A 60,948-nucleotide genomic window follows, 5' to 3' on the forward strand; every position below is an offset into this window, starting at 1 on the left:
TGCTGTTAAAACAATTAATTCCATAACAAGCTGACTGGCTGATTGACAATACTACTTAATTAAAAATATCCTATATTTTCCCATTTTCCCATTAAAATTCTATTAAAAAAAAAAAGAAATATCAAAGCCCCTTACACTTTTTTCTGTGGAATCACACTTTCCAGCAAACCTAAATATAAAATGATAAGACAAGAGAAGGACAAAAAATTGATGTAAGAAGTACTAAAATGAGTTTATGTTTTGATAGATCTACCCGAATCTTCATAGTTAATAACAGCCTCCTGGGATTCTGGTGAGAGAAGAGGTCTTTCCTCGGGAGTCTCACCTTTCACATACTTTCTGTACATCGGTGGGAAGAAGACATCATTGTAAACAAAAGTACCGAGCAAAAGAATGACAAAGCCCAACAGTTGGACAGGATTGAACTCCTCCCATCCGGCAAGGAGACTTACAGCCCAAATCACCACGGTACGTAGACTATCTAACACCATCCTGGTGGTGGCACTCATTTCCTTGGTGACACTGATCCCAGCAAAGTTAAAGAAAGCTATACTAAGAATGGTACCTATGGTAGCAACAAGTATTATACTATTATTACGTAGTTGAAACAAAGCATCTATAGCATCCTCCAGTCTGTAATCAGGCACTCCGACTCTAATGGCCTTCAGCTGTATGAAGTAGAATGGAACCAACAAAATAGACAGGACTGTAAATCCAAAGATACCTGGAACAGAGGGAAGACAATAGAAAAAAGATCCAGTTTAATACCACTATCACACTTCAAGGTACTCAAATAATAACATTAGAACACTAATCAATAGACTAGTTTTGACATGAGTATGTTTCTATGATGCTCCCCAATCACTGCTGACCAAGTTAATGAATGGGACAATGACACAGGTTGATGACTGTCAGATCTTTAGCAAGAAAAACCATTAACACATGCATATGTTACTACTTGTAGTATGTGTATACTACACATGCTTATGTTACAACTTGTTATAAACACATGCATATGTGACTACTTGTAGTTTGTTACTACTTATTATAAACACATGCATATGTTACTACTTGTAGTTTATATTACTACTTGTTATAAACACATGCATATGTGACTACTTGTAGTATGTTACTACTTGTTATAAACACATGCATATGTTACTACTTGAAGTATATTACTACCAGTTATAAACACATGCATGGTACTACTTGTAGTATATTACTACTTGTTATAAACACATGCATATGTTACTACTTGAAGTATATTACTACCAGTTATAAACACATGCATATGTTACTACTGGTAGTATATTACTACTTGTTATAAACACATGCATATGTTAGTACTTGTAGTATATTACTATCAGTTATAAACACATGCATTTGTTACTACTTATGATGCTGTAATTTTTGTTCGGGGGCCCATTTCCAGAGATTGACCAAATGAATGTCCACATGTAAAGTTATTATTATCTCTTTCCTGTTAACAATTTTGCAAACAAATATCATTACTGTACATAAGGCTATATGCTTGGTTACCTTTCCTATACAATCACTGTGCCTATCATTTTTATGACATTAGTCTGCAGTATACTTTTACTCTCACACTCTCCCGAAAGTAATATTCCCAAAACAGGGTGTGTCTGAGTGTCTGTTAACTTACTCTAGATATGTGATGTTTCACTTTTCAACCCAGAAACTCCTTGCAATATAATATCTTATTCACTAACCTGATTAATATAACAACCCAGTTACAGTTCTAGAGCTCTAGGTATTTCTAATACCCACTTGTGGACACCAGCCACTGATTATGTGATTGTATAATGCATTACTCTTACGCCAAAAGCTTGTTATCTTCAAGTTTCTTTCAATCAAATTGGTTTCTTTGAATGATTTGAACCATTTATACGTATTACACGAGTTTATATTCAGGTAACAACGATTGATACAGCTGGGGAACAAAATTACCTTCCCAACCAACAGCTTGAAGGGGCTGCACATTGTACTTAGAGAGGAATTTCTCTTCAATGACCATCTGAGATGCAGTAATTATCTGTGCCATTATGATGAGCAGATCACCTAAAAATAAAGGAAAGAAAAAAAAAAGAAGTTTTCTCTTAAGAATGTTGATACAAATTCTGTCTGCAAAACATCAGAATACATTGTCTGTCGAAATAAATTGTGTGAAGAGCAATGAGGAGTTTGTAGTACCTGATCATAACATACAGTTCTACTGGGATCTAAAATGATCAAAAGGTAGCAAAGCTTTCATGATAAGTGGATTATGAATTTTATCAGTAGCACAAGCTTTGAAATGTGCAACATAAGCACTAACAAGTAAGGTTACTTGTCAGTAAAGTCGTGATCAAATCGACAACTTACTAGTCTTTGATTTACATCGTTGGACATTAAATCTTAACAGTTTTTCTAAGAATTTTCAATGTACCGATATAAGGTCACTAAGCTAATTGATTGAGAATGCAGAAACCAGACAATGAGGCTTTGTGACTTTGACTTTGAAATATGCCACTCCGTTAACTGATCGCTATGGCAACTGGATCATATTTGTCCATAAATAGAGACAGACCCTACTTTCTTCATTTGATAATTTTTCATTAAGTCACAGATTGTACAATAATATAGCAACACATACATTCATTCCTTACCTGTGATAATGTTAGTGATGTTTTGTGCCTGCTGGTCGCTAGGAGGAGCAATCACGTCTGCTAGTCCAACCACGATTAGTCCCAAAAATACTAAAAATATCCCCCACCATTGGTACACACGTAATCGCCGATTCAGGAAAGCCACTGACAACAGTCCTGTGAAGATCACTACTGCACCCCGTAGCATTTGGAAAGTAGATGCAAATGTAAGGTTTAACCCTGCAGGAAGATACAAAAGAACAGCTCAAACAATGGTTTTTCCATAAATAAAAAAATGCTAAAAGTCCTGTGACCAAGGTATACTGCAATGAGAAAGTTTAATATTAACCCCCTGACACCAAAGCACATGAAGTCTGAACACCAGAGCAATGAGGACAGTGTGTGTGAAAGGGGGGAGGAGGGGGAGGATTAACCAAGGTAAAAATTAATATTAGGTGGCCAGATGTTTACGTGGACAGTCCCTGGATCTCCTACTGTGCCCAGATTACAAGTACAGTATCCCCTGAATTGATATGTCATAGCAGGAATATTCTCAAATTGGTAAAAAGTTGCTGAATAATTTCAATTTGACTTGCTTGGTCTTTCCTTGTAGAAACAACTTTTAAATACAAGCTGGGATTCTTTGTGACCACAAACAAAAAGTTCATTGATTAATGTCAATGCTTTGGAAAACATCTTTCTGCACTGAGTGATAAATTGGCAATGGATTTTGGAATTTGGGGAGGCCTTGAAAATCACATCGTAAAAATTTTGTATGTACTGTATGTTCCTTGATAATGCCCAGGCTTGACTACTGTAACTCCCTTTTATTTGGCCTTCCTGACTCTACACTGAAAAAACTTCAAACTGTTCAGAATTCTGCTGCCCGGTTAATATCATGTTCATTGCGTCATGATCACATATCTCCAGTGCTTCAATCACTCCATTGGCTTCCAGTAAAACAACGGTCAATTTATAAGCTCCTCCTCTTAACGCACAAATCACAACACTCCCTTGCCCCTGGTTACATTACAAATTTAATTCCTCAGTATCATCCTCAACGCCAACTTCACTCGTCTACAAAGTGTCTTCTTGCCACCAGCCATACCCCAAACACAAAGTTTTATGACGAAAGAGCCTTCATCTCTGCTGCACCTCATCTCTGGAACAATCTACCATCTTCAATTCGCAATGCACCATCGGTTGACTGTTTTAAGCATCTCTTAAAAACTCACTTATTCCAAAATTTACAGTGATTTGACTTGCATATTTGTGTACTTGTTTAAGCGCTTTGAGGCCTTTGCATAAAGGGCTCTATAAATATTTGCTTATTACAAATTGGCAATGGATTTTGGGGAGGCCTTGAAAATCACATCGGAAAACTTTCGGAAAAACAACTTCCCAAGTAGATTCAATGTTTCTTAAATTCTAAATGCACTCTGACCAGGTGTGTTAAATGGAGAAAAGCTGTCGCAATCGATAGAATTTTTTTTTTTTCTGTTGCTTGTATGGCACGAACAATTTACCATAAAATCACTGCGACCGCCCATGTCAGCATTTTCATTGCACAAATGTAAACAAATTAGTCTACACATGCGGCCCGATCAAGATTTTAACACAGTCCTATACTCGTATCATCCACATTTTACAATTGCAAGGGGAAACGTCTGAAAACACCTGTTTATTCATTGCAATGGAAGGAAATGACACAATTACCCAAGCTACATCGGTAAGACCAAAAGACACGAGCAGGGACCTAAGAAAGGCTAGCCACGAAAGTAAAAGTAAGCCTAGGCTCTAGCAGTAGTAAACAAAAACGAGAGATTTGATTGGCGCATGATCTGTTTAGCAGGGCTTGCAAATTTTGATTGAACTTTGTAGAATCAAACTTCAATCTACTGACTAGTTAATAAGTCTGGCGAATTTTATTCAGCTCAAACTTTTTAACGACAGATAACTCAATAAAAATAATGAATATCGATATGAAAATTGCATAGAACGGTTTCATTTTCATTTTCACTGCTATTAGTACAGTAATCAGGAAAGGTTGAAGTTTAAATTTGGCAAACACGTACTGAGAGTGACTTTAACCCTTTCCAGGTAAAAGTGATAGGAGTTTAGTTTACTAAACAATGCTACCATAATGGAATTTTACAATGAAGTTGATATGATTGCTTAGGTCTGAATCATAATGATGCTTGAGAATTACTTCATCCGTGTCAGAATAGGCTTGATTAATAGCAGGGAACCCAGCTACCATGTGACTATCTACAGCCATACAATGACTATGGCAGTCACTGGTATCATGCATATATATGGCAAGGAAAGTGTTGTTGTTAAGGAACAGTGAATCCTGTCATCTGATGCATGTACCTCATATACATTCTGTACAGTCCTGATCTACTACATGTATTCCAGCTACAGTTAAACTGTTTGAAAGAAAATAGCAACAAATGTGTGGCTAAGATTGTAACTGAGGTACAACATGCATGCAGATTTGCATGAAAGGTTTCCCCCTCATGGCTTGACCTATTTCTTCAAACTTGGTAGTGAGGTGCCATATGGTAGGAACTTGTGTCTTTCAGACCAATCACTGGGAGGTCAAATATCAAATTATGGAAAAATTGAAAATTATAACTCAAAATGGTGAACACTGAATTGACCTGCAACCTTCACAGGTGTAATGGGTATTGCAAGTTCTACCAAAATGTGATTACCATGGTAACTGAGGTCTGCTTTCATATATAAACCCATCAACCAATATTCTTGAAAGTTTGGAGTAAGGTGACCCATGAAAGGGCCTTGACCTTTACAACATTCAGAATGAAAGGTCATGAGTGCCAAAGTGCAAATGAAGCAAAAAGAGACTGTTTGCTATGACAACAACAACAAATGTTGCAAATTTGACATACATACCTTTACAAGTTAATGACATTATCAAAATATATAGCTACTGTACCATGGCATTATGAAGCCATAATCAAGTGTTCATAAGTGGTGTTTTCAATGAGATATGCAACTCTGTGAATTACCATCTTGTTACTAATTTGTGAAAGAGTGCAAAAAGTATCACAATCGTGATTTAAGACCAAACATTTGGTTGACAAACAAATTTTGCTTTTAAAATTCTTAATCCACACTTTGTGGTAAGTTTATTGGAAAGCATGTTTAAATGAAAGATATAACCAAGACCTTATAAGGTCACATATAATCTATCTGCAAATAGTTAAACTTCAATCTTGCGTCCTTTCACACAGGTGTCAAAATAATTGATACAATAAGCCCCTTATTACAATGGGGTAGGAAGAAATACTTGAACTATCCTGTTGATTTCACTGTATACCCTTAAAGCTCTTTCTTTAAAAACTTTCTTAATTGATGACTCACCCATGTACATGAGAGACGTGGCACACATATCACACATTGCAGGGGCTAACATCACCAAAGGGCTGAACTTTTGATCTCCAATGTCAATTGGTTTACGTTTGCATGTCTTGTATAAGATGATGAGCTTAAAGACCAGTAGACAGGAACTTTCTCCAATGAACATACACACTGCCTGCAGAAAAGTAATACAAATGTAATCAGTATTAATGATACACTGATATTATAGGCATACATGACATAACTAGAATGTCAAGATTAATTAACTATTTCTATGCTAATGATAAATAATATGGTACAGTAGTTTGTAAAAATACATGTCAACAACTTACCTTACAACCTGAGGGGAACCCCTCCCATTGGTTACTTGCCTTTAAATACATAATACATATGCAGCACAAGAGTAGCTTGCAAGCTCATAACCCTGGCTGAAGTTAATACTTACAGAGTGTGATGATGACCCCAAATGACCTTTGACCTCCACCCAGAACATATGAGAGCCAATACAGTTTCCTATCTGGAGATATCTTCCTTCAAAGGATTTTAAGTTTTGACCCCTGGTGACCTTAAATAAACTCTGACCTACACCATATTGTATGAAAACTATACACTACATAAGACAGTCCTACATTGCAGATATGAGCTCCTTTGAAGTTCGGATTTTGGAGATACAACATTTTAAGATTTTCACATTTTCCCTGTGCTGACCCTAATATGACCTTTGACCTCCAACCAAACAATAGGGTTCTTGTACAAATTATAGGGGAGGCCACCTGCCAAATATGAGAACTGCAGAGGTTACCCATGTTAAATATATTGTGTTCACAAGCTAGGGTGTCACATAGGCACACACACCAACTTGACTGCATAGGTTACTTGCCTGCCAATGGCAAGTAACCAAAAAAGTAACACAAACAATAGATAAGCAAGATATTAATTTTATTTGAATCTTGTTCCATGCAAGTGATCAGCAAGGTTCTTTCAATGACTAACAAGGATGAAAGCATAGACTAATAATTACAACATGTCTACAAATAAACGGGGTTGTCCAATAGCCAAAAACTAGTACATAAATAAATAAACAGTGTACTGTCAATTCACTGCTATGGACAGACAAAAAGCTTGAAAAAGATTATCACTCTTGTTGTAAATGCTAATCTGGTAGAGAATCAGACCTTTTTTTTACATGCTGGTATAAACTTGGTATTTGGCAAATGTTGCGGTCTATGAATGTACAGTACGATATTGAGAGGCTCTCCTAGTTTAAGCTTGTAAACATAAGCTAATTCTGAATCAATTCCATTATAAAATCCCATTATCCACGATCAAGATCAGTGACTAAGATCTAATTCATTAGAAGGGATGATAATCTACTTTAATATTTACATACTTCTGAATTTGTTTTGGACTATATGCGTTTTGGGCTTCTTTTAATTTTAATTTTTAATTTTTTTAGTATTGTTTAGTACAGGTGTTTTTATATTGTTGCTTTTGGCTTTTACACTTTTTTGCCTTATTGGTTCTATATATTTATAATTTTGGTTCTTGTTACTATTTGCTTTTATTTTTAATTTTTGTAAAGCGCTTTGAGCAGCTTTGCTGATTATGCGCTATATAAATATTACTTATATTATTATTATTATATAATTTAAAATGAACGAAACAGATTGAAACCGAAATATATTTTGAGAATACAGACTAAAGATGCAGACTGCGCTACTGTAAATAAAATGCTTTGCAATATTAGCAAATTTATACAATGTACTTATCACTGGGTTTGTGTGGAGAGAAGTATCAACAGATGAAAAGAGATGCCAGATGATATTTAACGGTAAAATACCTGAAAGAAGGGATGGTTGAAAGTCCTAGGGTCCGGATATTCCTCATCGTACTTTGGGTCACCATTTGCTGTTGAAATATCAGCCCACCTAACAAAATGAAATGGAAAACAATGTCTGAGCATGAAGAAGAATTCTCTCCCACATTGAGCGAAGTTATTGTTTATCTGCCGAATGTCAAATTATTGAATTATTTTGTTTATTGAATAATTAAACAATGCAATATTTCTTGTTTTGGATTGTCTCATTTCAAATCATATCCCAGCGATGCAATGCGTCAACATACTTAATACATCTCATCACCATAAATATGACAACTATTCAACCGTTCAACTTACTTTGTACTCAAAGTATTTATTGACCCAGTGACCAACATCACAGCAGCTAAGACAAGCTGGTAAAGTGTCCATGACGCCATGGCTGAGAGATTGACTGAAAGACAGAAATTGTTAAATACACCTTTAAAACCTGATTTAGTGATTCATTGCCACCTCTTTAAATGAGAACATTTCATGTAACAATCAATACAATATCTTCAAGCTCTGAGTATTGATGACTGGGAGTAATGATCGGCAATGTTCTCACACTCGTGTGGACCTACGTACAAATCAAGTTTGTCCCTTTACTTGAAGTTAATTTGGTGTTTTAAGGTTTTTGGACTTTGAATTATCTAACCATTACAATTTTCACATGTTTATAAAAAGATTTTCACATCTGAATATCAACAACCTACAATATTAACATCTTGCTATATATACAGTACACAAGATGTTTATGTACCATAATCAGCTGTTTAAAGGGCCATTACTCACGCATTGTGCTGTTAGTACAGTACATGTTACTACTCAGATAGAGCTTGTGTCTTAATATTTCAATACCTTAATGTTCAAGTATTTAGATATATCTTGTATCATAATATCAGAATAACTTGAGTTTCAAGTATTTAAATATTAACTTAATGTTAATTAATATATTATCTTCATGTCAGAAAATTCCAATTATGCCATAATTTCCCACATTATCTCAATATCTAGCAACAAAAACACTAAAGTATTTATCTCAATATCCCGATTGTGACCTGAAGAGCTGTGTATTCATCCCAGTCCAAAAAATTTTATTGCCGAGATAACAAATTGGCATGCCTCAAAGCATTTCATGGCATCGATATGCATGACAAGCATTAAAACTCAAATCGTTATGTGGGTATGAACTTATGTGTTAACAATTCACACATAAATTGCAATTTATTTACAAAGCAGCAATTTGATGGTAGAACTGTTGAAAATAGTGATGTACAAAGCAAACCAAGCAGTTTTATTATATTGAGCAAACTGTGAATTTTTTCTTGATTGTTGCTCCCAGGGGAGCTGAAAGGTAAACAAAGAGACTTGCTGGGACAGGCAAGAATACACAGTACTAATGTTCTATAGAGATGTGTCCCAGAAACTGTTTCATGAGCACAAGGCTAACTGAACATAAATATATACAGTAGAGATGTGTCCCAGAAACCATTTCATTCCATTTGGTACAAGGCTGACTGAACATAAACCAAACTTAAAGTTAGCTTTGACTACCAGTGATTTTGAGGTCAATTGGTGATCAATTTACTGGAGTATGAACTTTCTGCAAGCTCATTGAATTTACAAGCATAATTCGTTCTATTTCTGGAGGATTCTCTTCAGAGATATAACTGAAGGATCGAAATAAACAACTGAACAAAACCAGCGAGATCATCATCACTGCTATCCAATAAAGGAATATTAATGCCCTTACTATGTCAACATTACCATATACCATTGTACTTGGATTCCGAAAACTGTACTTAGGTTTACACTAAGTAAAAAGTAACAGAACAAGTGGACTAAAACACTGCTTGTTTATTAAACCGTAAATATGTAATCCATTTGAACGTATTTCACAAATGATGGCCACACCTGATATGTTAAGCACCTCAAATTGCAATCAAAATTGAAGAGGCACAGTAGCTGGATAACCAAATCTTTCTCATGATCTAGCAACACACATTTATAGAACCCCATTGGCTAATTTCTTCACATGATGTCTGATGAAGGGAATACTCACAGTGCACATTGCATGAAATGGTGACGTTTCTTTGTGATAATTTCTACAATTCTCACCTACGGTAGCCTACTGGATTTACCTACAGTATTAAGAAGGCAAGTGTATCATAGAAGGCAAGGTCATATGCAGGAATTTATGTTCAGGAGTTATGTTTGTAAAGCAAAGTTCCTTAGAAGTCAGCCTTAAACTAAGTTAATGGAGCAATTCACAAATTGTTGATATTTTAAAGATGAATATCTTGAAGATTGGAATAGCTAAGGAAACATTACTAGCACTTAAATATGTTTCTTTTCCTTTGAATATGACATATCAAGATTAAAACTCTGTCTAAAGTCATCTTTTAATATACCGAATTTACATGAATTTTACATTCAAACGAATTTGTCTTTCACCTTATGCCCTAGCCTAATTTAATTATTAAAAGGATTGATATCAATTACAGCCTATTAAGAGAAAAAGAAAAAATCCTTCCTTGTTGATATTTCTTTGCAGTTTGAATGGTGATTCCAACAATCACACAATGTTAAAAGGTAGGCTAGCCTATATTCCATACCGAGCTAAAACTGTAAATTCCGCCAAAGAAAATGTCTGATATCACTTTTCTTCTATGGCGGAAAAACCTGAAACTTACTGTGGCGGAAATGAACGGATTCAACAAACATGGGCCTAGGCCTAACGTACCTTTCCAAGGCCTAAAAGTGTATTAATTAATGCCGAACGTAGCTTCGGGTTACCCTTACTGATCCTAGGCGTAAGTTACTTTGCTTGGTCAGAATATCAACTCCGGACCTAGCCAATTATTATAACTGATATTGTTAATCGTACGTTACTTCCTGAGCGAAACGAATAAGCTAACGTGCTAATCAGCAAAAGCGGTTGACATGCTTGATGGATGAATCTCTGTAGTGAGTTTGGAACGTGAGGTAAGCCAAACTATACTTTCACTCAAATCGCACAGTTGTACTTTTAAGTTACTACTGTTCCTCCTTCTGGTTCTAAATTTTACACTCAACGGGGTACCTCATGTGTGTATTATATTGCGAGAAAACAATGGTGCAGAGGAGTTGACAATAACAGCGTCACATGACCGTATGCATCGACATATACATTAAACTGGACCAACTATGTCAATGAGAAGACGTGCACAACAACGTACCAACCCTGGTACCTTCCTGGTTCCGTGTAGCAAAAGTAATAGTAACCCTTATGTGTATTCTACAATAACTAATGTCCTGATCTCATAGCTTCCACATTCCTTGTGAAGGTTCGTGAACAGTTTAATCTATCTAAGGGGTACATTTTCCCAATTTTAACAGCAGTTTTTAATTCCAAAATTGCTATTTTGAGTATTTTCTTTCAAACAGTCGAACTGTGACTGGAACGCACTGACAACTTACAGGTATCAGGACTATATACAAATGTACACAGACACGAGAAGCAGCAACACAATGCTTCTTGACGTTTGCACGTTAACAAACAGAAACAGAAACTAGCCACAGAAAGTGATTAAATTTCTGTGAAATAAGCGCGTGTGATATGATAGGAATGACCGCCGTAAGCCATCTATAAGACTCTGACAGTACATGTTCGAATAGTAGTAAGGATCCATGCTGATAAAGCTTTTTACGAGACGGAAAGTAAATCTCAACAACGTTATCATCCAAACCTAGGCATTATTCTCAAATTTAACGTTAATACCCGTTACCCGTTGTCCACGGAACGCTTATCTCATTTAACTGACAAAGGATTAAATAATTTTCCTTTTTAATAACATCTAGAGGTAAGTCATATGACCGTCCATGGTTGGTATGTCTATTGTCGTGGAGTGAGAGTTCCAGGTCATCTACATTTCGATGAATGTATGATGTTGACAGAACTGTCATGTGAGGGGATTGACAGCATATGCTGGATTAGCGCTTACGGAACGCCACAGGTGATGATTGTAAATGAGTTTCCAATTGTTTCAATGCGTGTGACGTTGTGTTTTGCGTTGTGCGTCGGTGTTGCGCATATCGTCGTGCGTGTGAGTTGCGACCTTGGTTTAAATTAGCCTTTATTCTGTTTGCTTCAGCAGATTATGCAGATCAGTAGATTTTTTCAGATACACTTAGATTTTTCAGATACACTTTTTTTCAGATATACTTAATTCAACGATTTAATATCTGCGCAGTGTGAATTTTTGGATGTGCTACTGTCGAAAACAAACTCTAGGAGATTTACAATGATGCTACTGTAATCGTTAGCCCAACGGAGTCGCTACCCTAAACAGTAGGCGCTACTAACCTACACAGGAGTTTTTCCATAACAACTCCCTGCTACTACCCATGGGCGGCGATCCTGGGGGGGATGGGGGGGATATATCCCCCCCATGAAAATGGGTGGAGGGGATGTAATACACCATATCCCCCCCACCAAATGCCAGGAATAAGAATATTTTCATGCCTTCATTTATGCATCATCGTGAATGTACGGCTCTTTTTAGCTTCATTTCTCGCCTATACCATAAACGCAGTGCGATCTTTCCAAATAAACCGTCTTTATAAAGCAAGAATAGTTGACTGTAGGCTTCATTGGCCCTATAACAACAAAATGTATTATTGCGCCCACGGTATTGATATAGTACATATATGCACCCTCATAGTATTCATATAGGCCCTATAGTAGGCCTACACACGTACATGTTCCCTCGAACAGCTGAGAATCTCATGTTACCAGGGTAATGCTTAATTAGGGGCGTCGGAGCGGTTCGCCGGACCAATATTCACGGCGCAAAAAAAAAAGGAGAAAAAAGTGGCACTAAGAAGAAAAAAAGGCAAAAAATAAAGAACCAAAATGAAAACATACTTCAAAATGTGTTTCAGAAGATTAGTCGGGTACAAAAACAGACAAGGGAGAATGCACAGAAGAAAAGCTCGGGAAGTGCCATTTCATGCAATCTGGGAGGCATTTTTTCAAAATTTTCTCCATTACGCTACGCGCCAACCAATGGTGGCGCGTAGCGTAGTTTGACCTTCCAAACGTCCCCCACCCCCCCCCCGATAATTATGGTAGATGGCCACACTCTGATCTTCCGTACCAATCCAAAATAGCTTCCGACGCCCCTGTTAATACACGTACGTTTCACCTGGATGCCCTAGCAATCGGTACCTAGGAATGTAACTATGTGTAATTGTGTATTGCATGTGTATAGGCCTATAATAGCCTGCATGAGGCCATTTTCTTCATCGAATAATATAAAGAGCTCTCGAACATTCTAACGTAGCGCCTGAAACAAGATTGACAGGGGCAATTTTCCCAAAATAACACCCGAAATTTAAAAAAAAGTATTTTGGATCCTGAATATGAGATATTTCGGACATGAAATCCCTATTTTAAAGTTGGGTATATGCCGCTTGGAAACCTCGGCAAGTGCCGTTTCCGGCCATCTAGAGGGTTTGTAAATCCCAAAATTTTCTTGTACGCTTCGCGCCAACTCATGGTGGCGCTACGCTTAGATAGTCAACAAGGTCATATCCCCCCCCCCCCCACTCGGAAGTACGGATCGCCGCCCATGCTACTACCCAAACATGAATTGCTACACTACCCTATAACCAGGAGGTGATACTACTCTAAGAGGGGACGCTACTACTGCTATGGGCGGTGATGCCAGATCCATATATGGCTCTGGGCGATGCTACTGTAAGTTAGTGTCCATACTGCCCTAAACGTTATTAGGTGCTACTACTCCAATTTGGAGTTGATACTATCCCAAACATTTATTGTCCGTACCAGTGGCGGAGCGTCCACACATTCAGGGTTGGATGCCCCCCCCCCCCCTTGACGGACTCAAATGGACTGCTGGCGCCCTTTTCAGCTTTTTACCACTTTTTACTTATTCGCGATGATTGACTTTTTTTTATTGCGCTCTCATCTACCTATTGACATTTGTCACATTTTGTTGGTATAATTTCTGACAAAATGCATGTAACAGCGGTCTTTAATTTATCGGCACTTCCGTTGTACGAAACTATTTCCAAGAACTGTATGGGGTTTTCGATCTAATTTTAGACGATACGCCACGCGCAGTGACTGAAATAGTAATAAACACCAAACTTTAAGTCGGTATGCAGACAGACTACGTTATACGCCGCTCCATGATCATTGTGTTGATTAGTGCAGTAGGTTATTTTTTAGTTGACAAATCGGAACGTGCATGTGTAACGGGATACCATAGGCCTTTACTTGTTTCATCTCTGATGTCACAAAATGCCTAAATACAAAACATCTGGATGTGCAAATAGGAAACGGAAGGCGCTGAAAGAAGCAGCATCAAAGTGCCATAGTCTGGATGGATTTTTTAAACTTTCGAGTTGTCACAAATGGCGATGACACCTATTTATTCTTCGTTTATCTGCAAATTAGCAAGGCCCGGAAAGGGTCATTTCCGATGATCTAGGGAGTATCTTTACTCCAAAAATGTCTGTACGCTCCGCGCCATCCTTAGGTGGCGCTCCGCTTAGATAGTGTCGAGAGCTCCCGGCCTACAGACCACCCCCTCCCTTACCAATACCCCTAGCTCCGCCACTGGTACGTAATAATTAAAATTATTACCGGTATTAATTCTATTTATTAACACCATGTAGCTTCATATGCCAGTATTAAACAGAATTAATAGCGGCAGTAAATACTGGAATAGAAATGAGAGATTTTGAGAATAGCTTTTTTTCAATTCAGGTTTCTTTTCTATTAGGGTATAGAGTAACTCTATGAAAACAGTTTCAGTTATTGTCAATGTGATCACTAAGAATGAGCAATATCCTAATAGTTTGCCACCCGTTTAAAACTTCACTTGCACCATGTACATGAGACATGTAGTTATGAATGGTCAATGAGTTCTTAGCTCACGCATTATTCTTGTGTGTGTGCATGCTGTTCCTTTTCTATTGAAGAGGGGTGGGAGTGGGGCACATTCAGTAACCTTGTTGGGACAGAGTCTTACTTTACCGACAGAATCTATAATGCAAACCTGCGGGGTCCCAGCAAACACAAAACGTTATATAACATTTTTAAAAGAGCTTCTAAAATATGTTTTAATAACGTTAAATGTGGTGTTATAAAAACGTCGGTATAACGTTTTTATGAGATATTAATGTTATATGAATGTTATATTAATGTTTTAACGAAAAAATGTTTTGAAATAATAGCCTGAAAACGTTTTCGTGACATATATATTACATCACAAATAACGTTATCAAAACAAAAGACGAAACGTTTTAATAACGTTTTAAAAACGTTTTTGTGTTTGCTGGGGTGTTGGCTGCTTTTGCAGTGACACTAGACAAAACACTGTGTGTGGTGGACGTGGAGTTTGAACAACACATCAAAATGGAAAAGGATAAGTTGTAGGAATTTCATCTATACCATCATTCTAACACTCATGCATGACAATTACTTGTTGAAAACCAGCAGCATTATTGAAAATCGCCATATTTGAAGCAACAGCCTTCTTAGTGAAAGAAATGATGGAAGGGTCAACGTCATGGTCGAAACATGTCTTCTAATGGGGATATAGGCTCTTGTACATGTCAGCCAAAGTGGAAAAGATAATATTGTTTTCCATGCATGCGTCTTAATTATTTTAGCATTCGAAATTGAATGCAGAAATTTATGAACGTTGTTGATTTTCTTTTTATTGTAACATCCTGAAATACAAAATGTGTTGTATTGTTCCTAACTATTTGTTTATTTTACTACATTTTGTTCATGAAGGCACCAATTCAATGCAAAGTGTATTACATGAAATGCCTCGACAATGGAGGAAGTTGCCGACAACAGCTGAAGTACAGTGGTTTGAAGCATTCAGTGTTTCTGAGGTCGAGGCATGTTGCAGCATTTGTTTAATTAGTGATATAGCCTAGTGCAACATGATAACGCGCACACATTCATTAAGAAAAGTGGAGGGGTGAGGTGGGGGGGGGGGGGCATGGGGAGTATCAGGTACACCAATAGGCATCTTAATGTATACATGTGTTTGATTATAATATTATTGTTATTATTATTATTATTCATCGTCATCATTCTTTTTGTTATAATTATTTAAACTCAGACTTTTAGGTGCATAAAATACGGTATGGCAATATAGAGAACCAAACTTGTGACAAATTAGTCTCATTTCATGATACCGGTACCTTTTATAAACCTTCACCTGATAAGCTGTACACAATAGTGCAGATGTTTTGTAGTCTATATAATCCAATACGCCTGTTTCCTCAAAGGTATTCGGTTTGAGCATGGGTGGGGGGGGGGGGGGGGAGGAGGTCCGATCTTATCTTTTATTTTCATTGCTTAGTGGGTCACTAGTTCCATATTCGAGACGGAAACCTCATACCACTTCCGGTTTAGAAGTTAAAGAGGGCTAAACTGACCATATTTTCAAACCGAGGCTAAAATTCGAAAAAAAAAAACTTGCAGAACTAATAGTTTCTATGGAAAACCTCCCCACCTTCTAAGCGACTGTGATAACCTCACAGGAGAATGGCATGTCAAGAAAATTAAAGTCTTAATTAAGAAAGTCAAAATCTTGGTTGGATTTAAAATTTCTATGTGCGGTAAAGTAAAGCGGAAAGGTTTCTACTTCGATAAGAATTTTCCAAAGAATTATGGCGGCCGCTGGAAGTTAAACCTAACCCTAGGTTTAACATAAGGGTTAGCCTGATTAATTATAGTGTCTATATGAAGATAGGAAGCTGAACCTCCGAATGCACACCATGGTAGACGGATGATTTCACGTGATATCCATGTATTAACTGAGTGTAGTTTGCTCAGTGAGGGCGCTGTATAAGAATACATTCTAAGGCAACCCCCCCCCCCCCCCCCCCCCCCACAGCACCGGAAAGGAGCTATGAACTTGAAACTTATAATTATTACCTTGTGAGCTTGCAAAGATACGTTTTCATTTAGCCTCTGAAGAAGATCCTGCTAGGATCGAAACGTCAGGCCTACTTACTTTTACACAAAGATACGTTTTGTAAAATAAATCCCGATTTTCCCGTATTTTAACTCCAAGCGGATGTGACGTAATCAAATGCAACATGCAATGGCATAATAATTTGCGGCGTATATACAGCTTGACACTTTCTCAGCTTTTAAGTTTCATATCTGTTTTTTTCTACTCGAACAAATGGGCGCCATGCTGAAAAAAAAGACAAAGAAAAAAGGGTAAGGACGTAACCAGAGGTCTGGGGTAATTGAAACGACATTGAAACAATGAGCTTTGTCTGTATAATCTAAAAATAGAATTTCAGAACCAATCGAGCAAAGTTTACATTGGAGCCAAAAACCGCTCCACAATATCACGTCATAAAAATCGACTTCGCACAAATTCTGTGTGTGATAGAACTGGACTCGCTGAGTCCATTGATGCAATTATCAGGACGATCAAATGTAGTATTGTAGAGACATTCAGAAGGAGAATGAAAAGGTGGACATTTATGACATCATACCCAGTGGCGGAGCGTCCATACAGTCAGAGGGGCGGATGCCCCCCCCCCCCTTACGGACTCAAATAGACTGCTGGCGCCCTTTTCAGCTTTTTACCACTTTTTACTTATTTGCGATTATTGACTTTTTTATTGCGCTCTCATCTACTTATTGACATTTGTCACATTTTGTTGGTGTAATTTTCTGACAAAATGGCGATGACACCTATTTATTCTTCGTTTATCTGCAAATAAGCAAGGCCCGGAAAGGGTAATTTCCGGCCATCTATGAGGTATCTTTACTCAAAAAGTTTCTGTACGCTCCGCGCCAACCTGTGGTGGCGCTCCGCTTAGATATTGTCGAAAGCGCCCCCTACAGACCATTCTCGCCCCCCCCCCCCCGACCAATACCCCTAGCTCCGCCACTGATCAAACCGATTCTATGCAGCTAGCGGAGGCCACTCTGACATTGAACTTCTGTTGTTGGTACAAGACCACAGATGTGGTTTATAGTCTTTGCCCGATTTACAATGTCTCAAGTGGTTAAAATGGCATGCAAATGTGGCCAGAGAAAAAAATAACCAAATCGGAGGGCGCTCTTGTTAGCTGACATTTATAGTTTCTTTGTTCTACTTACATTCAGAGCCATGTATATACCACTTTGTTTCCATTAATGTCAGATGAATAACCTGGCATTTTTCGAAGCCTTAACGTGTTGAGATGTTTCATCCTATCATGCCAAATTCTGAGAGGCTATTGACCGCCCCCACCCCCCTTCGCAGTAGTACACTGCATGATGTTGGTGCGTAGAAGAGTTTTGCATGAGCATTGCCTTTTTCCAAACTTAAATGATTGGGCCCTTGTTTAGCATGAGGGCTGTTATAGATGCAACTTTCCGAGATTTCCCTACGAAAACACTTGGGGTGTGGCAAAGAGTAAATGTTATTCATAAATCCCCTCCCTAAATATATAGTAATATTTTTTGTGTTAACATTGAACATGGACCCTCACACATATTCATTGTAACATTGAATATCATGTGGTATCCATACACTTGCAAAGTCATTCACATCCAGTGTGAGGGAATGAGAAGGGGTGGGGGGAGACATACCCAAAAGTTTCTGCTCAGTATGTGCGGTAGACATGCTGACGGATTTACAGTGTACAGGGTGGCTGCAATGCCCCCCCCCCCCATTCCCAGTGGCAACATTTCAAAGGCGAGTTTTTTTCTTTTCATTCACAAAAATAGTAAAGTACGACTTTTCCTCCATCACACCTCATCTTCGTCTTTGCTCGTTTCATTCCGTGGCATCTATCCCCTTCATCCAATTTTGCACCCCAAACAAATCAATCAGGAGTTTGGATTGAAGCAGACTGAATTGTTTGTCACTTTATCTGAATATTCAACGTGACAGCATCATGGTTTGCTGGTGACCGTGTTCCAAGAATCCATTAGCTTTGTGTCATAGTTGTCACAACATCAAATAATGTTATAGCATCACGGGCAATTGGGGTCATCGACTAAATTTTAAAATATTTTTTGCTTGGGAGCACCATGACAAGATTTTAGTCTCTTCACTAATAATGAACATGTCAAGAATGAGGATTTCCATCCATCTGTGAATAATAGTTAATGAAATAAACAATCAAATACAATTATTAATTGCAACTTGAGTTTATTGAAAGCACCAAGTACAGTCCTCTTGTTGCAATGTCACCAGATTCAAGTATTGCATTTATTCACCACAAATATGCTGTGATATCATTAGAATAACAAAACAAATTGCTGCTTTTTCCAGCAACTGGATCGTAAGTAGGAATATGCAAGAACAAAGCACACATACTTGTTTACATATGAAAATGAAAATTTACATGCAAGGAGTTTGTCAAACTGAAACACAACCAGCTATGGTATTTTCCAGATACATTTGGCATGGCAAAGTACTGTCAACCAGAATGAAAACATTTCATGGTTCCTTGCTGCTGCTCATTGATCTGCAGGGAACACTCCAAGTATGTAATGATGAAGCAAGATCAATAATTAGCCTTGTTAAGTTATTAGTCATACAAACAAAGCCACCTCCTCATAAATACACACGTTATCAATTGCAACACGCATCGCCATGTGTAGGCTACCTACAGTACCAATAACACACTCACCTCTGATGAAACTGACTTATGATTGTCTAGTTATATTGCAATTTGAAGATTTTGATGTTTGACCATGTCACCTCATGAACAATTATAATATGAGCACCAAAATCAATAGGGTTTATCCACTCATTATGAACCACACACCCACCAAGTATGGCGTTGACCAATCATTCCCTTGTTCAGTTATTATGCACACAATTTTAAGTGTCACACACACACACACACCGACCTGACTACAAAGGTTCCTTTGCTTTCAGCAAGGAATGAAACACTATAAATAGCCATACACGAAATGCCTAAAACTTTAAATTTGCTGTTGTGTTTTGATCCAGGCACAATGCAACAAGATATTTCTTGTTAATTAAACAAAGAGGTCTTTGCATACTGACTGGACAGCAAGGAAAATGTTAATTGAATGTCAAGACTGACTGAAAGCACAATGGCTATGTTCAGAAAATAGCATAATATGAACCATGCTAAAGGATAACTACTGTATTTCATGCCGCAACAAATACCTTTTCACAGTGAAAAAAACTTTTTAGACTAAATAGATCTGTCAATAAATGTACAGAACATATGGCACCTGTGATTGCAAAGGGCATATTTTTATTAATTAACTAAAATTATGTTCTCAATGGTAGTGTCATACACCTTCAGCTATGATTTTGAAATGGCCAATGACCAACAGAATCAGAACTGATGATGATGAAGACGACCACAATGATTGGTTCATATTTTATGCCACTGAACCAAAAATTGGATTGCAAGTTCTTGATTATTTGACCAAATGCTTTTGAATGACATGGCGTTCTCTTGGATCTCATGCTGATCACCTGTCACAATTTCATAAAAATAGCTCAATACACTGTCCAAACAAGAATTACAATCACTGCAGTTTACAAAATCATTACAAACTAGAAGGGCTTCCAATTGCATCCACAAAAATCCATCAAAAACATGTAGCCTAAGTGCAGAATAACATGTGAAGTGAGAACTTGGTAATCTTTTTCAAAGTTGCAGACAATACGCTGCACATTGTTAGACGGTGACATACTGTAGGGCAAACAATGGGGCTTTAGACATATTGTGAAATCACCTTTGGGTAAGCACGACCCCTACTCCTTGGATCCACCAGTAAAACACTAAGTATTACTCCTAGGCCCTAGGATAGCATTAATTATTCAAATACGAGAGTGAATAGCCTTGACACTGACAGTACAGTTTACAGGCCTAGGCTTTGTAAGGCTAACACAGTTACATTCCAATCCTAACAAGTAACATGCAGTTACTAGTCAGTAGTATACTATTAGTGGCATAGTACAGTAATAGGTAGGCTGTATCGAATTTCTTCATCACTTCCAAAGCGCCCGAATCGACCTATCGCCATTGCATATATCTGTAAACTACATGTGAGCAGTACTCCTTCAACTTAACTATACACGATTGGAGTCGGGCTGGAATTCGCCACTCTTCTCGACTACGCAATGCACTATGTTTCCATCTATGGGCGCAGACATCTTGATTAGGGGTGCTTGGCAGCGATTGGCTGAAACCCCAAACCTTCTCTAAGATCTATTTTGATTGGTGCGTCACCCTCCTCTTCTCGTGCAATGACAGGTTCTCTAATTTAAAAATTAATGCCAGAGACTCCTTTTTCATTGTGGAATGGAATAGGCCTAATCTTATAGTTGAAATTGTTCAGAACTGCAGATGCCTTACAGCAACATACAAATCAAAAATGTAAAGTTTTGCACAGTCAGCATATCAAAGTACTGTAAGCACAGACTAATATTTTTAGATCCGCCTTCAATCTCTAACGGCTTGTTGGTCTAGTGGCATGATTCTCGCTTAGGGTGCGAGAGGTCCCGGGTTCGATTCCCGGATAAGCCCCGTGATATTTTTGCGCACGTTCTTTCCAATTTTTTTTTCCTTCTATGATTAGGAGTTACATATGCGAAGGCGTGCCCTTCATGTGCTACAATCTTGAAATTTAAATGTATTTAGCATGATTAAATCTTGGGTTTAGACAGCCATAGGTATAGTATTTAAAATTTAAAGCGAGGAATAATTGATTTGTTACCTATATTTTGTTTCCGGCTATTTTACACTCAGGGGAAGATTTGGCGTTTGTACACTTTGTAGAAAATGATCCCATTTACTCAGCGGTGTAACCAGACTTTTTTTCATCATTGGAGAGGGGGAGGGGGGGGGGCGAAGAGTTCAATTAGATAAACTGAAAAATATGAAAAATGATACATTGGTGGCATGTTGACGTTTGGGTTCAATATTCCGTCCTTTCAATAGCTTTGTCTGAAGTTCTCATTCTCTCGAGTGGTGAGGGGGGAGGGGCGGGGGTAGTAACGCGCGCGACCAGTTCGGTCATTTTAGGTACTTTTGCCATAAGCCCCATTCCCAATTTTAGCCATGTAAAATTATATCAAAATGTTGAAAATACTGAATATGATTAGGTTAATGATTGATTCGTTCGGTAGGATTTTTTTTCAAGTAGGTATTTAACTCCGACTCAAAATAGAGGCTAATTCTATGGTGACCTAGTTAAAGATCAGTAATACAAAAGAAACAGTACGATGGCATCACGGTTAGATACAAGTTTGAAGTTTACATCTTACAGCAGGTTCTCGATTTCTGTTCTTGGTAGCTTCGGCCAGGCAGCGTGCGATGTTAGTCCCGAAGATGAAAGATAGAAACTTGGTGGAACGGTGATGATGTTGAATATGTCCGAAACAAGTGAACTCATTGAAGTTTGTCGAGGATTATCCGCGGTGTACCATCCCTTTGTCAGCGTCCGCTCCTTTGTCGTCGTCCAGGGGGTGAGTTGCGGTTGAAAGAGTCTGGGCATGGTACGTCTGTATCTCCAGGGGTTAGTGGAAGGGGTCATCCGTCTCCTGTGGTCTATCTTTGCTCTATTCATTTGTCCATTTAAACTGTGTCTACCCGTCTCTCTTAATGTGTTCTTAAGTTGATTGCCTTTCAGTTAGCCTCTGAAGAAGTGATATTTTGTCATTGTTTTTCCTTGTTTTAAATAATTTCTCCTTTTGGTTTTATTAAGTTTGATCCGTGGGTCACATGGTTTAATTCAGTCGGCTAGGACAAGGAGGTGGACTTGTCTGGATCAGACAACTGCTTCCCAGGCTGATATTTGGCGATTTCGGGTTTCCTACATGAACTGGTGCGCTACTTGTGTTTGACAAGGTTTGGTCCATGCCAAATGGTAAAACTTAACCGGCTGGGAGGGGGTACTTTAGTCAACTCCTTTCCAACCTGATATTTTGTCAGTTTATCAATTTTTGTTCCATGATAAACTGGTGTGCTCCTTTCTTTTTGAGTTTGGTCTAAGGGTTTGATGGGATGAATTCAACAGACTGGGAAGGGGAACTTTCAGGAGGACCTGGGATCTAGACCCAACCTCTCGGCTGCAGCTGACAAACGTTTTGTGAATGACTTAGATGGTCTTAGTAACATGAAGGGGTCATACTGGATGGGGATGGGGGATCTTCAATAAGGTACATGTATATCCAAATATCCACCTTGTACTTTGAGCCATTATTTTTACAATGCAAGGTACCACACACACCTGCCATAACCTAAGCAATGATTCCTTTTGCCTTCGACAAAAAGAATAAATAACAACATAGACAATGTTTTCTAAATTATCATTTGACATGTATTGAGCAATAGGCAATTTTAATTATAGCTCTTCAATTTGAGTAATGAAAAGGCAGTGACATCTTCCTTGGTATAATATAAATGCTAAAATCAGACCTGGCTATTTCAGCAAGAACATTATCCAAGGATCACTAAGAGTCACAATAAAAAACCAATCCCCTTCAAATATATAATAACCCGACAGACCTAACATACAGAAGACAAACAATCACAACTGGGCATTGTAAGATATCTTGATGATAATTACAGCATGCAAAACCTGGTGAAAAAGGAAGTCTTTGGTACTGCAAACTGAATGTTTATACTAAAACAATGTCCCAAGAGAATCGCACCTTCAGTTTTATTTTCTCTGCACAGTAGCAACCTCAAACCTATCAATGCCCTAATATGCTGGATATCTTGGTTATTGATGAAATCAGTTTACAGCTACGTTCCATTCGATAGAAATTAAAACTGTCCAGTCGAGAGGTATGCCCAATTGCAGAAGATTGTTACCACAGTATAGGGAAGGGAAAATCTACGAGTGACGTTGTGCTCCGTTAGGTAAAAAGCATGAATATCACATATAACTAACCAAATGGTCTCTTTCATATATTAAAGCAGACTTCAAACATATCAGCCAAATCTGTCAGTCCATGACAAAAGTTTGAATGCTAGTATAATAATCTAAGTATTTGTTGTAACTCTCCTGTAATACATAAGGGAACTGTTCAGTAAAATGCTTCTGCAAACATCTTTTCTCTTATTTTGATTATTTAGAACAGGTTATAATCAAATTATGGAAATAAAGTAGAGCTGTGTAAAACTTATTAGTACGTTATTTGGATTGTGGCTGAAAATATATAACTTGTATGATACATAGTTTCCCAAACATTGTGAAGTGTCCTCACTTTTGTTAACTTGCATCTTCAGTTTAAAACACAATTTTATGAGATCACTGTATGGGATATTTTATGATTTCAGAAGAAAGTTAAAATGAAAACACTAAGGATTACTTACTACATTAAATTATTATCCGTTATATTACAAAGAAACATCACACATAGAGTGAGAGAGAACAGATTAAATGAATTTAGGGGAGATGAGTACATTCAGTATAATCCTCTCCCTTTCCTCTGAAAACAGCAACTAATTGAAGTAGAAGTAATGACACAGATTCATCATCTGTATCCATCATTCCCAGATCACCATGGTGATGCTAAACATACACAAATATGGCCGTATTAATACAGTAAACTAAATGAAAAAAAAAAACATCTGTAATCCCAAATCAGGTACATAGCAAATAAATACAGTCCATTCTCAATATTTTGTTTATTTTTTTATTAAAGATAAAAGGTTTGTTTGCCTGTAAAGAAACTTTTTTTATTTATGCAGCATTTTCATGAGTTTCAATGCACTTGAAGTATAATATCATACTTACTAACTACGTATGCTCAGAATGTTCAGAGACGTAGTGAGTGCAAATAACATGTCATCAAACTTTTTTTTCTGACTTTTCCTTATAATATAACTGGATACATAGTTCTCTTGTTTACTATACCTGGCAATTCATTCAAAAAAATTACTTTCTTGCAATTTTCATAAAGGAAAACAAAAGAATTTGCCAACATTCTTTCCTTCCTAACAAGAATCTCTCCAGTTATAATAGTACACCATTTGTAAAATCTTTCAGCTTAGAAAATGGTTGTAGAGAGAAAGAAAACAAAAGAGGAATATGTAAATAATCTACACTCATGAAGGAAAAGCTGACGAGGTTTCTCCAGACTAGTTGTGTTTCTTCATTGTATAACATCTCCTGTATCTTCTTTGCCCTTGTATTTTGTTTTGCCTCTCGACCATGGGAGATACCTGTATTTAATCATGTGCTGCACAGAGAGAGAGAGAGGGAAAAAAATACCAAATATATAGAGATTGAACAGCAAAATGAATGGTTGGCTTGAATGGGATTAAATGCAAACAATTTCTCACAGGTGTTCTACTCATAACACCTAAGGTTGACATGTACAGTAATATACATGTTTGAGTAGTTGCATAAGAACTTTATTTCAGAATACATAAAATATGTCTATTTCCTAATACATCTTCTGAACAAACAGCATCATGATTACATAGGTTACGATCATCATCGAAACCAAAAATAAGATTCTTGCGCTAACAACAGCGGATCCACATATCACATATGTAGTTAATCCAAAGGTTACTTTTTAAAATTCATTTTTAGTCATTTACCTTTGGATGATGTATCATGATTTTGAACCAAGATAAAATACATATATGACACATTTGGAGTTGTTGTTGTGCTCACAAGGTTTCAGAACTTGACTAGTTGACTTGAAGTAACCTTTGGCTGCTATGCCAAAGTCTAAATCTCTGTTACTCACCAAACTGGAACTACACATTACAAAGATTATTGAAGCTTTATTTAGGGGGGTTATTGTGCTGACAGGACTTCAGATTATGGTGACCTCAAAAGCTAGGAAAAGAATAATTAGTTAATTCCTCATGCATCACTACAAATCTGCTAACAATGTCAGAGTAATGCTATTGCCTATTTTATGCATATTCTCACTTAAATGCATATTTAAGGTTGCCAACTTCCGAGAGAGTTACTGTTTTCATGAACAGCTGTTATTAGATATTATTGCATCCATCTTGCTACTTAAGATAGTAAACAATGCTTACCTCTATTTGTCTTCTCATTGTCAGGAAAAATAGGATGAAAAAGTACATGACCAATATCGGCCAGAAGACAGGCACATTGAAGATGTCAAAGAATGTGCAGAATGAAGCTATCACTATTGACTTGGTTGCAGAATACCTGAAGACCAAAAGAAACAGAGCATGGTTGTGGAATTTGATTAACTTCTTCTATTTTGAGAAAACAGACTAAAAGTGGTAGCACATTAAAAATATTTGAGGGTGGGGCCTGTGGTTGAAAATGAGAGAAGAGGTAGTGGCCACCCCAATCAACAGAGGCTTGTTCAACATGAGCAGGGACATTGACTAGCCATTAGGCTTTATTGTCTGAGATAAGTGAGATCTAACTAACTAAACTGACCTAACAGCTACTTGGCACTGCTTTTGCAATGAAAGTTAAACAACCTAATTAATGAAAAATAGACTGGGATGTGCACTGTAATCGTACATTTTGGTTAGTCTAACAAGACAAAGTGAATAATTCATCTGCATTTCTTAAAATATGTAATTGTTAACAAACGAGAATGTCCGGAGATGCATACTCGAAACTAGTGTTGCACTTATATGGCTAATATCGCATTTGACCAATATCCTATAATTTAGATCCCATTGTCAGCCAATACAGATCCAATGTAGATATTGGACGGGAAAAAAAAGAAAAGTGCCTTAGCAAACATTGCTTGCTCTTCACCAGATTAGCAATATATGGTCCTACAGTAAGTCTTCATTAATAGTACCCAGCAGCCACTGCTCCTATTTGTTAAGTTTGCTTGGGAAAATGACAAATATTTGTGAAAACACTATATCAGATCATGATGACATTATCAGTAATACATGCACATTTTACCGATACCAATAATACATGTTGATCATCTGTTTCACACAAAGTAGTGAAACAATTCTTTTTGAGAAAACTTTGGGGCATTCCCACAATTATAAAACTTACTATCTGATAGTGTCTTACCAAAATTTAAATTCAGGAAGTCTTCTTATGAAAGGACGAAATTCTTCGTTTGCTTTTGTGGGTAGTGTAGGACCATCATCCTCTGCGATAAAGCACAAAAAAACATATTCCACAAATTAACAGCAATATATTTTTTGATGTTGGAATTAATAAAAAGTATTACCTTGTAGAAAATTCTTCCATCATCCAGTCTCATATGAAACCATGCTACTGATTTGATTTGGCCTATTCCCCCCCCCCCTCCCCCCAACCCCAAATAATAGCGTTATTATCATGCATGCTGGAGAATGCGCTACATACCTACAAGTCTCAGTAACAAAGTTCATATAAGCTGTGCTTTGATTTCAATTGCCATTTAGTGACTAACAAACATCAGGTCTACTTCTACGGTCTGGATACACATGGTTCAATTAACCTACAAATTTGGCATCCAACATGTCTACAGACCTTGCCTTGTAGCCCCATATGACCTATCCTACTTGTAACTCATGTTGGATATTGTGAAAACATTACATAAAACTGGAGAGCCACTTTTCACAGACATGTCCACCATTCATCTTCAAAAAAACCTGGCATAGGTTGATAGTCTTTGGGACATTTTGAAAGGTCTTCCTTGGTGATCAATGAGCATATCAAGATAAGTCAGATTTAAGTGCATCAGTATTTTAACAGACCGTACAAGAATTTTGTGAACCACTATACCTGAGTCTTCTGTGATAACCGGTTCCATTTTTGGTGTGAGGAATGCAATAAAGAGATTTAGCTGATAAATTCCCAGTGCATATGTAACAATGTACCAGCCCTGCAATGGCAAAAATGACACAGATATATAACATAATCAAATACAATTTACAAAATTACATAATTTACAACATATCACCTTATAGAAGAGAATCGGAACAAAAGTTAAATGGAGAACTTCACAAAGCCAACAGAGCAGAGCTCATCACTCAGGAGTGACATGTCATGTTACTTTTGATAACAATAGATGGCAATTGATAACAATATATAACAATAAAAGATAACAATACATAACGATAGTAGATAACAATAGATAACAACAAAGACAACAATAGATAACAATAGACTACAATGTTTGAAAGGATTCTGCCAAAAAGAGATCAAACATGTAAGGTTTGAAAAATATTGCACAGCTTGCCTTAGGTGATTGACACATGGTTTCATCACAGTATGCAAGAGCACAGTACAAATGTGATATATTTGGCTTATTATTCGGAATACTATAGACACTCTGATAGAGGAAAAATATAGTCTTAAATAAATATTGAATCCAAAGGAATTCTATTATCTAAAGGAGAAATATACCCTAGCCGTTTCTGCTTATATAGTACTGTTTTGCAGTTTGCTCTTTTCGACAGAAGCAACACAAATGCTTGAAAACATTTCTTCAACGTTAAAAATCGACTTAATTGTCACCCATAGCATTCGCCATTTTTTATGAGCCACATATTGCACTTCAAGTGTTGCAAATACCAACAAGAATCAAAATAGCACAAGCGAAGAGAAAAAATTATATTGTGTTAGATAAAGTCTTTCATTTATAATGCATTATAAAAGGTTTTAACAGTAGCAAAATATTTTCCGAGTGTCATATGTTCTTTTTTAATATCCTGGGTTTTATGACAGGTGTACTCGCACAACATTCAAACCTTCTAAACATAACATTTCCTACATTTTCTAACATTTCCTAGCTCACGATAACTTAGGCAATATCTATTCATTTTTGAAGCGCCCTCGTTATTGAAAGATGCATACTGGCCGCCAACACAGTAGGTGTGGAAAAATAATCACACACTTGAGACAATATATCTTGTTGCCATAAGTCTGGCCTATTTATTGGGGTTGAGTGAATAAAATAGCCAAATGTAAACATCACATTTATCTACAAAGCAATACTTCTTATTGAAAACATTAATCCAAAGAAAGTGTGAACAAAGGTCTAAACCACAGTGAACAATTTTCTCTGGGCTCAGTGTAGTCATGAATTCACCTAACGGTGAAGCAATTAATGATTCTAGGGCATCTGTTTAATGTGTCCATTTGAATAGCTCACTCTGCACTTGAAATGTTATTTGACAGCAACTTTAAAGTGAGAAACCTGAAATGGTGATGTCTACAGAAAGCATTACATAGTTGTGATAGGCATAGTGATTGCATAACATTTGAAGCCCATCATGATATAATCTAATTTACAGTTATGAATAGAAGAGGGTCAATACAAGATCAAATATTCACTAGTATCATTCCACTTACTTGTAAGAAGAAAACCCTTCCCAAGTAGCAAAATTCCAGCAGCAGGGTTGCAACCCACCTTGCAGGACTGTGTGGTACTGATCTATCTAAATATGTCTGGTATCTCTGAAATTAGAAGGAAATCAAATAAAATAGTCATATATGTAAAACCAGAAAGCCAGCTGGCTTTGAGATTCCTTGCCATATAACTTCATATAACTAGCTGACTAGCATTAATGAGAAGGTATCACATACACACATACCCACAGCATCAACATTGCATAGATTCCTTCTGCCTTAGGCAAGGAATCAAAAACAAGTACTGCATCTTCAAAGCAACTACAAAAATGTCATAACTTCAAACGTCCTCATTCTTACTGGCATATCAAAACGATGAATATGTAGGAAAATGCCAGTGCAATTCATGTGAATCCATTCAGACTGAATACTATGTAGCTCTTATTCCTGGAAGTTAACAGGGAATGACAAACAATAGGCGGACTCAATTGCTCATTACTTTCTCTCCACAGAAGAATTTAAGAAATCAAAAACAATAAAAAATATACAATACAATGGGGGCGGTAAATGAGAAAAATGTTAGTCAAAGTTAGGTTAAATACAATTGGGACAATGCGGTACACACACTGACTTACCAATCAAATATCACATTATGTAGTTTTTCTTTGTCTTTTCACTCAACATTGCAATTTGTAAAGGAAAAAATACTTCTTAGTTCAAGTTTGGGTGATCAATGAAGAAATACTACAGTACAATTTAATCATCTTGATTCTGTGAATACCATAGCAATTTAATCATCATAATAATAATCATCATAATATTTTAATGAAATTTCATGAAAGATTTACATGCAAACATTCCATGAAAGTACAAAGTACCTGACTCATCCCAGTGAAAAATCTAGAAAGAAATCCTGGCTGACTTGACACCACATCAGAAGGATCTGGCTCCATAGTGGTCTTACTCTATGTATCAGCTCTTGAAATTGAATCTGAAATTAACAACAACGGACAAAAGAACATGTAGATTACCTGTGAATTTCAGCAACATTTACTACAGCAGTTTCATATACTGAAAAATTGTCTTTGAAACCCTTAAACTACTGTATAATGCTAACCTTGGAATCAGTGACAGGATAAGAGGGTAGTTCCTATGATTAAGTTCAACAACCATTCTTCTCCAATCTCCATGACTCCATTTTCAACTCAAGAGAACAACTCAGCATCTACTCAATTATGAATCTTGCCCTGTAGTTCTGAAGATTTAGTGTCAAAGCATTCCTAATTTGATGAATAATAAAGTAAGAGCCAATTTATACAGTTGCAACATACAGAGCTTGTTTGCATATGTGAATGGCATCATGCATCCTAAGTAGATCTCATTGAAAAAGCAGAGAAAACTGAGTACAGGGCTGCTAGTGCTAGATTACTTTGTTATAGCTATCAAAATCAACTTGAATGAACACTCCATATGGTATCAGAATTATACATTGACTGATACCATTCCCTGTTAGAGGGATTGCTACCAGATCATGTTGATCATATACACTCAAATATGCAATATCATGAGGTAGAATCCGAGTAACTTCTTAATAATAACTATAGCACAAATTATTTTACTTGCAACTTTCCAAAGAAAACGCAAGCCAGTGAGGATCTGGTTTGTTACATTAATTTTTGGCTATGTAGTATGTAAAATGCAGCAGTTTCCTCAGATTGATTGTCTCAATCAAAGCCTTTGAGTATACCTGTAGACTGTATCTTATTAAATACATATACGTTTATATCAAATAAAAGCAGAACACTTGCAGGGTTACCTCAATCAAGAGTATGTCACTGGTGATATTTATGGTCCAACTTTTAGCAAAGTTATGATAGCAACATCTGCTTTACTAAGGAGAACAGGCCAGGGAAAACATGTAATGAACTAAACAAAGCTGGTTTGGAGTTAACTTTGGTAATTTCTTAACTGAACATTGTTTGCTTATTTATTTAGTCTTGGATTGCACCCCAGACAATCCATTTCAGCCAAGTCCTGAAGGCTGAAACTATTTGTGACCTTTTTTTTTTAATTACCCATGCACCTCCTCCCACTCCTCGTAGGTAAACATCTCAAAACACACTATTTTTGTTAAACAAAAATTTGTGTAGACTCCTCAAAATGAAAAGAAATTGATATTAAACAGTTGCAGGTTGTGATGCTTCGATAAAGAGGTGACAACATTTCTGTAACATCCTAGGTTATCATGCAATATGTGATCATTCATAACATTAGGCCTGCTTTCAGATTTTGTTTTACAAGAAATGCTCATGTGATATATGTGGGTTCCCTGAGGTCTATAGCATACACCCGGGCCACATACAATGAGACACCCCATGCTAAAATTAGGCCTACACATACCAGGTTTCCACTCCCGCCACATCAGGTGGACCTAGGCTATGGTGTTACAATTTTCCCAAAAAATCAGGGACATAATATCAATGTATTTATGAACATTGCCCCCCCCCCCTACCCTCAAGGTTGCCATCTAGGGTTAGTAGGCTACCTAGGCTATACTATATATTTAAAGGAAGACATTTTAGAGGTCTCTCATTGTCTTGGTGGTTCTTTGTTTTCCATGCCAACACCTCGCCCAGAAACAAGTACTTTGTCAAAGGTCTGAAGGTGGCTGGAAGCCTAAGTTTCCATCACTAAGTGCAACATCGTGCTCTGTGTGAATTACAGGCTATTGAATTATCCAATGATCTGGGTTGCCTTTATATGTGAGCCAGGTATGTTTTATGTTTGCATGGCCTAACATTACTCATTGGTTGGATGCAATAACTGCTTACAGCTAAGCATAGGTTCATGCTGTCCCTACGAATGGTTGTCCAAACAGTGGTTGAAGTTGAAATTATTCTGGGCCTTTTATTTTTAACAAATACAGTGATACTCCTGGGTAGCCTAGGTACATAAAATCAGGACACTTTTGATTCGGTGACAGCAGATGTAATCCTGGGACTGTCCATTAATAGGCCTAATGCCAATGTTATAGCAGGTGACGTGCGTGCGTGACAGAACATTTATTTTAAACGCAACACTTACCTGAAATTACGACTTAACCTACAGTAGCCTTGCTCGAACAATTTGAACATGAAAACTAGTCTTAAGTAGGCTACGGCAAAGGCCTAGCCCTACGCGTAACATAAGGTCAGACGTTAGGCTACAGCGTACATGAGAATGCCATACATTTAACTACCTTCATTTAATTGATAGTTAAATCTTTCATTTCTTAAAGGGGAATTTTCCCATTCATGAACTTACAACGTGTGGCTATGGCCTTTGAAATGAAAGATGATTCGCTCAGTTCGGCATAATAATCATTCGGTGCTTTCGTGTTGTGGTTCTGACCTATGGGGTCCTCTAGGCTGTAGGCTACTTGAACAAGCTTATTATAAGCCTAACCAGTATACAGAAAAGGTATAGTAGAGACACAGATATAAGTACCTGGTTATGTAAGAAGATTATCGAGAGATATTTAAATATCTGTAAAATTGCCGAGTTTTATTCCTAGTCCTTAAGCAATGGTATTTTTAAAGGCTGCTACCATAAAAAAAATAAAGTCAAAATAGGAAATATTCAAATTACTTTGACAATTTGCTTTGTGTATCCATTCCAATGATTTTCTTTAGTTTTTAACAATCGCTACTTTGAAGAACTGTACGATGCATTATCTGTGCGAAGAGCTTTATCCGCTTGTTGAAGTCGTTTTCCTGATATGAAATAAAGTTCCAAAGTGAAAATCAGATGTTCCACGTGCCACGTTTTTTGACATAATTAACATAAAGGTCACCAAACATACAACCAGCTGTACCATTTATGCGCGAGGGATATTTAGCTGCAGGATATGCACTGCATGCTATGGCCAACTCTAGCTATATCCAAGTTCAAGTACATCACACGGCGCCAAAGCTAAGCTAGTTAGTAACAGTGAAACTGAGAGGCTCTGGCTTGTTGGCGGACATTAATCTAATGCCAACTATTACAAAATAAACAAGCAGCTGCCGTCAACTTCCATTCACTTACATTACATTTACAGATCTTGAGATTCTGATTATCGATGAGGCTAGCGTCATGGCAAACGCACTATACTTGGAACAATATCTTGATAGTAAGAACTAAGACAAGTTAATGTTAGGCCTACACACTACAGTAGTGGTAGTGGTACATTGCCTAGTAATCGTATTATAATATGTAGGCATAGTACTTGTAAAAGTTGTATTTGTATTACTACTTGCACTACTAGTACTAGTACTGTAGTATTGTATTTGTATAACTACTAGTACTACTTAGTACTATAGACTCGAGCAGAATAACCTAGGCGATAACGCGATGCCTGAGTAACGCATATAACTATATAAGTATAACTGACTGCAGCATAGGCCTAAGCTTGTTGACATGGCCTCAGCCATTTCAGTTCATGTTTATGTGTTGCAAATTCCAAATTGTTCACTTAATTGATGGTTGGAGGTGAGTTGAGCAAGAGGGTTAATAGGCTTATCACTCAGAATAGGTAACGCAAGGGAGTACAGTACTGTTACTAACGCAGGATTCTGCTTCTGAAACGCAATGCTTTAACTGTTAGCCAGGGACGCGATATATTCAAATTGCTTGCGTCAGTAGACACAAACTTTTTATTAGATGAACCAACCCCAAGTACACACACTCACAACTAGGCGTATGCAAGACACAACAAAATACATTTTTGAATGAACGTCATTGTATCTTTCTCTTAAAACCACAACTGCTTCTGAAAAGAGCCAAAATTTCTTCCAGTCAATCCTACAGTTGTTTGAAAACAGATAAATCATAACATCCAACCACAAGGTTACAGGGTTAACAACATTTTTATTACAGAGTATTTATGCCCAAAAAAATCCATGATGCTTTTCCAAATTTCCCATGATTTGATTGGCTAATAGTCCCTTACTAACCGTCTGCAGACATTCTTACATCTGAGACTGTAGTGCTCAATGTACACAAAGTATGCAACTATTTATAACGTTACTTCCCACTGCATAGAGATAGCGAAGCTTGTGGTATAGGCCAGGGTTGGAATTGCGCAGTACGCCAGCGTACTAAAATTAAATAACCGCGTACCAAATTCAATTCCATGTTTGTTCTTTGTTCTACAAATGGCTTACCAAAATCGATTAGAATCAACATACATATTAGTTTGCAATTAATGCTCAACCATCTGCACGACGATACATGACAGTGAACATGTTTGTAGTGCATCAACTGAAAACTACCAATGAAGTAGAAAAGTTTTCCAGAGAAGGCATGTTCCATCATTCAAGTACACTATTCCAAAACAATCACATCAACTCTTTAGCAAGATATGTCCATACTTATGTGTGATAAGGATAACTTTTGTTATGTCAAACCATTACTGCATGCAATAGTGATTTTGTATTTCTATGTACATAACCAAGCCTAACCATTTTCGTCAATCCTTCGATTTGCACACAAAGATAGGTATTTATGGAACAGAAAAATAAATATTGTCATTTTCTAATAGCTTGGACATTATGAACTATTTACAACATAAGAAGAGTTTGGTTTTCAGAAACGGCAAAGTGTATGTATGTATGTAATTAATTCTACGACACCTGAGGAACCTAGGCCAAGTGTTATACCAAGCAGTACTAAACGTTTGTAATATCATTAGTGCTGTACACATTAGCAAAGCAGGCACAACAAGTTGAATTCAGACCCAAGCATAAGGAAAGTGAGTCCTGAATGCCTGTTGCTGAATGTCAGCAGTGGGGGGGGGGGGGAGGGGGAATAAGTAAAGAATGCAGGGTGGGCAAAAAGAGGGGCGGGCCGGGTTGCCCCTGTCAAACAGCAAAGCTAAGGCACTGAGCCATCTGCCCTATACATTGTGTAGAACATTCATAAACTATATGAAGTGATACAATCGCATCTTTACAACTACACTAGTTAAAGTAGGGGATACAATAAACGCAATTAGTTTCCGATTACAATGCAAGCATTAAACCACATGATATGTAGAGAATGATGAGGCAAATTCTAAAAATGGGCAGATTAAGGTGTTATGGGTTGGGTCAAGGGTCAAATTGGTCTAATATATGCAAAGAAATGTGTCATAAACTCCTTTACACTGTAAATCCGATCAAGTTAAGTCTTGGTGGGTAGGTGCTGGACCGTGAAAGCTTGTGCCTGCATTATTGGTGATGTCAGAGGTCAAAGGTCAAGAAACCAAGAATTGGTTTTTAGCCATTGTCTACTTGTCATCATGTAGGAAAAAGGTATTAAACCACACATATGTTGAGAAGGATGAGATGAATTTTCAAATCGGAGAGATTTTGGTGGTTAGGATAGGGTTCAAACTTCAAATTGGCCTAATTGTGCGAAACAGTGTGTCATGAACTCCTACACCATAAGTCCAATATGTTCCAACTTGGTGAGTAGGTGCCTGACCAGGAAACTGTTGCTTTTTTGATTGGTGAAGTTAAGGGTCCGTGGTCAAATACCCCAAAAACTTTGTTTAGCCATTACCTGCTTGTCAGTATGTTTAAAAAAGTCATTAAACCATATGATATGTAGAGAATTATGAAACAAAGTTAAATGTAGTGCAGATTTTGGTGTGTAGGGTCAAGCTTAGACAAAGGCCAACTGAGGTCAAATGTCAATTTGGCCTAAATTGTGCAAAAAGGTGTTGCAAACCCCTGTACACAGAAAGCCTGATCAAGTTCAAACTTGGTGGGGAGGTGTCTGACCATGTAAACACATGATTGATGACATCAAAGGTCAAATACCATAATTATGTGGTTGTGAAGGGTCAAGGTCAAATGGTCAGTGTTAATCAAAAGTTTCCATCATGGAGGAGATGAGATCTGCTACTCCATGGATTGCCTGCCCCTCTTGTTCTGACTAGTTCTGAGACAAATTTAACTCAGTGCCTTTTACCAGTTCATGCAAATTTTATGGCAAGACTCTGCTGAAAGGTTTTATTAATTGTCCTTTAAAGGTAGACAGACTCTTAGTAATCCATCACGTTCTATGTCGTCTTTTCAGGTATAGAAAATCTTCCATTTGAACTGCAGAGGAACTTCACTCTTATGAGAGATTTAGATCAAAGAACACAGGGTAAGTATCAAGTATAAGCTTTTTAACAGTTCATGTTTTAATTTGGATTACTCAATTCAACTAAGACATCTGCATAGGCACAAGCATTTGGTTACCCACACTTGGTGAGTTACTAACCATCTAATTCATTTAATTAGATCTTCTACAGCAGCTTTGACAATGAAAATACAGTAAAAAGTTTATGTGTTTAAAGAAGAAAGTGTATCTAAAGAGAAAGATGAAGAAAGCATTGGACAAAAGAAATCATATAGTGGTATAAATCCTAAGTAGAATGAGCTATTTGTTTAAGGTGTTCAGAGTGACAGTTAATGAATTGACAAGCTGAATGCTAAAGCTAATGCCAGATCTTAACTAGTTTTGATCGTTTTGATACAATATTGCCAATGAATAAACAGCAGATTAGTGTATATAAAGTGATCTTTTATTGTATTTGGTTGACTGTATTATTGGCTAATGGCCAAAGCAAGTGCTTTATATATCTGTAATGAGATGTGTAACTGCTAACTGATAGGCTTCTCTTGTACCTAATGAATTTCATGCTAGGGAAATAGTTATTAAATAATAAAATAGGTGCATGAAAAAGTCGTACGTACTCATTTATTTCTATGAGGTCATATTTTGATTTCTTCGTTTCTCCCCATTGTCTGTATAACGGCATGTATTGTAGCTCGAGGGATGTCTGCCAACATCTCTGACCGTAACACTTTGTTGGTTGCATTGGGACATACAACAATGTTTATTTACAGAAAGTCCTTGAATGTGAATTGAAAGATCGATAGAAATGGTGAAATGTAAAGAACTAATCTATCCCTTCATTTTTGATCTTCTAGATCTTGCCTCGGAAATTGATGGAGAATCTGCCGATTATCTTAAGAATGTAAAAAATTTAAATCCAGAGCAGAGAGCCTCCAGGCTGACAAAGATCAATGCAGCTTTTGCCAAAAGCCGAGAGTATGGAGACGATAAAGTTCAACTTGCTATGCAAACTTATGAAATGGTTAGTTTAAGTCATCTTTCAATATGCTTATGAAATGGTTAGTTTTTCAGTCATCTTTCAAATATAACAATCTGTGGATGATGTATGATTTACAACCTTGCTCTAATTGATCATTAGCACAGAACATAATTTGTTGGTGTTCACAAGGTCAGCTCGTTTAATAATAATAATAATGGCCATTTATAATGCGCCGGTATCCGTCAAAATAAGACGCTCATGGCACAGTGACAAAAAAAGTGCGACAGCAAAACAAAAACAGTAAACAAAGTACAAGACAACTATGCAAGCAAAAATGGGCAACTGTGAAGGATCAATTAAACAGTTTTCATCAGATGAGTCTTGATGGAGAGTTTAAAAGAAGCAAGAGATGGACTGTGTTTTACATGTTCTGGAAGGCTGTTCCACAGACAAGGGCAGCAGCAGCAAAAGCTCTTTTGCCCCATGATCGATTTGAGCGATTTTCACACAGAAGTAATTTATTGTGTGATCGCATGAAACTACGATTTGCATGATATAGTTGCAGTTCTGACAAGTAGAATGGCGAAGTTCTAACAAAATAGCAATGTGAATCAGGATTCTGTCTGGCTGCTGAAAGGGAAATGAGAATAGTACCAAAGTGAATAAATAATTACTGTGTCTCTTCGCATCTGTAGGAATTTCTTTCTAGATTAGACAAAATTGATAACTAGATTTGTCATGAACAAATAGAAAGTCCTCAGCAACACATAAAGATCATTAATTTAGTTTCACAATTTACCATTTTGTCTCACTGCGGGACAGAGACATCGGTAAATGACCATGTGACAAATGTGCTGTTTAATGTTACGATAGTCAGCTACTGTATTGTTGCTGCATTCACATCACCTCATGTGAACATTAAAGGTTAAAGAGATTACACATTTGGGGTATACTTTAAAGGTGCCTATTAATACAAATGAATAACTCATCCTGCTTCAGGTGGATAAACATATAAGAAGACTAGATGCAGAACTACAGAGATTTGAAGAGGAATTGAAAGAAAGACATTTAGAACAACAGCAGGCCAGTGCTGGTGGATTTGATGATGGTACTAGAGATAAGAGTAAGTCACTGCCAAATACTCATGTCAGTAACACTAACATATATGTGTGTGGTGAATGCGGTACTTTACAACTCAATGTCTGTGTCAGAAAAATGATACTGGCCAAAGATGTGCCCAGCTACTCAACAATCATCTACTCTGAGTAGTTGAGCTCCATGAAAAATGTTCCATATCACTAGTAATGTGTGTCTATGACATATTCATCAAACTCCCAACGTTCTGTAGGTGTAACAAATGTGCCATTGTTTGAAAGTGGTATTGAGAGCATTTTATACAAATACTTTTAGGTCAGTGAGGCAGGAAGATTGTAGAGTGATAGAATAATTCTTTTCCAAATTATGCCAAAGTAATTTAACCTGTTAGCATAGCTTTGTGTGGTGTATTAAGCATAGTAATGTGGAAGAGTGACTGACATTCAATTTAGATAAATGGGAAAGAGATAAGGATGAAATTTTATCATACGATTAGGAGTTGTCAAACTGCTTCTATTGGAAATTAATAAACAGCGCTAGGTTTACTAAACACTTACTGTTTGCTTAGGAACTTACAGTCCTGACTTATATTTATGAAAGTAAAGAGAAGGAGTTAAGCATAAAATTCATACTAAAGTATGCAACCATAATAAAGTGATAGCAGAAAGACCCAAGGAACATCAAAACCTTGTCACAATGTTAATTTGTAAGTACATAGAGTTCAGTGGAATGAGATGGAGCACTTTTCAATTATTATATAAGACCAAGTTACAGAACCTGCAAAATATGAATCTCTATCAAATTTTGTTGTTAATTTGGGTTGACTGGAGTCAAAACAGCATCAAATGACAACTATTTTACAGTAATAACCCTAGATTCTTTCCATATATATGTAGGCAAGCTATTGAAGATAGCGAAGTTCGAAGTATTTCGAAAGCTGTGTATTTAACCTGTATGTATCTTATGACTTTTTTTGCATGTAGAAAAGAAAGCTGGAAGGGAAAAGAAACTGAAGAATGCGAGGGGGCGACCTCCAGATGACGAGACTCCCAGACAAAAGAAGAAGATGAAGGGAGCTGCGGCCACCTCTGTAGATCCTCCACCTATGTAGGTCCAACAGTGTTCTTGGCTCATGTTAATTTACTTGGACCTGAGTCAAGACTCAGGTCCCTATCAGGGACATCGGCAGCCTATGTCGATCCACCATCTATCTAGGTCCAGCAGTGTTCTTGGCTCATGTTAAATTACTTGGACCTGAGTCAAGACTCAGGTCCCTATCAGGGACATCGGCAGCCTCTGTCGATCCACCACCTATGTAGGTTCAGCAGTGTTCTTGGCTCATGTTAAATTACTTGGACCTGAGTCAAGACTCAGGTCCCTATCAGGGACATCGGCAGCCTCTGTCGATCCACCACCTATGTAGGTTCAGCAGTGTTTGCGGCTCAAGTTAATTACTTGGACCTGAGTCAAAGACTCAGTCACACTTTGCTTGACTCGTTTGAGTTGACTTGGCCAGAAATGACTTGACTTGTAAACGAATGAACTGTGACTTGACGGGCTGATACAATCACATGTTACTCGACATGAATTTTATCTGACTTCTTGACATTAGATTAGTTGTTTACAATTTTTTTTGAAAAAAAATAATATCCATGATAGAAACAAATATTCAGTTGATTTTATTCTGCAACTTTTCACTTGGACATTATTTCTTTGTAATATAAGTGGCGGGAGAAGTGCCTATTTTGCAGTGCAGTTGCTATCCAATCCATTTCCAAGATTATGACTGTTGTTAAAGCTTGTAGCAACAATACTGCTGGAGTTACCTGATGCAGGTGATCCATCATACCTGCATCACTTCCCAAAAGACCTTATCGGATCTTGATGCTTTATTTGCCTTTTAACTCAAGTATTACTTGATAATTTGCTTTAATAATTTGACTTTGTAACTTGACTTACAAAAAATCAAATGACTATGGCTTGATGTGTGAAAAATTACAGTGTTCGAGAGGTAAACATATATAACAGAACAGCAGAGCTTATGATTATGGTGGATCAACTCATTGTCATGAATCTATGATTTCATGCTTGAACACACCAACAACTACTTTTGTATTGAAATAGTTATATAACCTTGGAAATTATTTGCATGAGTAAGGGATGATTTAGCAGTATGAATTGTTTCCATTTGTATAGGGATGCTAAGTTTACCAGGCAGGAATACAGGTTTATGTTTTTTCCATGTAAGACATCACGAATGATTGTGTAATGTAGTTATATGAAAATTCAAACTGATGGAAGCAGACCAATGTGTTCTTTTTGACATGCTCTGTAGTATGTATGTACATATATATATAATAATTATTAATAATTAAACAATTTCAAATTCTTTAGACCAGAGTAAGCACAAAACATTTAATGTGCAGAACCACTTGGAAATTTTGAATGAAATGAAGCTGGTACAGTGGTCTGTTACTTCCTATGTGAGACTAACAAATCTGCTTGTTTGATGGTACTTTTGTATTACATCAGGTAGACATGCCACCAATGAGTAGGAACCCACTTTCTGTCATGCCACCTTTTGGCATGACAGAACACCGATACTACAACTGTGGTTTAGCTGTAGTAATTCTTTCATACCGTTATTACAAAAGAAGAATATGAAACACGCAATAGTTGCAAGGAAGTATCTCCTGTTTCGTTTGAAGTGTTCCTCAAGTTAGCCTTAGCTTACGAAATGCACAGACGTATGCAATTAGAGTCAAAACTTTGAATTAACAACTTTGGCCCTAATGGTGATGTCAAACTGGGGGAATTTTTACCCAAAGGTACTGGTGGTAATCTGTTACCAAGGAAACACATGTTATGTAATGACCCAGTTGGTAATATGTTGCATCTTTTGTTTTTAATTCACAGGCCGATTACTCCAATACTTAGTGTCGCCTCTGTAATAAATGGTCCATCGGACGTGCTTGATATGCCAGTAGACCCTAATGAACCAACCTACTGTTTATGTCACCAAGTTTCCTACGGTGAAATGATTGGCTGTGATAATCCGGATGTAAGTAAATCACTCACTCAAGGTTATTTATATTGTCATTGCATCTATTACAGTGAGGTTTGTCTCCCTATCATTTAGGCTCTAATATTGTAGTTTGATCCAGGGAGAGGTATTTATGCCTGTTTGGTCTTTAGCATTGCTGTTTTTAGCTTGCTTAACTTTAAACAGGTTAGCCTCATGTGTTGCTATTTGTTGGTTGTTATTTTGGGAACCATATGTAAACTGTTTGATTCAGATGAAGCCTGAATGACTATAATACGCAATTCTTCTAGAAGATTAGATACAGAAAAACTGAACGTTGACCAGAAACTTTAGCATAAGAGTTTGTCTAAACCTGAGACATCATTCCACTCTTTAGTTTGGAAACTGATATCAAATAGTTCTTAAAATTGTTGGATCTCCTTACTACCTAATAAAAAACTTATAAAAGTCACCAACATTGTTCTGTTCATTCACTATTAGTAGGATATTACTCGTTAAAACAGATTTGTAGCTTTGCAGTCACAAATCACTCAAGTATAGGTAGTTCTTCCTGGTCTGACAATATGTAAAAGACACATACAACAATAACATACAGCATAACACTAGGCTTATACGTGTGCACAGTACAGTTGGGCATTGTGTTCAATACGTAATGAAAGGCTACTTGAGGAAAGACCTGAAGTAACAAATTGTCACGCGGGAAGAATTCTTGGACTGTTCCCATCACCTAACCTGCATCAGTGGAAAAAAAAGCAAAAGTTCTGTTAGCAATGTTGTATTGTAATGTATCAGGTTTCAAAGTATTTTGTTGTAACTTGTTCAGTAGGATAGTTTTAGTACTGTGAAAGCATAACAACGTTCATTAGATGAAAATCAAAAGACATTGGCAGCCAGTTATATAAGTTGCAAGTCCTTTCTGTAACCTTATTGGCCACGGTGACGGCATGTGTGCGCCCTATAAATGGAGTAACTCAAAAAGTATATGGTTGACGAACTTTATGTTTCGTTTGTAGATGCACCTATTGAGCCCAATGCCCATGGACCACTTTGAAATAGGAGCTCAAAGGTTGCTTGCGGTCAACATAGGTCAAAGCCTGAAAACCTTGTAAACACTAGTGCTGAGAGTCGACTCTTTTTTTTGTAGTTCATTAATCGCATAGCTCTTCTCGCAATTACTCGGTTACAGTTATGACGTCATCACTGTCATTTTTACATTGCAGAAATAGTCAAACAAATCTTTCTCCATGTTGCATTGTCTTTATTTGTTCTTTCGTCACTTAACATGTGGTGTCTAAATCATGTTAAAACATCTACCAAACAATAACTGAACAATTTTCTATCTGCAACGTTTCATAAAATCCTTCATAGTAAATCAAAAACTTTTGAATGCATCTATGAGGCTACTACAACTTCTAGCACTAATAAAAGCAAACATGCAAACAATGAAACTATAGATGTAACACTTGTAGCAGTATGATGATTAGTATGCAAGCTGTTTTCTGTAAGACGTTCTAGGCTAGGCTCTAGCCTACCGTGATAGCAGTCACATTTTTCGCACATTGAAAATAATCTACACCGCAATCGACACACTTGATCAGAAATTCGATGAATGTGAAGCTGGTCAGTAATGAATTAATTGTAAATATGTTTGGAGAAATTACAAATACTTTGGCAATCGTGAAAGATTAAATACGTTACGAATTAGCGCAATGATTAAACAATGATTAAACTTTGCTAGGACTGAATGTTGCATTGCAGAACAAGCGTATTACTGACAAGCAAACGCATGAATCTAACTAAAGCAGGTGCATGCTGATTTTTAACACAGCACAGTGCTAGTGTAGTACTGTAAGAACCTGTATATATACTTTTGCGGTATTTACTGACAAACTGCTTTAGTGTGGTTTTTGAAAGGTGAGGCTATTTTTCAATTAAGCAAATTATGTGTAGTGCTAGCTTGTAGTCAAGTAATCGCAACTTCGGTTGTGAGCACGATTAATCGAACTTCCAAAGTGTAATTGCGACTACGGGCGATTAATCGATTACGACTATCAGCACTAGTAAACACTACTGTAACGCACAAAGTAAAGCTTCATTGAAGTTAACACTTGGTACGTAGATACCCAATAGTGAGTAAAAGGACCCTATTGTAGTCGGTGTAAGCAAAGAGTCTCTTGACGTTAAGATAGGTCAAAGCCTAAAAACCATGTAAACATAGAGCTGCGAAAGTAAAGCTCGGTGAACTTCATACCTGGTATTTAGGTACACAGTAGTGAGTACAAAAGACTGGTGGAGGTCAAAGGTCATCAACAGTCTGAAAACCTTATACTTGATAAGTTGACCACAAGAACTTAGTTGTGGAAGTCCAAAGGTCATTTGTGCTCAAACAGTCTGAAAAGGCTGAAAACTGGCAAGGGAAGACTTAGCCCATTGGCTGCTCTCTTGTTTATTAATGCAAGAGTAATGCAACGCAGAATTTTAATTTTAGCAATTCAGTTTTTAAAATGCATGTATTAGCAAGTGGCTGAATGTGTGAAATGGGCAGAATAGTAACATCATTTTATTATCAAGCAAATGTTCTTATTATGATCATAACCTTCCTTTTTTCTTTCTTACAGTGTCCAATAGAATGGTTTCACTTTGCTTGTGTTGGTCTGGCCACCAAACCAAAAGGAAAATGGTAAGTGAAAAACTCTTAAGAGTATTGCATGCCATTCATGGCATGTTTTAAGCATCTGAATAGATCTGACATAAATTTTGTTAAATAACTTTCCATTTTACGTATTTATCATAAAATTTATGACACAAAAACATGCACACTACGAAAACTATTGAGACAGTAGATAACGTCAACGATATATTAAAGGTAAACTGGAATCTTTAAAAGTGGTTATTGCTGCCTTAATAAATAATAATAATTAATAAATAATAATCCTTTGTCATTTAGCCTCTGAAGAAGATCATGCTAGGATTGAAACGTCAGGCCAACTTACTTATACACATTAATAAATAATAGACAGCTGATAAGGAGATTAATACCAGCTTGATGGATCTATGACTAGCGTAGTAGGAATCTGTAATAGAAGAAAACAAATTGAACATCGCTAATTATGCAATATTAACATTAACATGCCAACAGTAGGATGAATACTATTCACGATTGTTAGTATCTGATAAATTTGCCTTTTTTTTTTATAAAATTAAATTCCAGGGTTCATGTTTTTCTATATTTTTGTTTTATTCAATCAGATTAATGTGATTTGAAACATTTTTGTGGAATTTTTTTTCATGAGTGTGTTAACTGTTAATGGTTTAGTGGTGTATGCAGAATACACAGTAAAAAAAAGTTGGTGATTTTTTATTATTAAAAAAATGAAACCAGATCCAGTTGATTAAAATCAGTTTTCTTAAATGCATTTTGGTTTTATTTTGGTTTTTCATGACATGAATACATGATACATGTTCACATTAATTATTTTTTTGTGGTATATACAGGATACACAGTTTACTGCAAAACTTTTTAACTTTCAACAAATTTTAAGATGCTAATTGTCAACACAGTGAACATACTTTTCATTACATGAAGGGACAATGTTGTTATCTACTAACAGTAGTAGTACACTAACACTCTTTGCTTCCTGTTTAATATTACAGAGCAATGGACATGCAAACAGTTGTAACTTTTATCAAAGTACATGTTTGTAATGCATTTCAGTACCAACATATATTCTACTGACCATCAGATTTACTAAAGAAACTAAAGAAAATATAGCATTTCTTTCTAGAATAAGTCTTGGTTGGTCCATCTGTGACTTAAAAAATGTAAGCCTATGCTCAAGTCTGATGTTAGTATTAAAAGTTCACATTCTCACTCACAATATGAAGCATTTGTTGTAACAATAATATTAAACTTTAACAATACTTCAATGGGCTCTTGTATTCTTTATCAAGACGTTACATAGTAAACAAGACTAAGTGGTGCTCAGTCACTTTTTCGCTTTGTATAAGATTACTTTTTGACACTCTTTTAGATAAAATTCTGATAATTACTGCCAATGTACTTGAATGAACCAATTCATATTTAAAGAATGGTTAGCAGAGTAATTATTGTGTAAAAGTAAATTGGCCTGACGTTTTGATCCTAGCAGGATCTTCTTCAAAGTAATTATTGTTTGACTTTAAATATAATTCTGTTAAAAGTGATAAATGACAAACTTTTGATGTAAATCAAAGCTTTAGTCTTAAAAAAATCAAGTGATTAAGATTTAAATTTTGTCTTTACATGAGCATGATTTAAGATATACATTGAACTGCTTGTATCAATACGATTGTCAAGCTGATAGTTGTCAGTAGTAAGTATTACAGGCTCCTTTAACATCTCAGCAAAACATTATTGTAATCACCTTACTGTACAAAAATGCACCACATGTATGTATGTATTTTAGATCCTCCTGCAATCAGGAACTCGCAAAGAAGCCTCATTGGCTTATCAAAGCCGCAAGCTGACCGAAGTCAGTCTCTTAGATTCATATTGAACATCCATGATTATGAATTGTCAATTGCCTACAACTCTGTAACTGGACGACATACATTAATCTTGAAGGGACTCAAACTCGGGGCCTTATGATTGGAAGGCACCGGCGTTAACCACTGAACTAACACTCCACTGAGCTAACACATAAAAAACATTAGATGAAACATCATGCTACATAACTTGAATCAATTGCAAAAGTATATTTCAAACATTGGTAAAAAAGTCTTGACCCCCAAGGTGACTATCTTAATCTGCTCTGGCTGTGTGTATCAAACTAGCTTTGTTTTCTTGTTTTTTTAACATGGTGTGACTGTTAGAGCATATTAATGTCATTTTACCCAGTCATAGTAGTTAAACATCAACATGTTATTTTAAGAGCATCCATGTGTCTCACAAAAATATCAGTTAAGTACACTCTTTCTTCAAAGGTAGGATCCTAAATTACAAGAAGTGTAATACAACCCTACAGTACCTGTACCTAAATTTACCGCATGCTAAGGAATCTCTTTGTATTCTTAACTTGGTGACCTTATACACTTGAGTAGCCAAACCACATCATCAAAATCCAAACTACCTCTACTACTGTCCTTACTTAGAGGCAATGAGATGTACAGTATCTAAGATATTATTACTACAGAGGTATAGACTTTGCATAGTTTTCAGTAGTGATTTTACTCATAGTTCCTTCTTTCCTCAGGTTCTGTCCAAAATGTATGCAAGACAGGAAGAAGAAGTAACATCCTTCCTTCAGCAGCCTGTGTGTGATGTCATCTTTACTGGAATGACCACTGCCAGTACTGAATAAAGCTGGTTCAGTCATATAGTAATTTTACAGTACAGGAGTCTTTTCTGCAAATGCTTTCAGATACTGTAATCAATGGCTGAAATGTTCATGGCACAAGTTTTAAATCACCATGATAGAGAATATTAGACAGTTCAACCTACATCTTATGCACCAATGGATGGTTTTAATCTATGAGTTAGACAAGCATTTATTTGAGACGTTATTTTGTTAGAGCGCCATCTATATGTACAAACAGAGGGTTTACACCCCATGCTGAGGTGCATGTTGTAGGTATTTACACTGTTAACAACTTGTACAGCGTGTGGAATGTGATGACCATGATTTGTAGATCGTGTTAACTTTGTCTAGTCACTTAAACAACCAGACACCATTATAAAATATTCTTTAGACTCTGAATAGATTACTGTCTGGAAGCATTGAGTCATTTCAATTGCTTTGAATGGGAGGGCATGAAGGTGTAGTCCATGCGTCATTGGGGGTCCTTTGCACTTTTGATCACTATTTGATCATACTTTTGAACATACTTTTGATCACTATTGATGTCTTAAGGATTTTGTATGTTTGCTGTTTACCAATGTTGACCCAAGTATTACAAGTTAGATATAGATAACCTTGAGTAGTTTAAATGTAAAGTATATTGGAAGTGATGCTGACAATTTTGTGTCTAATCATCACCATTCTCTTACTTTAAATATACCTTTCTTTACAAGGAATATAGGAGAGCTGAGGGCTTTTCAGTATCTTTAAAAGATAGCAATAAGTAGTGGTTAGTGTTTCAGTGATACAGAACAGACCACCCTATTGTTGCATCCTTTGTGATATTCTTGTGGGTGTAAGAGAATTTTTGGCTACAAAACAGCGTATTAAAGCATTAGTCTAATTGTTGACTGTCCAAATTCTGAGGTGAAACTTCTCCTGGTACTGTATTTATTACTAGTAATTACTCTCCTTGAATTTGCATTCCTCAAGGATTTCATGTGTTTCTGCAATGTTCAGTGATGAGTAATTATCTAGAAATTAAACTTTCTCTCATATAAACAAACTAGCTTATTAGTGTCTGGTGAGCTGAATTTTCAGAAGGAAATCCTACATTGGAAGCTTTCCACCTTATTGGAAGACACAAAGTGAAACTGCAACATTTTTTGGGAGTAATTAGGATTCGTTGATTTCAGTTCTGCTAAATAAAGTCCTAAATGGTGATGTTTGGTATTCATTGTAAGAAAGCCTTGACTCACAAGGTGAGGGATCGTTTTTGTAGAGTGAAATCATTTGCTAATTTTAAATTGTTAGTTTTGTCTTCCTGGCTACAGGTTGTTGCAATCAGGCATTTTTTTTGACAAATTGTGAATTACAGTTTTTATGTTAAGCTTTTTATCATAAGTACGATGTATAAAAAGTATTATGTATGGAATTTTATTTTAGCAACTGAATAAAAAGAGTAACTATGTTATACACTGCTTAATTTTTGTTCTTGTCTCATTTTGTGTTTGATTGTTCATCTTACTCCTTGTCTTGTGGGTTTCAAACTCATCAGTTTGACAATCTGTGAATTCTAAAAGATTGAATCTCTCAGCATTAAGACAGTGACAACCTTTAAGTTTGAATCTCTCAGCATTAAGATAGTGACAACCTTGAAGATTGATTCTCTCAGCATTAAGATAGTGACAATTACCTTTAAGATTGAATCTCTCAGCATTAAGATAGTGACAATTACCGTTAAGATTGAATCTCTCAGCATTAAGATAGTGACAACCTTGAAGATTGAATCTCTCAGCATTAAGATAGTGACAATTACCTTTAAGATTGAATCTCTCAGCATTAAGATAGTGACAATTACCGTTAAGATTGAATCTCTCAGCATTAAGATAGTGACTACCTTGAAGATTGAATCTCTCAGCATTAAGATAGTGACAGCCTTTAAGATTGAATCTCTCAGCATTAAGATAGTGACAAACTTACAACCTTTAAGATCGAATCTCTCAGCATTAAGATAGTGACAACCTTTAAGATTGAATCTCTCAGCATTAACATAGTGACAGCCTTTAAGATTGAATCTCTCAGCATTAAAATAGTGACAACCTTTAAGATTGAATCTCTCAGCATTAAGATAGTAACAACCTTGAAGATTGAATATCTCAGCATTAACATAGTGACAACCTTTAAGATTGAATCTCTCAGCATTAAGATAGTGACAACCTTTAAGATTGAATCTCTCAGCATTAAGATAGTGACAATTACCTTTAAGATTGAATCTCTCAGCATTAACATAGTGACAGCCTTTAAGATTGAATCTCTCAGCATTAAAATAGTGACAACCTTTAAGATTGAATCTCTCAGCATTAAAATAGTGACATCCTTGAAGATTGAATCTCTCAGCATTAAGATAGTAACAACCTTTAAGATTGAATCTCTCAGCATTAAGATAGACAACCCTTAAGATTGAATCTCTCAGCATTAAGATAGTAACAACCCTTAAGATTGAATATCTCAGCATTAAGATAGTGACATCCTTTAAGATTGAACCTCTCCGCATTTAGATAGTGACAACCTTTAAGATTGAATCTCTCAGCATTAAGATAGTGACATCCTTTAAGATTGAATATCTCAGCATTAAGATAGTGACAATCTTTAAGATTGAATCTCTCAGCATTAAGACAGTGCCATCCTTGAAGATTGAATCTCTCAGCATTAAGATAGTGACAACCTTTAAGATTGAATCTCTCAGCATTAAGATAGTGACATCCTTTAAGATTGAATCTCTCAGCATTAAGATAGTGACAATCTTAAAGATTGGATCTCCCTGCATTAAGATAGTGACAACAAACAGCAGTGGCGTAGGAAGGTACTTTTGAGCGGGGGGCTGAAGACTGATGGCCGGCCTGGGGGAGGGGTCTAAGGGGAGGGGTGTCCCCCTCCCCTTTGGATTTTTTTTGCATTTCCAGGTGGCCTCAGATGCAATTTGGTGCATTATAGCACACCAACCCACCCACTCCATTTTGTATATAATTTTGCATTTTCACCTGGCCTTAGATGCAATTTGGTGCTCCAAATGAGATTTTTTTCTCATTTGGAAATGAAAAAGGGGTTTTCTGACTTGCGAAGCGGGGGGGGGGGGGGGGGGGGCGGAATGATACTTTCGCCCCTCCATATTTTTCACTGGGGGGGGGGGCTGGCGCCCCCAGCACCCCGGTTCCTACGCCCTTGTCAGATGTGAATAAGTTAGGTCCAATGTTTCTCGATATTAATACCTCCTAACCAGTTCATTTGCTGATGTTCCATTCAGAAAGCCTAGTAATATGACTACATCGTTGTCGTGGACTGGCGCCACCAGTCGTGTGTCCTTGAGGATGTTGAAGGTTTATTGACAGGTTGCAGAGATTAACCATCAGTAATAAAACGGAAATTGTCATATGTACTGATATGGATATGGATGTGGGTTATGTAGATCATAAGAACTTAAACACTTAAAAAAGAATTAAGTTAAATATATTAAAGATGATATCATATATGCTTTTGATCTCCTTGGACCAAGCAGACTTCTATTTAGAGTAAATAGGCAAAGGAACTCACACGGTGCCAACCGTAAACTGCTGCCCTTACTTGAAATGTTCCGTGGATTTGAAATGTATTTGTACTTTCGTTTAGGGATGTTCGGAGAATCATTCCGCCATTAGCCAGAGTTCCTATCTGGCTCCATGACGGTGTATTATTATTAACCAATAGGAAATCAGTATTTGCACCGGGTGGCAGCCACACGGTCATATGATAGTCTAGTATGTCTGATGCAACGCTTCCAATAGCAAACAAAGGGAAAACCAAATATCGCGCAATAACTTTGTCAGAGGGCGTAACTGTTGCCATTGATAGTGAAGGCGTTAATGTACCCTGGCCTTCCTTATAGACTGAAGTAAATTGCATCACAAGTACCGGTTTATCTGAGGATATTTCAATGTTCTCTCCATCTGGGAAAGGAAAAAGTTGAATTTCTTTGAAGTCCTCCGAGTCAATGACGTCTGTCCATTGTGAAGCCCCATATCCCCATGTAATGATGGTAGTCATGTTCCAGGGTACTATTCTCAGAATTGATGCCGACTCGCGATCTGAGAGCGGGGCGACAGAAAATGTCATTCCCCAATCATTTAAAGGGGGCATGCATTCGTAAAACATATCTTTACCCATGGTGCTGCCATCTAAATGGTCTTCTTTATTCCCAGAGACGACAAAAACTGGCTCATCTGTTACTAAGTAAACACCACTCAAATCGCTGTCACTTTCCCAGAGGATCGTTTCGTATGGCATTAGTGTAGTCGTCTGACTGATACCACTCTGAATAATATTCACTACCGTTGTTCGGTTGTAAGCCGTAACAGCGGTGACTGGATTGCCCATGTATCGGTACGATATGACACGGTACTCCGTCCCTAACCCATCTAAAGGTATTAGTTTAAAGGTAGTAGCTTTATTGTTTTGCTGCTCTGTGCAGCGCAAATGAACGTAAGCAGCCACCGGACGATCAGCTGAAATCATTGCCGTGGAATTTTCTTTCCTTAATGTTTGGATGCTACTAGGCAGCACATGTAACGGTATATCAATAAGGCTGCCATTTTCACCGGTGACGAATGGAATGTCTTCAATATCGCGTAACGGAAAGGAAATGTTGCCAGATGCTTCCGTGTTTTGTGACAATGATGCAATAAAGACCTTTACCACTGCCGAGCTTGAAGAACATTCTAATGGCAACAAAGTGAAGATAAACCGTGGCTGTTGGACGCCGTGCCAGCCAGCTGAACCTGCAGAGAAAAGGAGATAAACACCACATTGAAATGGCCAATAATAGTAACATTGATATCCTCAAATGTTCACTCTGCTGTTATCATATATTTCGACAGTATAACACCACACATTAGACAAATAGGTAGCCCGCCTCTCCCCCTCTATATTCGGCCTCATTTACACTATAGAATTAAGTTTGGATAACCAAAGAGGAAGCAAATAGTGTTTTCCTTCGCTTTTCTTTCGATAGTGCACACTCCCTATCATAATGGATGATCCTCTACAATGGGTTCTGTCAAGTAGGAACTATGAAAGTATCATCCTCTCTGTAGTTTATTACTTACCGGGGTGTGTTTATCAGTGTACCATTGCTCTTTTGTGTCAAACTTACCTGCAGTACTTGTTTCTGTATCGTCTATTGAGTTGGTAGACATGAGTTTCAGGCTATCAGTGGAGGAGGTTATTGTGGTGTATAACTGGTCATCAGAATCAGATGGAGTCGTTATAGACTGTGACTTCATAACCATCGTGGATGCCGCTTGATCTTTGATGAAAGGTGAAACAGCTATGATTAAATATGTGTGTGAGGGGGTATTAGCAATTACCCCCGACTCATTAAGGTATTGGGCTGAACTTTTGTGGAATGAAAGATTTTATAAAGGAGAGGACTGCACTTGGGTCATTGTAGTGGACCCCTATGTCCCCATGTCCAAATAATGATTGTGAGGCCAACCGCCCCCCCCCCCCCCCAAAGAAAAACAAATGAAAATTTTTGAATGTCTAGTGATGCATTCTGAGGCATAGATTTAGGTATATTTAAGTAGCTCTAAACTCAAGATCGTGCTTATATAAAAGAAAACTCCCAAATTCCACGACTGATATTAGGTAGTGACATGAATCTTTATGGGAAGGCTAGATGTGAACGGAGTAGTTCATAATGGAGTGGGTGTTGCCGTGGTTCATTGAAACCAGCTCCCATGTGCAGGGGTCTAGCAATTACCCCCGACTCATTAAGGTATTGGGCTGAACTTTTGTGGAATGAAAGATTTTATAAAGGAGGGGACTGCACTTGGGTCATTGTAGTGGACCCCTATGTCCCTATGTCCAAATAATGATTGTGGGGCCAACCGCCCCCCCCCCAAAAAAAAAATCAAGTTTTGAATGTCAAGTGATGCATTCTGAGGCATAGATTTAGGTATATTTCAGTAGCTCTAAACTCAAGATCGTGCTTATATAAAAGAAAACTCCCAAATTCCACGACTGATTTAGATAGTGACATGAATCTTTATGGGAGGGCTAGATGTGAATGGAGTAGTTTATAATGGAGGTGGTGTTGCCGTGGTGTCAGTGAAACCAGCCCCCATGTGCAGGGGTCTAGGGTCCTCTCCGGAAAATAAACAAGATTAAAGAAGTCAACTGGTGTATTCTGAGGCATCACATTTTGACTTTTATTTAGGTTTTTATAAGTTACTCTATATAAGGAAGGTAAATAATGATGAATTCAAAATTGAGGGGGGGGGGGGGGGGAAGCTTAGACGTCAAATGGTGCATTTTGAGGCATATTTACAATGAAAATTAGATCTATAGATTTAAACGCAAGGATTTGCTAATAAATACTTTGTGTGAGGTATAGAAGGGCGTGGGAGAGTACACCCATCGTAGAGGTCCTATTCTTTCCGGGCAGAATGTAAAAAATCCCCGACTGGTGATCCGAAGTGGGGGATCCCCCTTGCCCACGTCACTGATACAGAGAACGACATTCACAAACTTATAAGCAGGCTCAAGCAAAATAGTAGATCGTTTGGGAAATATCAGAGTTGAAGACGATGTCCTTTTACATTATAACGAGTCTGACAGCTCGTTCAAGCCTATAAATCGTATCCCAAAATCTCTAATGATACAGTAATGTAAAAGTATTTTATTTTTTATTTCGACAGTATAACACCACTCATTAGACAAATAGGTAGCCCTCCTCCCACACCCCCCTCCCCTATATACGCCTTCTTTTGCTTAGAATTAAGTTGGATAACCAAATAGGAAGGAAATAGTGTTTCCATTAGCTTTGCTTTCGATATTGCACACTCCCTATCATAATGGATGATCCCGTACAATGGGTTCTGTCAAGTATGAACTATGAAAGTATCATCCTCTCTGTAGTTTATTATACTTACCAGGGTGTGTTCATCAGTGTACAATTGTTCCTTTGTGTCAAACATACCTGCAGTACTTGTTTCTGTATCGTCTATCGATTTAGTAGACATGAGTTTCCTGCTATCAGTGGAGGAGGTTATTGTGGAGTATAACTGGTCATCAGAATCAGATGGAGTTGTTATAGACTGTGACTTCATAACCATCGTGGATGCCGCTTGATCTTTGATGAAAGGTGAAACAGCTATGATTAAATATGTGTGTGAGGGGGGTATTAGCAATTACCCCCGACTCATTAAGGTATTGGACTGAACTTTTGTGGAATGAAAGATTTTATAAAGGAGGGGACTGCACTTGGGTCATTGTAGTGGACCCCTATGTCCCTATGTCAAATCAATGATTGCGGGGGCCAACCGCGAAAAAAAAAAAAAAAAAAAAAAATCAAGTTTTGAATGTCACGTGGTGCATTCTGAGGCATAGATATTCAAGTAACTCTAAACTCAAGATCGTGCTCATATTATAAAACAAAAAACACTCCCAAATTCCACGACTGATATTAGGTAGTGACATGAATCTTTATGGGAAGGCTAGATGTGAACGGAGTAGTTCATAATGGAGTGGGTGTTGCCGTGGTGTCGTTGAAACCAGCTCTTATGTGCAGGGGTCTAGGGTCCTCTCCGGGAAATAAACAAGATACAAGTCAAATGGTGCAATCTGAGGTTTCAGATTTTGACTGTAATTTAGGTTTTTATAAGTTACTCTATAATGAAGGTAAATAATGATGAATTCAAAATTGAGGGAGTGGGTGGGGGGGGGGGGGAGCTTAGACGTCAAATGGTGCAATCTGAGGCATATTGACAAATGACAATTAGATCTATAGAGTTAAACGCAAGGGTTTGCTCGTAAATACTTTGTGTGAGGTTGAAAAAGGTGGTGGGACAGTACACCCATAGTAGAGGTCTTATTCTTTCCGGACAGAATGCAAAAAAAATCCCAACTGATGATCCGAGGTGAGGGAACCCCCCCCCCCCCTTGCCCACGCCACCGATACAGAGATCGACATTCACAAACATCTAAGCAGGCTCAAGCAAAATAGTAGATCGTTTGGGAAATATCAGAGTTGAAGTTGATGTCCTTTAATATTGTGACGAGTCTGACAGCTCGTTCAAGCCTATAAAATGGTAACACAAAACCTGTAATTATACAGTAATGTGTGAGTATTTTATTTTATTTTTTATTTCGACAGTATAAACCACATATTAGACAAACAGGTATAGCCCGCCCCCCCCCCCCCCCAACTGTATTCGGCTTCTTTTACCTAGAATTAAGTTTGGATAACCAAAGAGGAGATAGTGCACACTCCCTATCATAATGGATGATCCCCTACAATGGGTTCTGTCAAGTAGGAACTATGAAAGTATCAACCTCTCTGTAGTGTATTACTTACCGGGGTGTGTTCATCAGTGTAACATTGCTCTTTTGTGTCAAACTTACCTGCAGTACTTGTTTCTGTATCGTCTATCGATTTAGTAGACATGAGTTTCAGGCTATCAGTGGAGGAGGTTATTGTGGAGTATAACTGGTCATCAGAATCAGATGGAGTCGTGATAGACTGTGACTTCATAACCATCGTGGATGCCGCTTGATCTTTGATGAAAGGTAAAACAGCTATGATTAAAAGATCATTAACTAGCATTAAACAAAGCTATCATATCACTATGAACATGACGTATTCGTCAAGTCATCGTTAATAATATACTGTTTCATACTTACCTGGCGAGTTTATCATGTCATCATTCAATGTATGTTGATTCATACTTACATGTTGTGTTCATCATGTTATTATTATCTCAACTCCATGGACTGCCCTCTTGTTTCGTTTGTGCAGAGGGTAAAAAAAATCTCTATTTTTCAGGAAGATTTATGTTTTATAGAAATGTAATAGTTTTAAAAGCCGGTGCAAATGTGTAAGTTAAAAAGCCACTTGTTTCATCTTTCAACAAAGATTCAGCAACGACTATCAATTCACCCACGGCATTTGTATCAATGCCACCAGATTCGTCACATTCGACAATACTGTCCTCGTCTTACAGCCAAGAGGCCCTGTTTCCCACCATGATGGGTAATGCATTGAAAAAAGATACTAGGTAAATATGACGGACATGCAATAAAGAATTTTATGAAAAACGTGTTAGTTAAGTATCAATCAAAATACCATAAATGGTGACATCACAACGCGTCAGGTCAGTACGAGCCAACATAGCATAAAATGATGACATGATAAACACAACAAGTAAGTATAAATCGACAGATAATAAAAGATGGCATACAGGCCAGGTGAGTATAGGAATCAGTACATAAGAAATAATATCATGTCCAACGTGTCATGTAAGTATGTATCAACAAACCATAATAAAAACATGAGAGCAATCCACGGAGTTGCAGATCTAATCTCCTCCGCACAATTTAGGCGAATTTGACCTCTGACCTACATTGACCTTTGACCTCGGTCCTTAACAACCACATTTATGCTATTTTGAAACTGTCCCATCGTTTTCTTCATCGTTTTCTACATGTTGACAAGCAGCAAGCGGCAAAAAACAAATTTTTAGGTTTCTTGATCTTTTACCTCTGACCTACAATTGACCTATGACGTCATAAATCATGCAGACAAGAGCTTTTACGCTCAGCAACCAACCGACCTTGTGTGAACTTGATCGGACTTACATTGTAGGAGGACTTTGCGACACATATTTTCGCACATTAGGCCAATTTGACCTTTAACCTCAATGGACCTTTGACCCGACACTAACCACCCAAATCTGTCATATTTAAAATTCGAATTATCATTCTCTATAAATCGTGAGGTTTAATGCCTTTTTTTCGACAAGCAGGCTAAAAACCAATTTTTAGGTTTCTTGACCTATTCTTGACCTATCACGCAGGCCCGAGTTTTCATAGTCAGGCACCTACCTACCCACCAAGTTTGGATATCTAGGGGTTGTTCGCGACACACTTTTTTGTTCATACACACACGCACGCACACAACTTTAAGCCGCTTTTTCCTTCTATATTTTCTGTTTTTCGTATGTTCTCGTTTTTTTGATGATTGAATGACTTGAATGCAACTCAAATTTCGAAGAATGATGACAAGGTAAACGTTTTTGCCATTTGACTTCCGCATGTGTAAAGCCGTTGAAATGTTTGAAGTCTTATTAGTAGCAACAGGAGGAAGAGTGTCAGGGACAGTTGTATTATTGTGTCCTTTTATTACGCAATTACACAGTAAATCACATATCTTAAATTTCAAAGAAGTTGATTTTTTTGAGATAATGTAGCCTAAAAGACGAAATTTTGCGGAATCAATTGAAATTCGATACCGAAAGGTCATAAGTGAAAAGTTTTGACATACAAAAATCAAAATGTTCGAGAAAACAGTCGTGAAAATGTTGAGATGATTTTAAGTGAAAATTTCCATACAACAAATTTGTAATTTCTGGGAAATAATCAAAATAAGAGATAAAAGTAGTCGATATTCTCAGATAACAGACAAAATATCCTAAACTATTTAATGGTTCTTCGTTTTCTTCCCCTTCCTCTTTCCTCCCCCTTCCTCCTCTTCATCTCTTTTCGATCGCTTTCACGCAACTGAATATAGAGTAGAGAGTCATTAAGTAAGTAATAATTGACCTTCATTTGACCAAACGCAACAAGCTGCTTTAAGCAAACTCTTAAAACTGGAGCAATTGTACCTCGGGGACCACCGGTGTAACAGTGTATTTGTTCCCAGTAGTAAGTCTCCGGTCGGACAATATTCGCTAAGGCACTAATACCCGACCGGACCACAGATTCTTCGAAGTTTTGTCCGTAATAATAACACAGGATTACCGTACACTGTTCGGTAATCCCAGGATTATTCTTTGACTTTTGTGGTTGGACCAGACGGTTTGCCAAATTTATCAAGTATTCCGGACTGACAAATATTCCAAGGAGTGAGGGAAGCTAAATAACTGTGACGTGGGAAATAAAGTTTGATATACCGTGTCAAGACATATTTTCGTGATAAAATAATGTCCGATCGGAGTTTGTCTGCGGGGGGGGGGGGTGGAGGAGGGGGACGACAAACTATTTCCCCATAACTGCTCATCGTGTGCGTTGTATTACCGTGTGCCTTCAAATTATGTTAAACGTTTAACATATTTTTAATTCTCACCTGCATTGCGTTGTATGTTGGAGCAGCGGAACAGTTTCACCTTTCGTAACGATGATCCACCATCTGATGAAACTGCAAATAAAATAAAAACAGCCTTTTTATACATAACTTCTTACTGAATTTTTCGGATCTTACTGAATACGATAATTTTTTTTTTTTAATAATATGTCGTGGTGATCAAATTACTAGCAATCGACAGACTAACGGCCCAACGTCACATATGTTAATTCCACAGATCTCCATATGGTAAATGAAGTCAAAGGTCACGGAATCAAAGGTCAAATGTATAACTATTGTTTACTTTTGTGGCAACAATCCTTCCTTAGTTAGCCTGGTTAAATATTCAAACTTGGGAACAGATAGGCATATGATGGGAACTTGTGTCTGCCATATTGCAAAAGTAAAGGTCAAAGATCAAATTAAGCACAAGAAAGTGCCTTGCTGTAACTCAAAGGGACATATAATTCACTTGCAGCCTTCACAGATGTAATAGGAATGTTAAAGACAACTGTTGTTAAAATATGAAGGTGCCATAGCATCTGAGGTCAAAGACCAAACGAATAAATTAAAGTGCTGACATTTTTTAAATTAGTTTAAAGGTGCCCGTGATTGGGACTTATATCTTGAAGATCTTCAGAATGAGAGGTTAGAGGTCAATGGTTGACTGAAGCTAAAATTGACTTTTGTTATGAATACAAGGACAACTGTTAAATAGACGTGCAACCAGTACAAGTTAAGTGTTATAAAAGATATATATATATATGAATTTTATTTATCAGTACAACTGATCATGTTTGCTGGATGAAGAAGATTGCCCATCATATCATTACAGGTTTACAAACGCAGTAGACATAAATAAAGATTGCCATTTGTATCATTACAGTTTTACAAACTCAGAAGACATATATGAAGGTTGCTATTCGTATCATTGCGGGTTTACAATCACAGTAGACATATATGAAGATTGCCCATCGTAACATTACAGGTTTACAAACGCAGTAGACATATATGAAGAGTAAAAGGCCCATACGTACCGGTATATCTCGCGAATAGCAAACACAGTATCAGAGAATATGTCTTTGTCAGTCTTGCCATAGTGTCAACGGTACGGAACATTAGGCACGATATCCCCTTCTGTATATGAAACTATCTTTACTCGATGAACTTACAACGTACACTGTCTGAATATCGGTACCTCTTTTCGTCTCAGAAGGATGAAATTAATTTCTTGGTCACCATCAGTTTTTCTGTGTTCTTTGTATTTTTTTCTCCGAACTAAAAGTTCTGTGAAATTAAATCGACCTTAAGTAGTAACCTTTAATGTTTATTGATCCTAGCCGTTGTCAAGTTCCCTGCCATTATATGGTATTGTTTCCACTAACCTTGACTAGCTATCTTCTCCTACGTAGCAATATCGAATGGCTGCACGACATGAATACTTTGCTTTTGTTTATTATTATGATTATTTTATATTATTTTTTATTAGTTTTGACCATCCCTTCCAAGTTTCGGGGAAGTCAATCAATAGCCTCGAGTGTATAGGTTAGGTCATAAAGATGTCAACCAATTAAGTTTACGATTCAATCAGAAGAAATTGACTGTCAGAATAAGTTGACATCAAATAAATTGCATATATATCAGTATCACGTATCTTTTGGACGAGCGTAATTAAAAAAGCAATTATTATCATCACTTTCGTCATCATTACGTCATCGGCATCGACAACATTGACATTTTGCAGTAAGCACCATTGCTCAATTCAAATCTTGGTCTTATTAAACTTATCCTGGATTTTGATAACTTTCGTTTTAAAGAATATAAGTCCATGTTATTTAAATGAGAAAGGTAACAGATAACATTTCATATCAGTGACATTGCAGTTAGAGGAAGTAACATTGTTCAAAATACAAGGGCGTAGGAACCGGGGGGCTGGGGGCGCCAGCCCCCCCAGTGAAAAATATGGTGGGCGGAAGTATCATTCCGCCCCCCCCCCCCCGCTTCGCAAGTCAGAAAACCCCTTTTTCATTTCTGAATGAGAAGAAAATCTAATTTGGAGCACCAAAATGCATCTAAGGCCAGATGAAAATGCAAAATTATTTACAAAATGGAGTGGGTGTTGAAGTGTGCTATATTGCACCAAATTGCATCTGAGGTCACCTGGAAATGAAAAAAAAAATCCAAAGGGGAGAGGGACAACCCCTCCCCCAGGCCGGCCATCAGTCTTCAGCCCCCCCCCCCCACACTCAAAAGTACCTTCCTACGCTACTGTCAAAATATAAGCCATTTCATCAAGTTAATTATTGAACGCCGATGTTGTCAATAAGGCCTAATGTACAAACTGGTATCAATATTACAATTGCAACCACTAAAGACTACATTAGGATCCATTATTAAGATTATTTAAGAAGAACTCTGTATCGATTTTTATCTCAGAAGCACAAACTTTTATCGATTATAGCATTTCCTTAAGTGGACCTATACTTTTGCAAATAAAGGGAACAAAACGAAAAATTAAAACCATCTAACACGAATCATTTAAGACATGTATCCGTTATGTGGGATGTATATCTTTGTTTAAGGCTATCAATACAAATTGATTTCTTAAGTGCTTAACCTCAACCATTAACTTGGTTTCTTGAAGAAATTGTTAAAGAGTAATTGCTGTCGGATTAGATTTCCTGGAAAAAAGTGGTTTGAATAGAAAATCGTGCGTGCATACGCCCTCTCTACCGTCCACACATACATATACCTTCTACCGACCTACCCCATCCCCGATGAGTAGCAAACTATCAAGGTCATAATATTCCAATCCGTTGTAAATTGTATAAATTATGAATTTTGTTTATATATTTCTTGTAAATGATAAATAATATATCACCGAAGAGCATCGAAGTTAAAGTACAATGTTAAGAGAACGGAATCATCGAACCAGTCAGCTTAGGAATAAAATTAAGAGCTTTGCTGCATTTGTCAACTAACCTATCTATATTGACATCAAATGTGTTCAGTAATATCAAATACATCATCTCCGTATACATATATAAATAC

General features: G+C 37.1%; 4 protein-coding genes and 1 non-coding gene across 9 annotated transcripts in view; 2 read left to right on the forward strand and 3 right to left on the reverse strand.

Annotated features, from left to right (window-relative positions):
• LOC139975818 (solute carrier family 35 member F6-like) overlaps window positions 1-11,013 on the reverse strand; it is a 12,472-nt gene extending 1,459 nt beyond the window's left edge. The window contains exons 1-7 of one of the 4 annotated variants that reach the window (XM_071984022.1): window positions 10,889-11,013; window positions 8,206-8,299; window positions 7,870-7,957; window positions 6,033-6,204; window positions 2,667-2,885; window positions 1,969-2,079; window positions 1-724 (exon numbers count right to left, since the gene is read on the reverse strand). The exon at window positions 1-724 is cut by the window's left edge and continues 1,459 nt beyond it. In XM_071984022.1, the coding sequence (XP_071840123.1) occupies window positions 234-724; window positions 1,969-2,079; window positions 2,667-2,885; window positions 6,033-6,204; window positions 7,870-7,957; window positions 8,206-8,285 (1,161 nt within the window). In that variant the 5' untranslated portion in view covers window positions 8,286-8,299; window positions 10,889-11,013 and the 3' untranslated portion in view covers window positions 1-233. Of the gene's footprint in view, window positions 725-1,968; window positions 2,080-2,666; window positions 2,886-6,032; window positions 6,205-7,869; window positions 7,958-8,205; window positions 8,300-10,774 lie in introns of all 4 variants that reach the window. The other 3 variants (XM_071984021.1, XM_071984020.1, XM_071984019.1) reach the window with 3 other exon arrangements.
• A 10,365-nt stretch (window positions 11,014-21,378) lies between these two features.
• Trnap-agg (transfer RNA proline (anticodon AGG)) lies at window positions 21,379-21,450 on the forward strand. The gene has a single exon. It is a non-coding gene; the product is annotated as a tRNA-Pro (tRNA).
• Window positions 21,451-23,222: 1,772 nt separating this feature from the next.
• On the reverse strand, window positions 23,223-32,641 carry LOC139975525 (protein RER1-like). Of its 2 annotated transcripts, XM_071983518.1 has the most exons (8): window positions 32,486-32,611; window positions 30,300-30,462; window positions 30,061-30,173; window positions 29,186-29,290; window positions 27,614-27,713; window positions 26,912-26,993; window positions 25,933-26,068; window positions 23,223-25,115 (listed from the first exon to the last, which is right to left on the reverse strand). In XM_071983518.1, the coding sequence occupies exons 3-8, from the start codon at window positions 30,133-30,135 to the stop codon at window positions 25,029-25,031; spliced, it is 585 nt and encodes a 194-aa protein (XP_071839619.1). In that variant the 5' UTR covers window positions 30,136-30,173; window positions 30,300-30,462; window positions 32,486-32,611; the 3' UTR covers window positions 23,223-25,028. The 2 variants fall into 2 exon arrangements, with proteins under 2 accessions (XP_071839619.1, XP_071839618.1); XM_071983517.1 differs by lacking the exon at window positions 30,300-30,462 and having other exon boundaries at window positions 32,486-32,641.
• A 438-nt stretch (window positions 32,642-33,079) lies between these two features.
• On the forward strand, window positions 33,080-48,228 carry LOC139975524 (inhibitor of growth protein 5-like). The gene is made up of 8 exons (XM_071983516.1): window positions 33,080-33,332; window positions 36,263-36,334; window positions 37,165-37,331; window positions 38,289-38,412; window positions 39,368-39,491; window positions 41,301-41,445; window positions 44,046-44,107; window positions 46,659-48,228. The coding sequence occupies exons 1-8, from the start codon at window positions 33,296-33,298 to the stop codon at window positions 46,696-46,698; spliced, it is 771 nt and encodes a 256-aa protein (XP_071839617.1). The 5' UTR covers window positions 33,080-33,295; the 3' UTR covers window positions 46,699-48,228.
• A 1,816-nt stretch (window positions 48,229-50,044) lies between these two features.
• Window positions 50,045-59,072, reverse strand: LOC139976428 (uncharacterized). The gene is made up of 6 exons (XM_071985146.1): window positions 58,935-59,072; window positions 57,901-57,972; window positions 55,182-55,334; window positions 53,758-53,910; window positions 51,931-52,083; window positions 50,045-51,556 (listed from the first exon to the last, which is right to left on the reverse strand). Exons 1-6 carry the CDS (start codon window positions 59,014-59,016, stop codon window positions 50,310-50,312), a joined length of 1,860 nt encoding a protein of 619 aa, XP_071841247.1. The 5' UTR covers window positions 59,017-59,072; the 3' UTR covers window positions 50,045-50,309.
• Between the last annotated feature and the right edge of the window lie 1,876 nt (window positions 59,073-60,948).

This window comes from Apostichopus japonicus, chromosome 11, assembly GCF_037975245.1.
Source record: "Apostichopus japonicus isolate 1M-3 chromosome 11, ASM3797524v1, whole genome shotgun sequence".
Classification (NCBI taxonomy): Eukaryota; Metazoa; Echinodermata; class Holothuroidea; order Aspidochirotida; family Stichopodidae; genus Apostichopus; species Apostichopus japonicus.

Coding starts and splice junctions, on each gene's coding strand:
- LOC139976428 (XM_071985146.1), bottom strand. CDS start 59,016: ATGTTCCGTACCGTTGACACTATGGCAAGACTGACAAAGACATATTCT. Junction 55,335..57,900: donor CAACATACAACGCAATGCAG/GTGAGAATTAAA, acceptor CTTTCATCAAAG/ATCAAGCGGCATCCACGATG. Junction 52,084..53,757: donor TACAGAAACAAGTACTGCAG/GTATGTTTGACA, acceptor CTTTCATCAAAG/ATCAAGCGGCATCCACGATG.
- LOC139975524 (XM_071983516.1), top strand. CDS start 33,296: ATGGCAAACGCACTATACTTGGAACAATATCTTGATA. Junction 33,333..36,262: donor CTTGGAACAATATCTTGATA/GTAAGAACTAAG, acceptor TCGTCTTTTCAG/GTATAGAAAATCTTCCATTT. Junction 36,335..37,164: donor TTTAGATCAAAGAACACAGG/GTAAGTATCAAG, acceptor TTGATCTTCTAG/ATCTTGCCTCGGAAATTGAT.
- LOC139975525 (XM_071983517.1), bottom strand. CDS start 30,135: ATGGAGCCAGATCCTTCTGATGTGGTGTCAAGTCAGCCAGGATTTCTT. Junction 26,994..27,613: donor GGTTATCACAGAAGACTCAG/GTATAGTGGTTC, acceptor GCTTTATCGCAG/AGGATGATGGTCCTACACTA. Junction 26,069..26,911: donor CTTCCTGAATTTAAATTTTG/GTAAGACACTAT, acceptor TTTGGTCTTCAG/GTATTCTGCAACCAAGTCAA.